This window comes from Pinus tabuliformis, chromosome 6 (genome assembly GCF_031772625.1).
Source record: "Pinus tabuliformis cultivar Carrire ecotype Pingquan chromosome 6, CPIR1, whole genome shotgun sequence".
Classification (NCBI taxonomy): domain Eukaryota; kingdom Viridiplantae; phylum Streptophyta; class Pinopsida; order Pinales; family Pinaceae; genus Pinus; species Pinus tabuliformis.
The window spans coordinates 1,480,917,668-1,480,989,756 of NC_142292.1; the positions used below are offsets into that span (position 1 = coordinate 1,480,917,668).

At 38.1% G+C, this 72,089-nt stretch overlaps 1 protein-coding gene across 1 annotated transcript; it reads left to right on the forward strand.

The window, feature by feature from the left end:
* Positions 1 to 2,179: 2,179 nt before the first annotated feature.
* On the forward strand, positions 2,180 to 43,528 carry LOC149264225 (putative protein phosphatase 2C 44). Its single transcript, XM_089397528.1, has 5 exons — positions 2,180 to 2,226; positions 2,819 to 2,859; positions 30,544 to 30,788; positions 42,935 to 43,208; positions 43,377 to 43,528. The coding sequence occupies exons 1-5, from the start codon at positions 2,180 to 2,182 to the stop codon at positions 43,526 to 43,528; spliced, it is 759 nt and encodes a 252-aa protein (XP_089253654.1).
* The last annotated feature ends 28,561 nt before the right edge of the window (positions 43,529 to 72,089 follow it).

Consider the following 72,089-nt stretch of genomic DNA (forward strand, 5'->3'; position numbering starts at 1 on the left):
CCTTATCTCAATTGAGGCCATGATAGCTCATTGGAAAGGTCTTCAAGTCTAGTTTCTAGAACACCTAGAATTTTTGGATTTGGAGCTCATTTACCCCCTCAAAACTTGAATCTCCCAAGACTGCTTCTATGTGTCCAAAAAGAGGCAGAAAGGTCATTTTTTTGGTAGTTTTTGGACCTTTTGGTGGACCAGGTTTGCTCTAAAACTTCTGAAACTTTCTAGGGTGCATGTCCTCATCATTCTAAATCAAAAAATTCCAACATTTTCTCCATCTGATGCCCCAAGAAAAAGCGCAGCGCCACTGTAAATTTTCTGTGTTGTGAATTTCAAAATTTCAAAAATACAAAAACTTCTCAAAATTTTCCCAAATTTGGCATGCAACACCACCATCAACTACTTTGATGGGCTAGGGAGGCTTCAGCCAACATCTCCAATCTATCTTGGTTCTTTTTGCCTTCCAAAGCTCTCCTTAGCTTAGCCTTTAACTTTTTAATCCTTATGTTACAAATTTTGTTGTGGGTAATATAATGGTATGCCATGTGTCTGAGCATTTTCTTATCCCTATTGGCCTTCTCAATGAGCCCTTCTAGATGTATTTTGACTCTCTCAAGCCAATTTTCCCTATCATTTTCAATCTCCTACTCAACAGGAGTCAATGTGACATGAGCCTCTTTGGCCATTTTCTTGTTTGCTTTGATTATTTCCAGCTCCATGAGGACTTGTTTGTCACTCAAATATTTGTTTTCATGTTACAAGTATTTGATGATGAAGTTGGCTCTCTCTAAGTTGTCCGCCAAACCTTGTATTTGAGCTTCCCTTTCCTGCATGATAATGTCTTTGATGGTTTCTTCATCGTGAGCCTCCAAGTCAATGACATTAACTCTATGATGAGTATAGCATTGTTGCGGCTCCTCATGCTCAATCAAGTCAAAATCTCTTTCCTCCTCATTACCAAGGTTCTCCTCCTACACTTTTTCCTTGCCTTTGCTCAGCTACTTAACCTGTACTTGTTTTGTCGATGTAGAAGGCAAAGACCCTTCCACACCTGGTGGATATAACATTTTCCTGTGGACTGATGATGAAGAAAAGGTCCCTTCCACATCCCGTGGAGAAAACACTTGCGTAACAGCTGCAAAAAGTCTCCTTGTGCCTCTATGATATGTCAAGTACACTAGCACCTTAGCAGTTTTGGTTTCCTTGATCTCAACAGTTTTGTTTTCCTTGACCTCTTCCTTTGTTTCCCCATGGCTAGAAGGCCCACCTTTTTCTTGATGCACTGGTGAAGGGATCTGTGAACCTCTGAACATCTCATCAGCAATGAAAGTCTCCCAAGGAATGTTAAGAAGACTGAGATGGTGAAGAACAATGATTTTGATCAAAGAGTAATAATAGATGTTGTTCAACTGCTGAGGGTATGGCTTCTTCTGCACAAGGTAAGCTATTTTGTCAATGTTTCTAAACAAGAAATATGGGAGATTCATCATCTTTACCCTAGTGAAGTGCATGAGGAGTCTGATATGGTAAGCATACAACCGGGAGAATCTACCTTCACAAGTGAAATATTTGATGATAATCCTCATCAAAGGAACATACCTGTTCTCCAAAAATTTAAAGGGGAAAAGCCTCTTCACCTGGTTTCTGTACTGAGGCTTGATGTAAGGCTCATAGTAATGCTCATCAAGGTCCTGACCCTTGTACCATTTCTCACCAACATTAGGAATTCTAGTGGCCTCTGAAATGACAGCTGGTGATATTGTGAAGGTTACTCCGGCAAGTGTCACCTCATAGTTATGCAAATGAGCCGCAAAATTTTTGGCCAACTCATGATGAAACTAAGCTCCTTCCACTAGTTCACAAATTCAAAACATCCATGCTGTCTGAAACAAGAGATGACAAGTGGGCAAGCTTGCAATTCTCTTAAACTGGTGGGCTCTTCTCTTATGATTTTTCCTCCCTTGTGAGGCTTTCTCTGCCTATGTCTCTCCATAGAAATATCACTGGCTGTCTCTTCATCATACTCAAAATCACTTCCTCTGTCGATGTTTTAGTTAACTCTCTTAGTTTGCAAAGTTTTGACAATGTATGGGATGAAAGGTATGTGCAATGGCTTGGAGGAATGGTTGTGAGTGAAGCTATGGGAAAAACATAAGAAGGAGGGGGTTTAGGGAGTGATAAATGAATGGTAGAATGTGATGACAGTGGTGGGGATAAGGGTTTAGTTATGAGGTGAGTGGTGGGGAAAACCAAAGAACTAGGGCTTTATAGTGAAAGTTAGGGTTTTATATAGAGAATGGAAACTTATGAAAATCTTTACATATGCAAAATGAATTGCAAGGAGAGGAATAATACTTACTTGCCAAGTGTGGAATTGGAGGAGATTCGACATAAATTTGAAGTTTGGGAGCATTTTTTGGTTGGTTGGCCTAAGCGCAGCACCACTACCTAGGAGCGCAACACCACCCTCTAAGCGCAGCGCCCGTTATATTTTGAACTGAGAAAACTGCCCCTAAGCGCAACACTTGGCTCTAAGCGCAACGCCCTCCTCCTTAAGCGCAGCACCAGGCTAAAAACTCTAGAAGCGTAGCATTTTTCCCTCTAAACGCAGCACCCGACTTCCTTGCTCACAAACACTTGCTCAGTTGATGTTTTTCTCTCCTTTGGCTTTTGCAAACATGGCATAATGATTTTGAAATTAGGATGGGAGGGTTTTATATGAACTCCATTTGATTTTTGCCTTTTGAAAAACCCACCTTTCTAATGTCTATTTGTCCTTTTTAATACTCTGTTTTTTCATGCTTGTTTTCTTTTGCTCTTGCAGGTGGATTGGTGCTCAAGATGACTTGATTTTTGCAGTGGCAGGTGCTTGGCAACATCACAAGATGCTTTGAAGCAGCTGAGAACCAATATTACATATGAAAATATAAAATTACATCATAAATGAAGATAAAAAAACAAATACTCTGTTTTCACCTCAAAACAAGTTTTGAGGTGAGAACCACATTAGGCTTTCAAAATGATAAATTATGGCTTTACCAATCATTATTGGCCTCCTCATATCCTTGCTGATCATTATTAGCATTCAACCATCAAATTTGACTATGATGAAAACCCTAAAACCTAATGAGACCAAACCCTAAGACCTAATGAAATGAATTTCAAAGTGAACACCAGTCATGACTGAGATATATGAAAGAGGATTAGCAAGTACAGATCATGAGGAAAAAATTTGAAAAAAACCTTACCATCATTGAATCCATGACCTAATGGAATGCAAACTCATCAGTATGGGACTCCTACTATGAAATGCAAAAGAGCAGATTTTGATCACTTATGGCAGTGTGAAGACACTGACACTAAGATTGGCTTCAATGGGGATGGTAGCTCCTTAGAGGTGCCAAGAACACCGTAGACCTAGTAGCCTTATCCATTGGGCAACGGAGTCAAAACTTTTCAAAAAATGAATACTAACACAATGCAAACTGAAACTGACTCATGACTCAAACTGTGACTAAAAACTAAATCAAAACCAGCAAACCTTACACAAATCATTCAAACTTTATAGCCTTGACTTCAGGCTCCAAGCTGGAGTGACCGTGTACCTTGAAATCTTGCAATGAAAGGGAAAATGGTATGTATAATGATCATGTTATAATTTCATAAATCACCTCAGAAGCAGTAGTTCTTCAGGAGCCTACCATTAATTGGCCCTCCTGGACAATCCTGACCATCCATCTCCTTGAGTAGAAAGGCATTCTGTCCTCTGTATGCTACAATCTTATAGGGTCATTTCCATAAGTTTTCGAACTTACTGTTCTTTCCTTTGTCCTCATTCCGAGCATCCAACCGTAACACTACATGCTGAAATTTGTCTGCTTTAGCTCTCTGATCATAGATCTTCTTGATCTTTTCCTGTAATATGAAAGTGTTTTGGAAAACTACATCCCTTTTCTACTGCAGATGAATCATCTGATTGATTCTTTGCTGAAAGTCATCCTCTTCACTTCCAGCCTCCTGTAACAGTCTCATAACCGGAACTGCAAGAGATGTTGGAAAAACTATGTCAATGCCATAAACTAATTCAAATGGAGACATACCTATGGATTTATTGTAGCTCACTCTGTCAGCCCATAAGGCATTAACCAATTTCCTGTGCCAACTTTTCTTATTTGTTTCCAGCATATTCTTAATGATGTTCACCAAAGACTTATTTGGTGATTCAGCCAAACCATTTCCTTGCGGGTAATATGTTGTAGAATGACCCAAAGAAATGTTATACTTGCTATAAAATTTGATCATCCTCTTTGATTTGAATGCGGCTGCATTATCTGTGATGATTTTATTAGGAAAACCAAAATGAGATAAAATATTTGACTCTAGAAATTGGATGATTACCGTATCTGTGGCTTGTCTAGTCAGAATTTCTTCAATCCACTTGGTAAAATAGTCAGTTGCTGTTAGGATCCATTTGTGTTGTGCCGATGATGTTGGATGGATTTCCCTGATGAAATCGAGTCCCCACTGCTGAAATGGTGCATTGACTTCAACAGGTTTCAGAGGAAGAGGCAACAATTTTCTTTTCCCTTGAAAGACCTGACATTCATGACAGCTCATGACTATTTTGTAAACATCTGAAAATAGAGTCAGCCAGTAATAACCTGCTCTCAACACTTTGTTTGTCGTTGTCTTCCAGAACAAGTGACCACCACAATCACCTTTATGAAAGTCATACATCACCTGCTGAGCTTCATCTTCAACTAGACAGTTAAGTAACACACCTCCTAGATCTTTCCAATAAAGGGCATTATTTAGAATGCAGAATTTTGTAGCTTTGAGTTTGAGTGATCTACCTTTGTTCTTTGTCATTCCTGGAGGTGGCGAAAGGTGTTGAAGTACATACACTATGTCTGAATACCATGGTGACTGAAGAAACATTTCAGACACTTGAATGAAATAGCCTTATTCTTCATCTTCTGACATGGCTACAATGAGATTGATATCTAAAGCATGCAGATTTGATTCATCCATTAGTCTCGCCAAGCCTTGTCCTTTGATCAGCTTTGTGGGTTTAATCTCCAGATCGTATTCCAACATTGTTGCAATCCATTTTCCTCGCCTTCCTTCTGGATCAGTTTGTATCAGCACATCCTTTACTACTGCATTTGGGACGTATGCTATGATGTGTGAGTGCAAAATGTACACTCTGAAATCCTTCAATGCTTTGACGAGAGCAAGAGCCTGTTTTTCAATTATATTGTACTGCAAGGCAGCATCTTAGATAGTCCTACTGAAAAAGGCAATGGGCTTCTCCAGCTGATCTCTCTTTTGCATCAATATTGCAGCCATGGTATGCTTGGATGCAAATGAAAATATAATAAAATCTTGAGTGTAATCAGGACTAATCAGAATCGGGGCTGTAGATAAAGCATACTTGACCAGATTAAATGACTTCATGGCATCCTCCATCCATTTTACCATGCTGTCCTTTTTCAACATGTTAGTTATTTCTCTTAAATGTTTAGCTATATTGGGTATGAATCTGCGTAAGAAATTCATCTTACCATTAAAAGCTTGTATCTCCTTCTTGTTATGGGGAAAATCTATTTGCTGAATTGAACCCACCCTTGAAGGATCAATGTGAATTCCTTCTTTTGAGATAATATGGCCAAGCAGCTTTCCTTCATCCATGGCAAAGAGACCTTTCTTTGGATTAAGAGATATCTCGAATTTCCTACATCTCTGAAACACAATATTTAAATGGTGTAGATGCTTATCATCATAACCTCAAAACACTGTCAAATCATCTAAATATGCAACCAGAAATACATCCTTTTCATTAGCGAAAGCGATGTCCATGGCTCACTGCAATGTGGCTCCAACATAAAAACTACTGGAAAATGAATGAAAGAGTGTTGTTGAACTACTATAAGATTCATTTTTACCATTCCATGGATTGTAGCAATACTTCCCCAAACTAAACAGTTTCCCTGCCATCAAAATTTATATAAAAATCTCATGAGTAGCCTAAGTCAGTAATTCATCACCACAATAACCTCATTATAAATAAAAGTGACATAATCATGTTTAATTCCACGACATTAAATATGGATGGAAAGAGAATATAAATAGGGAAAAAATGATGACAAAAATATGCATTCCTAGGATGAACTAGTTATTTATGTCTTTTCCTTTTAAAGTCCTACCATTATCCAAGTGTATAAAATGAGCCCCCTTATACGGGAAAAGTAAATCACCTATGCTAAGGGTCCCACTTCCATAAAAACCTATTTATTTTTTAAAAGATAAAAATTCAAAGCATAATGCTTGAAGGAACTTAAAGGCATTCTCTGAGAGCCGAGAGATGAGGTTTATTCTTCCTAGCTTTAAATTTAATGACAATTGTTTCAGAATGTGACCCAGGGCCTTCTCTTAGAATGAGTTATATATGTACAAATGGGCATTCTACATCTCTCTTACCCAACATAACCCTACTTCCTACAAACTTGTTCAACACCCCGGTGGACTTGCCTTGGTACCATACAAGTATAGCCCTACTGCGAGTAGGTATGTGTTGAAATGTGGCAACAAGAATATTCCAATTTAATTTGTCCTTGAATTAAATTGTGAATTAAAATCGAATTTAGTCTTAATAGCTACTTGGAATTAATTAATTAATTTATTTTGAATTAATTAGTTGGAGAAATTCAAGTTAGAAGTCTTTCTGAAGTCATGCAAGAGTTATCCCTTAAATTAAGGACATAAGATTGAGTGATCCAAATGGATCCTAGAACACTCTCTAAGTTTTCATGAACTCTTTAAGAATTATGCCAAAGATTAAAATTCTTATAAAGATCAAGCTATCGGAGGGAATCCTCAGACAGTTGCAATGGCGATCAACGTGGATCAACGAGGGCCGTCGATCTAGCACGCAGAGCAGTGGACCATGGTAACGCGTGCTAACACCAACTAGCAAATGCAAGGAAAAATTCAAGCAACAGAGGTAGTTTCCGATATGCGATTAGCGACAAGGTAGGGAAAACTTCTCGGTGAATAGAAGCCCCAAGCTCTTGGACCTGAAATAACTATAAAACACGAAAAATAATGTTTGGCTTCCACCGGAGTGAGATTCCACAAAACTGACAGAATATCGGAGGGGCTTTGAGCGGTAAGTAGTTTCAACCGAGTTCCACTCAATGCCATATGGCGAGTGCCACGCATCCTGGGGAAGAGAGAGAGAGAGAGAACCACTCACATCGGACGAGTAAACATCATGTTACTTAGTTGTCCGATATGAATGATGACCGTCGGATTTGGGGCCCCCAGATCAACGGCAGAGATGTGTTCCAATGGATGACTAGATTTGACAAGATTATGAAGTGAGGTCACACAGGATTTGAAGTTCAATATGGACGATGCGTTGGTAGAAGGTCATTTTTTGCGGGAATTCTTGGATTTAATGGAAAAAATGGTTGTTTCAAATATGTCCAAGAGAACTGACACTCATCCGTTATGAACTAGGTGGCCACCTCCCTATGAGGCGTTATGCAGTGACTGATTACGCAGGACAGAGGGATTCAAATGGATAGAGGTAGGGGAACCAGAAAGCTGGGAAGTGGAAATGAACAGACGAGAAGCAAATTGGCTTAAAAGCCACAAACTAACAGAGAGAGAAAGAAGCAATAATAGAGCGGTAGGGAGTAAGCCGAAAGCAGAGAGAAGAAGCCGAGCTGACCTATAGAAGCAAAGGTAGCATCGAGCCAGAGTTAGGACAGAGACAAAGAGAGTTAGATAGTCTATGTACTCCAGAGAAGGCTTGAGAGGTTCAAGTGCACTCCTCTGTAATTCCTGTCATGTATGAGTCTTAGATTGGGCTCATACTATTGTGACCAATAGAGGTCGAGAGTCAGTAAGGAGAGCCTGTGTACTCTAGAGACTTAGGGGATCCAATTACAGTCTTGTTGATTTATATCTGTTGTGTGAGACTCAAGTTGAGCTCACTATTGTAAAAACTCTGCTTGAAAACATAATAGAGAGGCCACCCTTGAAAGCTGGACCAGGAGACGTAGCCCAAGAGTATTGGGTGAACTCGTTATTAAACTTGTTGTGTTTATATGTGTTGTTTGCTATGTTTTCTTTAACTGCTTCATTGCCTTTGTATTTCACAATCTTATCGATCTATTGCATAAAATAACATAGGCACATCCATGCACATGAGTCTGTAATACCTTATTGTTTGTCTTAGACCAATTTCAGATCATTGAGTTATATTTGAGTTGTAATTAGTTAACTCAGTTTACTGAGTTAAGTCTAGTTAAATTAGTTCCAAACTGTTTGAGGAACTAATAGAGAGTTAACAGTTAGTTGATGCATGCATGCACACAACTAATGCTACTCCAGTTAACTAAAGATTCCCTCATTAGAAACTCATGCATGTCTATTCTGAGAAAGACCCAGTTGAGTTAAATGTCAAGGACAATGTACTATCAGTTGCATGTGCTTTCTCAAAGAGAAAACTCATGCATGAAGTCAAGGATTTAACCTTGAGGATTGCGCAATTTTGGAATGAGATCATCCAATTGGTAAATTGGTTTTCCACTTGGTTGAAGGAGAATCATCCACAAGAAACAGTGCAAGGAAATAGGATCTTGGAGGGCAGAGAGGAAGGCTGGAGAGAAGCCAAGATTGCCTGTGAGCATATGTGAGGATTGTACTGAGAGCTGGCTTGCTGTGAGAGCTGAGAGCTAAGGCTTTGTATAATTCCTATGTATTTCCACCATGTATGATAATAAAATAGTGTAGGGTTTCTAGCTGACGCTTTCGCCAAAGTATTTTCATTTGTATTGTGCAATTGATTCTTCTTCTTCTGGTTATATTGTTCAGCTCTATATTTAAGCTTCCGCAAATTGATAGTAGAAGTAGGTTATAGTATTCTATTTTGATTTATATTGCATTATTGGGTTAACTTGCACTAGATTTTCTACACGGTATCAAAGTTGGATCTGTAGAAATTTTCTACATGGTATCGGAGCCGTGAACAGTATACTGAGAAGAGAATTCAAAGTTTGAAGTTTGGGGTTGCAAGTGCAAATCAAATTCATATCATACTTCAAGGTTGGCCAATGGTGTTCTATGGCTTGAGACTCGAGTATGCCTTGGAAGGTAGCTCAAATTACATAGCATGGAAAGATAGAATGGAGGTTGTATTAGAAGACAATGGCGTGAAGGAATTCATTGATCAAGAAATCCCAAAGTCAACTTCAACTAATGCACAAGAGTTGGTTGAGTGGAAGAAGTGTGTGGTGAAGGTGAGACAGATCATCCTTGAGGGAGTTTGATACCCTATTGTCTCGAGACTCCATGGGAAGGATACTCCATTTTCAATGTTGAAGACATTGAAGGACCTCGACCAAACAGTAACGACCAGAGGAAATTGGCACTAAAGAATAAGCTTTGAAGAATCAATAGCGAGAAGGGAGATATTATTTCCACATATCTGAACAAGCTCACCACCTGTAGAGATGAGCTTGGCAGTGTGGTAATAACTACTGTCGATGATGATATGGTGAGTCTCGCTCTCCTTGGCCTTCCAAAGAGTTGGAATAGCTACCAGGACTCTGTGAATGGAAGGGAGAAACTGCTAGATTGGGAACGACTATGGTTGGATCTTATGCAGAAGGAGACTAGGAGGAGCACACGAGATGGTTCTTCATCCAAGAATGATGATGAAGAAAATCTAGCCTTAGCAAGTAAGACAAGGAAAGGAAAGGAGAAGGCTTCCCATTCCAAATAGAATTCTTCTCATGGAGGGAAGAAGGGTGACATGTCTAAAGTGATATGCTTTAATTATCATGAGATGGGACATTATGCGACTAATTTCCCATCGAAGAAGTCCAAGAAGGGATCCTCGGATGGATTGGAAAGTGAGGCATTAGCCTCTCAGTTCGAAATGGACTTTACCCTCATCGCATGCATGGTGTCATTGATGATGGGTTGTGTCTGGTATCTTGACAGTGGAGCCTCATTCCACATGAACGGTGATAAAAATTTATTCAGTGCCCTTGAGGAGAAAGACCTCAAGATGCGCACAGAGATTGGTGACGATGAAAGGTATAGTTTTTCAGGAGTGGGCACAGTTGCTTTTCAGAGGGAGCATGGAGCTCCTCTCACCTTGACAGATGTGATGTATGTGCCTGGACTGAAGAAGAACTTGGTATTGGTCACGATGTTGGAGGACAAAGGCTACGCTGTTGTCTTCAGTAAAGGAAAGGCGTTCCTAAGACACATAGCTATGGGTCAGACCAAGACGATAAGGATTCGGGTGAAGAAGCTTTATAAACTAGAGGTAGATGATTGTGCAACATTGAGTACGAAAGCATAATTGGTGCAAAGCCAAGACATTGGCAAGTTGTGGCATAGGTGGTTGGGCCATTTGCATCATGGGGCTTTGAAGATAATGTAGAAGATATCTACAGGAATTCCCAAAGGTAAAATTGAGCAAGATGACACATGAAAAGGTTGTACCTTGGGAAAGTACACCAAGTCTTCCTTTCATGATCGATACAGTCGAGCAAAGGCTATCTTAGAGCGATTTCATACCGATTTGTGTGGACCATTCTCAATGGCATCAACAACGAAGCAAAGGTCTTATGTGATTTTCATTGATGACTATTCTCGTAAATGCTAGATTTATTTCATGCAAAAGAAGGACCAAACTTTCACAAAGTTTTGTGAGTTCAAAGCTTTGGTTGAGAAAGAGTCAGGGAAGAAGATCAAGGCCTTGAGAAGTGACAATGGTGGAGAATATCTCTCTCAAGAGTTTAAGGACTTTTGTGCAACGGAAGGAATTAAATGAGAGTTGACGGCACCTCATAACCCACAGCAGAATGGGGTGGCCGAGACGAAGAATAGAACTATTGTAGGGGTGGCACGGGTAATGTTACTTGACCAAGGCCTACCACTTCACTTGTGGGCTGAGGCATGCAACACAACGGTCTATTTGCATAATAGAATCCTGCATCACATACTTGGGATGAAGACACCAGAGGAAGCTTTTTCCGGTAAGAGACCAGATGTGGGTCACTTCAGGATCTTTGGCTCATCGACATATTGCCATGTGACAAAGGATGCATGGAAGAATCTTGAGCCGATAGCAAAGTTGGGGATATTTGTGGGGTACAATGATACACCTCACAACTATCGGGTGTACTTGCCTACCAGTCAGAGGACAGTGGTTCGCAGAGATCTCAACTTTGATGAACAGAAGGCCATGCAGGTTTCCCTTGAGAGGGAGCTCCAACAAAAGGTTGTGGAGGAACTGTTGGTTCCTAAGGCGGAGGATCCTCAGATTGATGCAGAGCAGCGGCATGCAGAGGTTCCAAGTGTGGATACATCCACTCAAGCAGAGTCTTCCAGAGATGGATGGAAGGGCACAAGAGAAGATGACATATTGTTGGAGGATGTGAGAGAGAATGTGGGAGCACCATCTTCTCAGCGCAGACAAAGGAGGTCAGCTGAGATGTACACTGGATACATGGGCCTTACTGGGGAATGTGTTGAACCAAGCCATATTCCTTTGAGGAAGCAGTGTAGCAGCCGATTTGGGTTGATGTTATGGTGGAGGAGTATGACTCCATAGTTCGTAACAATGTTTGGGACGTGGTTCTGAGACCGGAGAACAAGTCAGTTGCGAGTTCCCGCTAGCTTTAAAAGGTAAAGCAAGCTACTGATGGTAGTGTTGAGAAGCATAAGGCAAGATTTGTTTCCCGTGGATTTTCATAGGTCAAGAGGATCATGTTGTTGTAGTATATTTCGACAGAGGAGCAAGATGTTGACATTTTGACAAAGGCATTGTCAAAGTGTAAATTTGAGTTCCATAGAGATAGGATTGGGGTGGCAAATAATCCCTTTCTTGTTGAGAGGGAGCGTTGAAATGTTGCAACAAGAATATTCCAATTTAATTTGTCCTTGAATTAAATTGTGAATTAAAATCGAATTTAGTCTTAACGACTACTTGGAATTAATTAATTAATTTATTTTGAATTAATTGGCTGGAGAAATTCAAGTTAGAAGTCTTTTTGAAGTCATGCAAGAGTTATCCCTTAAATTAAAGAGATAAGATTGAGTTATATTTGAGTTGTAATTAGTTAACTCAGTTTACTGAGTTAAGTGCAGTTAAATTAGTTCCAAACTGTTTGTGGAACTAATAGAGAGTTAACAGTCGATTGTTGCATGCATGAACTCAACTAATGCTACTTCAGTTAACTGAAGTTTCCCTCATCAGAAACTCATGCATGTCTATCCTAAGAAAGACCCACTTGAGTTAAATGTCAAGGATAATGTACTATGAGTTGCATGTGTTTTCTCAAAGGGAAAACTCATGCATGCAGTCAAGGATTTAACCTTGAGGATTGTGCAGTTTTGGAAGGAGATCATCCACTTGGTAAATTGGTTTTCCACTTGGTTGAAGGAGAAATATCCACAAGAAACAGTGCAAGGAAATAGGAGCTTGGAGGGCACATAGGAAGGTTGGAGAGAAGCCAAGATTTCTTGTGAGCACCTATGAGGATTGTACTGAGAGCTGGCTAGCTGTGAGAGCTAAGGCTTTGTATAATTCCTATGTATTTCCACCATGTATAATAATACAATAGTGTGGGGTTTTTAGCCGAGGCTTTCCCCAAAGTATTTTCATGTGTAATGTGCGATTGATTCTTCTTCTTCTGGTTATATTGTTCAGCTCGATATTTAAGCTTCCACAAATTGATAGTAGAAGTAGGTTATAGTATTCTTCTTTGATTTATATTGCATTATCGGGTTAACCTGCACCAGAGTTTCTACAGTATGTTCGGTACCTCGATGGCTTTTCTTGTAATTCCTTGTAATATATATATAGATATATATCTATATATATATATATATATATATATATATATATATATATATATATATATATATATATATATATATATATATATATATATATATATATATATATATATATATATATATATATATATATATATATATATATATATATATATATATAGATTACACTCAAAACAATTGAAATAATGTATATTACTCGTTGGTAGTTTTTAGAGTGTAACAAGTCAAGTGGTATGAGAGTATTTTAGATTTGTTAGGCACATAGCTCATTATTCAAGTTTAGCCCATGGGTGACACACCATTCACAATAGTTTTAAATCTTATCTATTTAATGTGCATTGTAATGAAGAATCTTTGATAATAATTGAAAGGCCCATCTAGTTGATCATGCTATAGTTCTCATGAAATCTTATTGATGTTCTACGGGAGTGGTCCACCATAGGAGGTTTTTGAATATTACCCCTTAGAGAAATTTGGAAAATTTCTTGGATAACAACTTTTAGAGCATAGTAGGCTATATGGTTTATTCACTTAATAGTAACATTCTTTCTTGTTACAAACCCTGATTCCCCACATCATTTTAAGCTTGTGGATAAGAATTACCAAGCATAACAATGACCAATCCTCCCAACTAACTCAGTGAACGACTCAATCATGTGACATGAAAAGGGACCAACCTAAAAAATCATAATCACTTTACAAACTAATGAAGCATTAAGAGCGAATCATGCCTAACAAGATTTACCACAAGAACATTTGATGTCACCAAAAACAATATAAAATGGTTATCAATGAGTTGCAACAATTATGCCTTCAGATGTAGTAATGAAACTTAGGGATTTGTAGCTAAGAATGATTAATACTAAGTGTTGAAATCTTAAAATTCTACAACAATTTTATTTTAAGATACTCTCTCTCTCTCTCTCTCTCTCTCTCTCTCTCTCTCTCTCTCTCTCTCTCTATATATATATATAATTTTATTTTTATATACGATCCTACCCTAATTACTTAAAGAAAGGAAGATCTCCTTCAAGTGTACAAGTACTTCTAGTGAAAGCATGTGCGTAACATATGTAGAAGTGCATTCATACTGAGGTTTGAAATATGAAATTTAATGCATACTGGAGCATGAAGAACTAGCTTCTTTAACTGACAAATGATTCCAAGGGTTGTCAAATGATGGAGGAATGTTATATGCCGATGATTGTTTGGAACTAGGCTTCAACATGATCCACATATTCTTGGTCCTTTGATTCACTAAAAGCTATTGGTGTATCTCCCTTTGTTAGGTTGTGTAGATCTTCCATGGCTTGTTGATTACTCTCTTGAGGACATGAATGATTTGGTGAGAGGCAAGAGAGAAATCCTTTGATCTTGAGCTCTAATATTTTCTATTCGCTAATGATTTCTTCTCCTTCAAATTGGCAAGGATGATCAAAGAAAATTCTTGGGTTTTCTCCTCAATATTGTTCATGAACTTTCCGATCTTCCCCTTGATGTTGCTCATAAATCCCTTGTTTTTCTCTTCCTCCCTAAGATGAAAATGTGTTTATGATTATGACTAGGTTTTCCAAAGTGTTTAAAATAGTCATTTTTCCCATTTGGATGGTCACAGTTTCAACAATTTCAACAATAGAAACTGTTTCAACACTAACAATTTTAACTATATCAGTAACATCAATTGTTACAATAGTTTCAAAAATAACAATAACATTAATTGTTACAACAATTTGAGTAGTAACAACAACATCGACTGCAACGATAATTTCAACAGTAACATTAGTATCATCTATAACAATAGTTTTAGTAGTAACAATAGCATCAACTGTAATGAAATTTTAAATAGTAATAGCAACATTAGTTATAATAATAGTATCAATTTTAACAACATATTCAACATGAGTTCCAATTATGTATTGTTCCTCTAATGATCTATGGATTGAGGCTTCTTCCTAGGGTAAATTGTCTTCTTCATGCTTTGTGGTAACAAGGGAATTTTTTGAATTCACTCCTCTCCTTGATTTGAAATATATATAATTACATTCAATGAGGGAGTAACTGGGAAAGACAGGTGCTTCGACTTGTCGTGCAACCTTCTTGTTTGGATTTGGGTTAGGTTACATAGATAGTTGGGGTCATAGAGGAGGATTACTTGGTGGTGCATTGGACAAGAGTTGCAACTGTTGTTGTTGCATAGGTAGCTACACTTGCATGGGAAATTTTCCTTTAAAGGAGGATTCAAACCATCCTTGACGCGATGGAAATATTTGACTCATGGGAGAGGGCCATTGGCCATAGATTAGGGTATTGAATTGGAGAAGGCCTTGCAATTTTTCTTGGAATAGTAGGATTATGAATTTGTTGAGGAACCTGTTGAGGATTACAAATGTTAGTCCAGGTATTAAAAAATGATGAAGGGTCTTGAGCTATACTTGATGGTCAATGTTGCCATGGATTCTCTATCTCCTCACCTAATTCCTTGAACATTGCTTTTAATCCCAACAACCATGGGAAAATTTGCTTCGTTGAGTGATCCTACTCACAAATTCCAAAAAATACCTCACTATTAAGTGGAAACCTATTGAGTGAGTTCTTTTTTATACAATTGGAGTAGAATATTGGTAATATTTTTCAATTTTAGCCTGCTTTTGTTTTTTATATAAAACACCCAATTGTGAAGATAAAGAACTAATGATATAAATTTTAAAACTTTCAAACAAAATACCCATTTTTTCCCTTGTGGCTTTGCCATTGGTTGATATATGCATCTTACAGAAGCATCTTATGATCCTATCGAACTCCTCATTAAGATATTCCTTTAAGCACCATTTCTTCATTTCTCAACAAGATTCTTCAACTAGTTGATATATTATGTCAACACATGGATCTACAGAGAGGGAAAAAAACTTCTACTTTTTGTTGGAGAAAAATCTAATTATAAGGAATGCAACCTATGTGTCTCAACTCCTTATGAGGTTGATCCTGCTTCAGTATGCCAAATAAATGTGCTGGTTCTTACCTCTCATTTTACTACCCTACCACCTTAGAGCCAAGAACACATATAACACACTAATGAATAATGCATCTATAAAAAGAGACAATGTGAGTTATGCTCTTGGGGCCTTAATAACTTGCTTGACAATGACACCAAACTATTAGGAAAATCAACTATCTTAATAAAACAAATCAATTCACTCAAACATAAATGATCAACTAGGGTAAGTCTTCTTCTTTCAAGGTTATTGTGTAAAGTATTTGCAGAAATTTCTAACTAGCATTGGCCGATTCCCAAAGTTACTATTTCTCCTACAAGAATTAGCACACAATCACATCAAAGTTGTCACTTTTCACACTTGCAGGAATGAAAATCAATCTTATTGTTAAACTGTCACTTGCATAAAAATAACACTCCATAAATAATGCTGGAAATGAAATCACACTTAATCAATTGAAGAAGACCATTTAATCACAACCACAAAACCATCAAGTCAATCAAACTCAATCTACATAACACATTATATCATATGTAACATCTATTAACTAATATTATGTATCAATAGTGAACTATAAATTTGCAACATCAATTGAATGGTAGCAACACACAAATAGTAGGGATTGATTCAAGATATGTTGAAAAATGTGCAATCTACATTATTTTTTGCAAGTTAAATTAATCAACAATAAAAACATAATGTATCAATAAGAATATGTAACAGTGATGATTGAGATTATAACAAGAACTGGATTAAAATAACTTTCAAATAAATTAATGTGAAACAATTATCTACCTATACTAATGCAACAACCCCTATTAAAGAGGAGGGATGTTCCTCCCTAATAGGGGGCTGGTGATTCACAACTCACAAACTAGCAATTCAAAGATAAGCCACAAATTTGTAGGGATTACATTATCTTTGGAAATGGAATTACAAGATGCACTATCTAAAATGATGCTGCCTCCTACTCCCTAACCTAACTTCCTAACACTAGCTTAGCTTCCAACCTTATCTCTATATTCCATACATTTATACAAGAGAAGTGTAGGGGGTGAATTAGAACTAATTACCCTAAATCTAGATTGTAACAGCTATGAACAGATTACAAAATATTAACTCTATTTTTTTTGGGGATATCTTGGTTGTATAACAACTCAATCTTAGATTACATTTGATTTATTTATCATAAAATAATCTTAGAATAGGTTGGACTTGTTTTAGTTGTTGGTTGATTACATTGTTTGGCACACAGTGTGTCAACAATCGTAATAAGAAATAACCCTTTGAAAGAACCACATGTATCCCCTAATACATGAAATTTTTGGTGAAGCCACTCTTCTAACACCTAATTGGGGATGTTATGAGAAAAAACAATGTCTTTGATTTTCAATATTTATCTTCATTGATCCACAAATCACGTCCAAACTTAGTCACCTGATTTTTCCTGGAGCAAGCTATTTGTACTATAGATCATGAGCTGGAGCCTAATATAGTTGACTTGGGTATGAATTGGGTAACATAAATCCATGTTAACATCCCTAGGAATAAAACCCATGTTCTAGAATTTCTTGTGGAGTGTTGTAAATATGCCAACCATGGAGGCTGGTTACTGCTACTACATAGGAACCAATGGAACAACACTAGGAAAAGCATCATCAACAAAACCAACAATAATCCTTTCTAATTCATCAAAAGTAAAGGAAGATAATGATATTTAACTACTTTAATATTCATAAGCTTAATGTGGCACATTGACAAAGAAACACAACAAGATGGGTAATAAACAAACAAAGAAGAACAATAAAATGATTGAAAATGTGTGTTTAGAATGGTGAAAAAGGTGACAATTTGGTGGCCCAACAGAGCATATACAAACATCAATTTTCCATTGACTACCCATTGACCATATAGTTTATTTTATTGGTAATCAACATCAAGTTGATTGATACACAACTTTACTATGTAGTAATGATGCCCTACATGTGATGCAGATATGCAAGTATAATAATATGCTATATAAAGCATAATTACCTAGAATTATAGGGATTAATTACATCTCACCCATTAATCTAATTTTAATAATTAACACAATTAATTACAACAAATAAAAAACACATGAAACATAAAAACACTTATCTTTTATGATTGTCCACCAAGTGGCTACAGATCTCAGACATTCCACCTAACCATATGCCTCACTACTCTAAATAACTCTGAGTAGGTCACTCTTGAGCTAAGGATATGAATCAATCAAGGAACATGCTCACCTAGAGCCAACCATGGTCACATAGTTAGTACCAACAAAACACTAGGCCAAAGCACCAATTCCACTAACCTCTCAACCTACAACTGTTAGTATGAAAATTCCTGGAAGATGTACCAAAAACCCTCACTTAAGTCACTAGGTGACAAGTGACCCTAACAACAAGTTGATGGCTATTGTCATTCTATATCTTCAAAACAAACGGACAATCTGTAGTAAAAGAAAACAAGTTCCAAAACAAATAACAACAAAATAATGTATCCGGAATAATAACCCAGTGGAAAGATGATTCTAAATCTTTATGGATAACACCTGGTGAAGGAGATCTATAGATTGGTTTGTAAGTCCCCCTCCATGGGATGTGTCCTTTGATATCCTTGATGCTTCAGAAATAGAATTCCCTCTCTCAATCATGTGAAAAACCCAAACAAAGTTAAGAACTCAAACGGGAGCTCAAGAAAATGATGATAATGATCATGGTGAGGAATGAATGAAAAACCTTCCTTTATATAGCAAAGTACGGAGTTAATCTCGAAAATCGAGAATAATAAAATATTATTAACCAAATTCAGATCTAACTACTTGGAATACTTTATTATATTTATTGGAGAGGGAAAAGGAATTTAAAATGGTTAAATTCCTTTACTCAGAAATAATTAACAAATAAAATGATTTATTAACTATTTCACGAAAAACAAGAAAGGTGTGAAATCAAAATAATTATTAAATAGTGATTTAATAATTATTCTAATAATAGAAATAAGGAAATTCAAATAAATAATGATTTAATAATAATTCCTAGAGAAAATTAAATAAATAATTATTTCTCTAATTATTCTCATGGGTTTTTTATTTAAATTAGAAAATAATTTAATAAAAGTGGTTTACTAAAGTATTTTCCACAACGAAAGTGATTTTACTATGGTAAAATTATATCCACATGGTGTATTTTGATCCATCTAGTTAGAAATGGCTAGGTGATCATTTTTTAGTGATAACAGATTGCCCCCACATGTATGAGTTTAGGATCAAATCGTATGACTGAAATACGTTGTATATTACACTTCCACAGGACACCAAAATGGGAGTCATAGAGAGAGAGAGATAGATATGAAGCAAGTCAAGGATGGACAAATAATGAAGGAGGTGAGACCTACAACACTGATAGAAGTCTCCTTTTATGTGGTAGTACATGATCTCAAATGAGGCGGGGGAGGCATACCCATACCCACCGAGATAACTAAGTGAGCCCAACAATGTGGGACTGAGCTATAAATTACATGATACATGAGATATTGGCATCAATGGGCTAGAAAATAATACAATGGATCCCATATACATAATGCGCTTAGAAAAAACATAGGCCAGGACTAAATACAATAATATCTGAGTACATGAGATACAATGCCCCTCAAACTGACATGGGGAGGAGGGATCACAACCAAGGAAGCCCTGCAGAATAGGAAAGGGATCTTAAAATATTATTGGATCATATGGAGGAGACATGCATGTTGTGGATGTTGCAAGCGACGGAAACCAAACCCGTCAAATCTACAAAACTACATCGGAGGGTGGAACAACATCTGTTGTCATCCAGGCATGTCGGGGGCTACCTGAAGGGCCACCCCCTCATGAGGTCTAGAACATATCACACATACTTGGGAATCACTGGGACAATTGTCTGAATCATTGAACCATCAAGCGTACGAATCTCAATCGTGCGATAAGGAGTTGATGTCGAGCACGTGAGAAACAACCAAGTCAAAGGGCAATAATGAGTCCCTTTGCCTGATTTGAGGCTCTAAAAAAGATGGAAGCTAGAACTAAGGCACACCTCCCTCTAGACTACTCTCCTGGAATAAATGTTTTGAGGTCGATAGAAGAGAGCCAACTAGAGTTAAGGCAATGAGGAATCCTCAACAAAGGCACGAGGGAACATCACAGAGTGACTGACGGACTGACACCAGGGATGATGGAAGGCGGACTGATGACTTCCCTTGTCATATCATAACAAAAATGGTTTACCTGGCAACGCCTTACTCGAATCTGGAGGGGATGGTCAATGACTCAAATTGGGTTTTGACAAAGACAGAGTAGAAGGAGTGGAGGCCAATTGGAAGAAATGTGGCATGAAGACAAATGAAACATTGTAACGGGACATAATGTGGACTCAAAACAGACTCCATAAGTACAAGGGTGACACATCTCAGATGCTCTAAACAAGGGTGACTCGATGATGCTGCCACATGGGGGAGGCCCATTGGGGACCATAAAAACATGAGTAAATGATGGTTACTCATGACGAAAATTGACATAAGAGTCAACCAATGCAAAGGTAAAGTGGTACCAAAGAACGGGTGGCTCAAATGAAGAGATTCGATTTTAAAGGGTGGCAAAGTGAAACTTCATGGAAAAAATGGCTTCCGGGTGAAGTGTCAAATTATCAAAAGCCAAGAGAGACCCATTATAGAACTTGGTGAGAGATTTCCAACAGTGTTGTTAGTTCATCAAACAAAGCTACAGTTTTGCCGCAGTGGGCAATGGAAAAAACTAGGGTTTTTCCTATAAAAGGGCTTCTTGCCTCCAAATCCAATTCATTTTCATAGTGAGCTATGGAGAATTTGGAGAGGAGGAGAAGGCCCTAAATATTATGGAGATCATAGCGGACAAACCAACCATCGAAATTTGGATCTGCGACTTTCAGGTAAGTGGCCTTACTTGTCTAAAAATGGCCTTAATGCTTCTTGGAAGAATGGTTCCTGGTGAAGAATCAAGGTAATAAAAGAACACAAGAATGAACTACTAGAGAAGGTCTAGAATCATCCTTGCCCACCAAATCAAACATGGGGACTGGGTGGTAAGTGTGGCATCACATAGAGTATAATGGTTGAAGATATGGTATCAAGTATCTACAATTTGCAATGTGTATATGGCTCGTCGGAGAGGCCGGTAGAAAGAACTATCCAAATAATGGGAGGATAATCGACCATACCTAGATCATTGTGGTCTAGGCCGAGAATTATCTTAATCAAGTGAGAATGTGGCTAGGAAGGGGTCATCATGCCCCCAAGCATGGGACACTACCCGCAAGTGTATGTGATGGAGGGGATTGATCTGGTATGCAAAGGTGGGAATGATGCCCCTTAGCAGGAGGAATTTGTGGGGCACTATTGTGTTCCAAGTGTTCGAATAAGGGATTCAAGCATCCTGGATCAAGTAGCACGAGATCCTCCAAAGGATTATGAGGAGATGGAGGGGCATGTGTGCCCCCCATTGGTATGGATATATGGAGTATGTTATGGGAATACCAGATGTAGTTAGAGTAGTGGACTCCAAACAAATTTTGATAATATGGTTTGCCATTTGTTTATGGTTGTCTTATTATGGGAAGGGTGGATAAATACAGTTAGAGAAATGAAATGGTGGATTACCAATCTCATTTGGCACTGCATATATAAATCAAATAGACTAGATTTCTAGGTTCGCATACATGGTGTTAATATACCAAAGGGTGGCTTCGGATATAATGAACTGATGCTCACCTAGAAAACATGGTGGTGAGACAACAACAATGTCTAAGGGACCGAGTTTCTGATATAATATATAGTAATGATGAAGTGGATCATCCCCATCATGATCTAGAGTGATATGAGACTCTAGAGGTTCTTCTAAATAGGTAAGAATGATGGTACTAGAGTCGACAATACCAGAGGCACTACGAGGGTTGTGGAGAATTGCTTCTCCTCAACTCTCAAAAGTGAATACCCCTTACCCAAACATTGAGTATTAATGTAATGGCCACAAGGTGGATGTGGTTCAAATTCATGGGTTCGAAGTAAGGGTTTATTGAACAAAATGACCTCACTATGGATGAATTCTTTAGACTCCACAACATATTGGTCATGGGTTTTCTATGGAAGGAAGTACGCACGATGGTGCATATAATCCCAAGGGTAATCGTGAGTGGCCATGGCTTCCATGATGTCTTCATTAGAGTGGAAGATGGGTGGATTGGAGGAAGAAATACCACATGAGAAGGAAGAGCTACCCGAAGCATCATCATGAGAAATGAGGTTCACATACACATCGTCACAACGGAGACATATGACTAGTAGAGGGAACATCTATCGATGTTGAGATTGATGTGTCTACCAAAGGAGGTTCAACAGAATCACAAGAGGAGATATCTAGGGAGTTCTTAGGGAACGATCTCATGAATGATGATAGGTAGAGGATGGGATCAGAATTGTCCGTCATCTTGACATCAAGGGGAGGGATCACGATGGGTGGTTGGGAGACCTCTTGTTTTGGACTAGGGGTTGGGACCAGACTCCGTAGGTAAAGGATAAGGGGAATAAATACAAGAAACCTATATTTCACGAAGTACTTGAAGTGTATTGTGAAAATATTCAAGATGGGAACAGTGATTGGAATACTAGTTGTAGTTATCACACAAAGCACAAGGGTGGTTTGTGTGTAATGAGCAGATTCTCTTAGCCGATTCAGGAAAGGTTACTTTGAATTAGGGGATGTTAGGATCCGGAAAGGTATCAGTCATGACCTATTTAATGAGAGGGAGTTCAGGAAAGTTATTGGTGGCATGGCCGACCAAAGCACAAGGAGGAAGAGGATTTGGGGGCTTAGAGGCAACTGGAGTTGCTGGGAGATCCTTGTCTTGAGATCCCTTCTTTCGAGCTTTGCCCCTCTCGCTGGATGCTTTCATAGTAACCGTGGGCTCCTATTGAGGTTGTTGTGGAAATGAAGCAAAGGGAGGGGTAGAACGATCGGTTGGACCAGGGTCAAAGCGGTGTAGGGTTTCAACGGATGAGGTGGAGTGTTTGCAGGGGACTGGGATCGCTAGGGTGATATTAGGCAGACTCAATGTATCCATGAAAGGTGTAGAATAAACTCTGGGAGATGGGAACACGAATAATATCTGACCAAAAGGGTAATGACCTAGAGGAATAACTCCTCCATGGTTAAGGTATGGGGAACAGATCCAGGCAGAAAAAGATTAGGAGAGACACCAGGGAAAGGAGTGTTTCCTTAGGAGTTGTAGCGTTAGGCGTGGTTGAGTTAGGCATAGCAGGTTGTGAAGGTGTGGACTGTTGTGCAGACATAGTGGATCATTTGAGGGCGGACCGTGATGCTTGGAGAATGCAAACACTCGATGAGCTAGGCTTAGAAGGAGTAGGTAGTGGGCCATAGTAAGCACCAAGAAAAGAGGAATCTTTATAGACTCTAGGAGAAACGGGAAAGACATTATTATTGTCAGCTACAGACGAGATATTGGTCTATGGTGAACTTTGGGCTTTTTGATCATAATATGTCAACTGATTGATGGTGACGATCTTTCCATTGTGGGGAAAACACATCTTATGATGAATCGCAGATGCGACAGCTGACATGGTGTAAGTATAACTACGACCCAAAAGGATGTTATAGTCAAGAGGAGCATCGATGAATTCGATGTCAATACAGATAGTCTTTCTAGCCACTTTGACTGGGCAGTTGCAATATAAACCAAGGGGTTGTGAAGGATGACCATCCCATGCACGCAAAGTGATGATGGATAGGGATAGATAAGGGGATCCTAGTTGTTTCCAAACATTGGTGTCCATCACACAGGTAGATGTGCCTTCCTCAATGATACACCACTGGACAGTGGCATTTCAAATGGAGACTGGAATTTGGAAAGCAACGAATGAAGGTAAAGGAGGGTTATCCGACTTGTCAACATGGAAGACAATCATTTGATTGTCTTGAGGATCTATGACACCTAGAGAAGATAGTAGAGATTTTCGTTGTGATGGGCATGTCTGGAGGAATTCCAGCATTGACATGGCAGCAAGAGACTGCACCAAGTCATCTACTATGCTATATTTATGGGTGGCTTTGGCGAAAGAAACATTTAGGTGTAACAGACCTTTAGAGATATTGGGTATGACCTCAACCTTAGGTTGAGGTATCTGTAAGGTATCGTTGGGTGTCGATAGAAGCTCAGTAGACACTTTGGGTTTGGACTTAGTCGTAAACTTAGAAGGTGGCTTGTCATACTGATGTGATCGGGTCTGGAGGTTGACTTGTTCAGTGTTTACCTCATCATAATTTATCATGAGAATATTATAATCACAGTGACAAGATGGAGGAGCTAGTTGAGTAGTCCAACCTTGTGAAAGTTGGACAACTATATACCCTTGCTGAGGAAAAGGGTTGGTAAGCACAACGGGTTGAGATGAAGCAAGATGGGGAGGAGGAGCGGAAGGTTGCGATCCTCGAGAAGTTGCTTTAGCTTCCCATGCTGGTGCATCTAAGGTAACAGGGGACACTCATGAGTATAATGAACATAGACTCCACAACAATCACAAGGTTTTTTCGTACGAAGACCCTTATTTGGCTTGGGCTGACCACCCTCTTGCTGGGTTATGGGGTTATGTGGAGGACCCTGAGGGGAATTGGGTTGAGCACCCTGGTTTCCTTGATTACCTTATCACTATTGGTTCCTATTTCCCTTCCCCTTATTCTTTTGTTTGGGATTCATGGGATTGGGACCACTCTGGTGATCGTACATGTGTCCTTGTGGAGGCGGTGCTTGTTACAGCGGAGGGGGAGTAGGCATGGGAGGCTGAGGCACTGGTGCTGAAGGAGATGGAGCGCTAGGTTGTGTGTGTGGATAATATGTAGATGGGGCAACATTGGTATAAGCAGGCAGCGTAACAGCTAGCCATAGCATCGATTGATGTAGATGGGGATATGCATATGGTGTGCTGGGACTTGGATAAGGAGTGCCCTGATAAGAATTAGGGGAGGGATAATTGTACATGAGACTGGTCCCTCCCTGAGGTTGACCATAACTCATCTAAGGAGGAGCATATGACTAGGGGTGTGAAAGAGTTACAACAATTCCATCCACAACATGAGATGCCCCCAACACATTAACAACACCAAGCCAAGATAGATCAGGGATGACAGTGTAAACATAACTTGACTAGGTGTAAATTAGGTCAAATTTGAGAGATATATGGAGAGCTTCTTCCTCGGATTGAGGAAAGTGATAAGCAACATATTTCACAATGGAGGCTAACAATGATTTAAGAAACCAATCCATATAGAGTCTGTCCTCGAAGTCAAGAGCTCAATAAACGTTCCTTCTTCTACGCCATTCTTGAACATGGCTGAAAAGGCGAGTGGCAGAAGTTTGACGAAATGAAGTCAAAATTTCAGTACTGATATCATAACGGAGAGGTAACTAGAAATATGAAAGAAAGGTTGTGGCAAGAGTCACTAAAGTGGAATGGGTTTCCCTAGGCTAGTATGAATACCACTTCACAACAACTCTGGTAAGCGTACGTTGGCACAACCGAAGACGAATGGAGTCGTCAGTAATAGAATTGGATGAACACCACATATGAAAGGAGCGAACATGATTGGTTGGGTCTTCTCCAGGATTATCCTCAAACTTTGGGATGTTTAAAGGGAGTTTTGTAGGAATTGTTGGCCATGTGTAATCATGGAGAAGAGGAACAATTATAAGCTAGTTAAAATATGGGAGACTTTGACCAGCGAAAAAAGGAAGTAAGGGAGTCAGAGTGATCACACCGGTTGAGGTTCCACTAATGGGGATACCCTGGTTGGCACTTGGGTTACCACTTTGGGTTCTTGCACCTACATTGGTGCCTCACATGATGGCGATATGAGGATGAGGGGATGTAGAATCAGAGGATGAATTAGTAGAATCTGAATTACAATTAGAATGATGTCTCAATGGAGGACTGGGAGGATTAAGTCGCTCTTGACGGGGAGGAGTGATATGGCCTAACAGGAACTGAGGGTGAAGCCCTCGAATTTGATGCAACAAACACCTTAGAGGCACTATGATGTCTATACTAAGTGATAATGATAGGAAGAAAAGAGCAAAAAATAGCAAGAAAACACCTAGTGCAATGGTACCAAGTGTAAACTAATTATTTTAATGATGTTACTCTAATGCAAGCAAACACGTCTTATCAAATAAAAAAGACCTCTAGCCTATAGTTGATCTGAATCCTCAAACAATCCTAAATCTAATGTTTCAGATGGCCTTCCAAAGAACTTCTTACTTTACAGAATTTCATCCCCGCAAGAGGAGTTGTCCAAAGAAAGGTATGGTAGAGGAACAACTACTTCCCACAACCAATCCTATAAGGTGTTTTCCCAAGATTGGTCACTACGGTTACCTTCATCCCACAGGGGTGGTCGAGTCTTGAGCTTCTTGGTAGTCAACCACCGCATGTAAATCCCTGCCATGAGTTGGGTAGCCACAAGGAGAACTATTTGCACGATGACCTAGCCTAACACCCTCTGAATTGGGTTTCTGACGCACTCTGGCTTTGACCGTGGGATGGTGAAGAATTTTAAGCTCCCTAATGTTACAACTTCTATGTCTCAATGAAAAGTGATCGATGTATGTTATTAGAAGCCTATCCCACCAATCCTACACCTATACTACAAATATTGTTTGGCCTTGATGCCCAAGTGGGCTTAATCTATGTGTGTTGATTTATTAAGGTGTAGTTTTTAATGTCTTGGCTTGACGGTGTTAACCAAGCTCTCGTTTGCTTAAGGTGTGAGTGTGTGTAAAAGATGTGTCAAGTGGATGAGTTAATTAAGCATGTTTCATGATGCCATATGTTGTTGAAAGTAAAATGTTGAAATATTGTAAATGAATCTGAAATGACAGAAAATTAAATAGTCAATCAAGCATACACAACCCCACCCACAAAGGATACTAAGAAACTAAGCAAGAGAAGGAAAACAGGCTACTCAAAGACACATAAAGAGGCCAAAAATATCTGATGTCAAGGGACTGGGATCTAAAGGCCGTAATCTGTTGAAAATGGTGCAGAAAAACAACAAAAATCAGAAGTGAAAATTGTTGTAAAGGACAGGTATGAAGCTCTAAGACCTAGGATGCTCAAGGGGATCCTAAGGAGAAAAAGGCAAACCCAAACTCTAAAGTGAGAAAAAGGTAAAATAAACCTATCCAATGGATCTAAAAAGTAATGGATCAGATCTAAAAAATAGAGGCTAAAAATGTTGAAAACCCTAGACTCCTCACTCAACAAATGTCTTCCTAACAATGTGGAGGACTCAAATGGGAGCTCAAGAAAATGACGATAATATTGACGATGATAATGGTCATGGTGAGGAATGAATGAAAAACCCTCCTTTATATAGAAAAGTATGGAGTTAATCTCGAAAATGGAAAATAATAAAATATTATTAACCAAATTCAGATCTAACTACTTGGAATACTTTATTATATTTATTGGAAAGGGAAAAATAATTAAAATGGTTAAATTCATTTATTTAGAAATAATTAACAAATAAAATGATTTATTAACTATTTCGCGAGGAACAAGAAAGGTGTGAAATCAAAATAATTATTAAATAGCTATTTAATAAATATTCTAATAACATAAATAAGGAAATTCAAATAAATAATGATTTATAATTTAAATATTCCTAAGGGATTTAGTCAAATGGGACAAGGAATAACTAGAATTTGCACCTGATGTTGCAAAGGAAACGCCATAAGGCATAGAGTGTGGAAGAATAGCGACATGCGAATGGGCATTGTTGAAAGCAAGGGTGGATGATAATGAGTTGCAATTGAAATTGTTGGTTATGTGTATGCTGAATATGGATATTTTGTAAATAATAGTGTGTAGAAGAATAGTGACATGTGAATGGGCATTGTTGAAAGCAAGCGTGGATGATATTGAGTTACACTTGAAACTATTAGTTATGTGTGTTTTGAATAGGGATATTTTGTAAGTAATAGTAGTTTGTGGAAGAATAGCAACATGTGAATGGACATTCTTGAAAGCATGGGTGGATGATAATGAGTTATAGTTAATGTCAGGTAGAGGTTATCCGTTATCCATGTAGTAGTTTTTGTTTAAGTGAACGTGTTTTTGTACATTATGTTAAGGTTTTTCAAATGGGCATATTTGACATTTTCGAAAAGAAATTGAAGTGTTTGGCAAGTTTTGGCCTACTACTCATAAACATCAATCCGGAAAAGGGGTATTTTTTGTAGTATTTGTAAATGAGTAAACATTTAAAATTTGGTTTTATATGAAAAAAAGATTTAGTATGCATAATGAAACATTAAATCAAAACAATAATAATAAAACAATTTTTCATACCGTCATCTACAGATATTGTAAAGCAACTCTAGCCACATTTTGAATATTGCTACAGGGGCTTAGGGTGTAAAGACTCCACATTCAAAACAAAATGGAAAGGTAGGATGAGAAACATATTGGATCATAAAGCAATAGAGAGTATAGTGGAAGCATGGGATCCTTATAATTATCGTTGGTCCTCCTTAAGCCTTACTAGGATTGGTGCCTTTTGGTGGCTTAGGCAAGAAGAGTGATTTTCTAGGTATCATTTTCATTTTGTTGCTCCTATGGGGCTTCTTAGATTCAAAATTTGAAGGGACCAACATCGTAATAGTGTTGTTTGGTGGCTTGGGCCTGTAACACATGAACTGGTACTTAGCCCCAAACAACTCGAGAGTGTACAAATTTCCGAGGACAAAGGATAAAAAGGAGTTACTATTAAAATTTAAAATTCCCGCTTAACAAACTCTCCCTGGGATTTCTTGAAAATTTTAATTTACCAGCCTCTGCATTTCATCAAAAGATAAGAGCCTTACTGTAAAATAAGGATTGAAACTGAAAAGTAATGAGCTGTTATCATTTTTTTCTATTCCACCAGTCACAAAACATTAAACATGTATGTACTAGTTCACTCTACATGATTCATGATTTATTGCAGAAATGGTAAAAAAATCAATGCTTATTTCTTCTGATCTCAACAGAACTTTGCATTTTGAAATCTTATAAATCTATTAAAATAGTAACAATAGTACAAAATTATATCTTATTTTTGAGTGATCAGGAACTTTACAGCCCTAAAAGTTTTATTATGAGTAAAAGCTTATAATTTCATTGTCTTCTAACAGTTTTGTGTGAACGAACTCTAAATTTCTTGCACCATTCTGACTTGAAGTAAATGCACAGGTGGTATATTGTAGGGAGACAGATTCAACCTACAATTGTTTTGGAGAAACCTATAGAGCTTGTCAATCAGTAATCATTCAAAAGGCCTAGCGCTCTTATTAGTCTTCAATGTGATTTTTCCTAGAAGATACGCAAACCCTGTATTCTTTGCCAATTCAATCTACTACAATTCCTCATCTAAGAGTAGCTACTTTCTTCCACTGTATTTCTGCTTGCATAACTTCTGTCATGTGAGGAGGAATGAGTTCCTCTAAGCTTGAGATAGTCTTTTATGCTTTCAAAAGCCTGGCTGATAAATTCAGAGCCTTCAATGTTTGGGGCATCTTTGTAACCATATTGGGCTACACATTTATATACACCTTTTGGCTCTAGTTTTCCAACCATAAATCTCTCCTACAAAAGTATTGTCTTGACTGGAACCATTCTTATGGTGACAATGATAAGAACTTCATTCAGAGACCCCACATTCTTTACATAATGCTCAAAAATCGGTGGTAAGTCAGAAATAAGGTCACTGCAAAAGAAATGAATTCCTGATACAAGTGAATTAATCCCAACAATCAATCCATTCAAACCTTCTATGCTAAGTTTTCTCTGTGCTAAATATTTATACTTTTTCTACCTTCCTTATTTCCAAGAGAACATTATGGTCAAAAAAATTGTTGCAATGACGAAGGGACACCAACCACCTTGTGGCACATTATTCAATACAGATGATAGATAAACTCCTTCAAAGACAGCAAAAAACAGAGTAAAGGGTAGTATAAGAAAAACATGCATGTTCCAAACCACAAGCATGACCAAAATTGTTGCAATTAGGAAGGGACACCAACCTCCCTGTGGCACCTTTTTCAATATAGATGATAGATAAACGCCTTCAAAGATAGCAAAAAACAGAGTGAAGGGTAGTATAAGAAAAACATGCATGTTCCAACCACAAGCATGACCAAGGTTACTACGCACGTTGTAATGAACATGACCCCAACCACTGCAACCCCTGCACCACCAAACACCTAAAATTATCCTTGGAAACTCAAAAGAATCGATAAAAACTACCAAATTCGGTTGTCAGATATAAATTAGTATATTCTTACCATATGCATTGCCAAATTGTGTTCCATCCCGGAATCCTACGACAATTGCAAGGCAGATAACCCTGAGAACATAGTTAACTTTAGGTGAATAGATCTAACCCTCGTAATTTTGTGAGGTATGAACAATATTCACTCAAGGGAAGCAACTATGAGCCATGGATTGTCTTATGATTGAGAACGTTGTCGTAATCAATGCTTGACTGGCTACAATCGCTGCTAAAGTGGCAACAATACGGCAGTTGGCTTCACTCCATCCTCATCTGATACAAGAAAAGGACGTTGCAAGTTACCAAACAATAAAGTAATTCATGGATTTCATTTAGTGAAGGGTAAAACAAGGCATGATATGGAGGACTACCATGTCGTAGAGTATAGGCATGTAGAAGATCATGATTTGGGGCTTTTTGCTATCTTTGACGGACATTTGGGACATGGCGTCCCATGTTACTTGCAATCAAATCTTTTTGACAACATTTTAAATGAGGTAGGTATGAAGTGCTCGTGCCTTGGATGGTCATCTCAAACTTTCTTGGCCTTTTTGCAAGATTTTGTATTGCATTTCAACTTTTTTCGTAAATTTTTGAACTGATCAACTTTATTCAATTTTGTTAATGATGATGTTTTAATACATTTTTTAAACATTTTTTTAAAGGGTTTTATTAAAACTAGTGTAGATTCATCAAATTTGGGTTCATCAAGTACTGAGAGGGATCAAATTTCTTGAGGTGTAAATTTTTATTATTATTTGATCTCTCTTGGTATTTGAGAGATCCGGGTTTAAGATGGATCTATGCTATTTTATTTATTTTTTAGATATTGCCATATATATATATAACAACATCTATGTAATACTGGGTTGTAGAGCACCTTGTTACTCTCGTGAAATTCCCAAGAAAATACTATATTTTTCTTTTGGTAAACTGACCTTCCAATTCATGAAGTAAAACTTATGATGAGTGTGCCTTTCGTCCCTAAATGTGTAAATTTTTTATAGCTAAGAATAACTGCAAGTAACATTAAGAATTTATAAAATTTAAATTTCTCAAAAAAAAATGATATTAGTTTATTTAATAATATCATTGATTTAAAAATTTTAAATATTGTGTGGGGTTCAAAGATTTTAGGGTCTATTTATTTATGGTGGTTGTGAAGGGTTGTTTTGCAAAAGACATTAATAATACATATATTTAGGTCAATAATTCTAAGCATTCACAATCCATGAAGCCAATTAAAGGGTTTGAAATGTGTTTAAAAGCTAGGGGAAAATTAAAATACAAAAGTCAATAGTTAAAACCATTTCTAACCCATCACAATAGAAATTGGAATTTTACTTTGAATCAACTTTTTGTGAGTAATTTATAAACCATGGATATAATATTTTCCAAATACAAATTCCCTAGAACCTCTTGAAAGAGACTTTTAAATATCAATTTTCTTCATAAAATTTGAAAAAATTCAGTCATAAATGGTGCGAAAAAAGGTCTTGCCTACTACCACTACATATGGTTAATTCTAATTTTTTAACAGTGAATTACAAAAACACTATTAACAAAACTGCATGCAATGTTCATTATTGAAATGTATGGCATGGGCTAATTATACACCAACAATTTCAAACATTTACTCTCTATACCAAATAAAATAAAAATCAAATTTGTTAAAAAAAACTAATAAAAAATTAAAATAACAAAATTTATTTTATTACACAATTTTGATGGTACTCAATCCACTATTATTATTATGTATATAGATCTGGGTAAAATTGGATCCTGCTTCCGATATTAAATATGGGTCAAATTGGATCCTGCTTCCGATATTAAAGATGTAATGTAGAATAAGCCTAGAACCCAATGGCTATTGAGGCCATTGTACCTCAAAAAATTACACCGTACAAAACAATTATTCAAGTGACACCTTCCATTAATTCCATTTCAGCAAACAGCAATCTCAGTTGTATACCATGAACCATGTCGTCAAAATTTTGAGGTTCAGGGTAAATAACCGAGATTGCTTTTGCTGAAACGGAACTGATGGGAGGTGTCGCTCGAATAGTTGTTTTGTACAATTTAATTTCTTGATGTACATTTGGATTACGTGGTTCATGGTATGTAACTGAGATTGTCGTTGCTCAGATGGAATTGATAGCAGATGTCTCTTGAATACTTGTATTGTACAGTGTAATTTCTCGATGTACATTGGCCTCAAATATAGAAAAGAAAGTATAGACACTAAGTTCTCACCTAGATGAGGATCTAAATTGGTGAGAGTTAGTCCTGGCTATTTAGTATTGTTTTTATATTACAGTACCATTTCCTATTAACGGACGACAGAAGATAAGATAAGACTAGTTTTATTAATGGCAGTGGGTGACCAAAAGAGAGCTCGACGGGGCTCAAAAGTACACCAGTTACAACATACTGTGGAGGTGCCCGTTACTTGTCATTAGGTACAGATGTAAAAAGTAGAGGAGGGAGAAGAAGCATCCACATCTGTATCAATCACTCTGTAGCTACCGATGCGCTGCTTGATAATGTCACCTAGGGAGTGCCTGGGTAGTACCAATCTATAATCTACATATTTAAATTAGTGCTGGAAAGGGGTTTAGCAAATTTCAGTCCTTTCATTAGTTGAGTAGGGTTTGATTCCCAACTTAAATCGTAATCTAGAATGAGATTCTTGATTTTGCCCACAATGAAACTCTCTAAATTAGCTAATTTGTAAGTCTATTTCAATTGTTACCAACCTATATCCTTTCTGAGCTGGATGATAGGTATCAAGCCTCATTACCAAATGCATATATTTTTTATTATCTTATTTTTGAGCCTTGGAGTTAGACAATGAACTTCTCAGAAATGGGATGTCACAAGTTCAACTCTTACGATTCCTTTGGGGTTATGCACTGAAATCAATGCTGATGGTCTACCTGGTTTACCATCTATGAATCATGGGGAATACTTGTAATCAATGATGATGGTCTACCTGGTTTACCATCTATGAATCATGGGGAATACTTGTAATCAATGTTGATGGTCTACCTGGTTTAGCATCTACGAATCATAGGGAATACTTGGAAGGTCTCTATGAATTTAACAACATCTATATAAATTCAACATCTATTTAAATTTTATAGTTGATTGTATTGTGACATGTATTGTTTTGCAATCGCTAGTCAATCAAAAATTAAAATTGTACATTAAATTGGAGTAGGTTCAAAGTTTCTTTCCATTTTCCAAATTGCATATGTTTATCTCAATCTCCTAACTTGATTGTAACTTGTGAAACAATTTCATTTTCTCCTCTATTGGTTCTATTATGGTGTTTCTACTTGCATTGACTTCATGGGTTAATTTCCTGTGTTTTATCTTTTGGCATATGATATATATTGTTAATTGTAACAATGATCTGCATCAATGAACAAGATTTTTCTAGTTGTGATATATCGCCATGTCCATTTCTGAAACCTCAAAGGCGAAGATTCTCCAACATTTTACTTCTCACATATAATGAATTTCTTGTTTTTCCCCATCATATTTCTAGTTGAATATGTTTCATGCGTAAATCCACTATTTTTCAAATAGCTTTAAACTGTTCATATATTTCCTATACTTATATGTGTTGGAAATAATACTGAGAGGGGGGGTGAATCAGTATTATCAGATCAATAATAATTTTCAAATACTCTGAAACATATACGCGACTTCAGTTAAGTGAACCAGCGTGTACACGCTACTGTGTCTAAAGAAACCAGCGTATAACCAGAAAACTTATGATTCAGTTAGTTTATCTTCAGTAAATGCATCAGGACATTATTAACCATATTAAAAGTAAACAGATGCAGTATAACAGATCATCACACAAAAGCCACACACATGAACACCATGATATAAGGTGGAAACCCAATGTGGGTGAAAACCACCTGCTACAAGTTGTCTCTATCTTTCTTTAATAAGAGCTTCAGTTTACAATCTTTTGTACTAGTGCAGCCTTATACCAGTACGTAGGCTACAACCTGCAGAGGGCTACAACCCTCTCTCGTTCTCCAAACTTCCTTGGAAGGGAGCTCCAACCCCCTTTGCTCTTGTACTAGCTAAGATACTAGTACGTAGGTGCAGGCCTACAATCTTCTTTCCTTCAGGTACCACTTTTCATACATTTTCAGACTGGATATTCCTGAAGCACAACATTACAATCTGAAGACCACAATTCATTCAACTTTCATAGCAGATTACAAAACAACCAATACTTGCGTCAACAATCTCTGAATCACTGAACCACTGATACCCTGTCAAACCCAGTCACCAGAACACAGAGCAGACTACAGAACACTGCAATAACAGTCAGACCCAACTGCAAACCCAAAAATCAAGCTTCAAAAGATATACGCTACTTCAATGAGAGAAACCCGCGTATACACGCTCTTTTAACGAAGACAACCTGTGTACAGATCTAAAAATAAATTCTCTCAACTTGCAGCTGTACCAGACATTAGTTAGATCCAGAACATAACATTGCGTCAGTGTGCAGATCTAGAGATACGAATAATCACCCATATCATAATAGAGCATTTCAAACCATTAGATCCCGATCTGTCCTTAGATCTAGTCTTCCATCAACCGATGTGATCTCTCCTTAGCTTAGATCAAGTAACCCAGAACCTGCATACGAGATCTCTTTCTTTATCAGATATTCAAGACTTTTTCAGTGTCTTTGCCTAATGATCTTCTTCTCCTTATATAGCCTTAGGCCTTGCTCAATACCAAGGGCCAAACCATAGAAATCCAATACCATCAGCTTCAAAACTAGAGATCAACACGTCTGTCGAGATACTTTGGTCCAAAGACATAGGCTCAAGTACCGAGGACTAACTACCACGGACCAAAGGGAAGCTTCTCGACATGCACGCCCTTTTCTGTTCATGAATCTGCGTGTATACGTGACTTTATATTATCGAACCTGCGTATCCGCGACTTAGACTATATAGTACCTGCGTGTATACGCAACTTTTGCTTAATGAACCTGCGTATATGAAAATTCTCTTCATACTTGTAGTCTGGACTGAGATCTGTCATCAAAGAGAGTTGCCATCAAGGACAACACTTGGATCGTAGCGCCACACCTGTGCCAAAATGCCAACAATCTCCCCCTTTGGCCTTGATGGCAACCCCAAGATCCGTAGAATCATTGTAGAATCATTCTCCCCCTTTGTCATCAAGGGCAAAGGGCTGTGCTCCCCCTGAGTACATGCTAATATTTCTGCTTGGCTGTGCTGAAACATGCTCCCCCTAACTGTAGGCAATATCTGCAAAAGGTGATCTTCAAAAGAACCAAGACTTATACACCATAAGGGACCTTCCTATCACCAAAAGACTCAATTAAAGTCACAAGCAGCATCTAATATACATCTTTTAGATCAGCAACCAAGATTTCCTTCTGAGCTCCTTCTCCTGAAACCAACAACAGTTGTGTACTAGAACCAAAAGCATCTAAATGCCAACAATGCTTTATGAGACTTTAAGCTGCTCCCCCTGAACCTGTGCCTGCTGCACCCTCTGAAACTGTGCCTGAAGAATTCTTTCATACCCATCTCAAACCTTCTTCAACCGGAGTCTGCCCTTGCTGTTCAGACCTCCATATACGCGATTTCTCCTGCATAAAACGACGTATGCACGCGGATATGCTTTCGGCAGAACGTGTACACCATACACGCAACTTTGCCAGCATAAATCGGCGTATATACGCGGATATTCTTTACGTAACTTGCGTATTCCAACTTTTCTGTAGAACAGACAAGCTTCAACAGTAGGATGAAGCATCAACTACTCCTAGCTTTTGTCTGAGATATTCAAAAGTTTCCCTGGGCAGTGGTTTTGTGAGAATATCAGCAACTTGTTCCTTAGAAGGAACATACTCCAGCTTGACCTTCTGCTCAAGCACTTGTTCCCTAAGAAAATGGTACTTGATTGGTATGTGCTTGGCCTTTGAGTGCATGACTGGATTCTTTGAAATGTTGATTGCACTTGTATTATCACATAAGATAGAGACTGGTGGAGTGCACATGATTTGAAAATCCTGCAAGGTCTGCATCATCCAAAGAAGTTGTGTGCAACAAGATGCCGCAGCCACATATTCTGCTTCAGCTGTAGATAAGGCAATCGAACTCTGTTTCTTGCTGAACCAAGATACTAATCTGGAACCCATGAAGAAAGCACCACCACTTGTGCTTTTCCTATCATCCACACTTCCGGCCCAATCTGCATCTGTGTAAGCATGAAGAGTGAGATCTGTATCTCTAGGATACCATAAGCCATAGTTTTGGGTCCCTTGAAGATACTTGAAGATTCTTTTGACTGCCTGAAGATGAGTTTCCTTTGGGTTGGCTTGAAATCTTCCAACAATTCCTACTGCATGCATAATATCTCGTCGGGTACCTGTCAAATAAAGCAAACTCCCAATCATGGATCTATAAGTTGGTTGGTGAACTGCTGCTGATTCATCATTTTCACTGAGGCTGCATCCTGTAACCATGGGGGTACAAACTGGCTTTGAATCTTCCATGCCATACTTCTTCAAGATCTGCTTGAGGTACTTGGTTTGAGACAAGAAAATACCTCCTTCATTTTGTTGGATTTGCAATCCAAGAAAGTATGTCAATTCTCCAAGTAATGACATTTCAAATTCTTTCTGCATAACAGAGGCAAAGTTTTGACTCATAGCCTCTTCATTGCTGCCAAAGATAATATCATCTACATACACAACAAGTATTAGCAGTTTGTTATTTTCAACTTTCATATAGAGATTGCTATCTGCTGATCCTTTTGAAAAACCTTGTTGGTGAAGATATTTGTCCAACCGATAGTACCAAGCCCTTGGAGCTTGTTTGAGACCATAGAGAGCCTTTTTCAATCTGCATACAAGGTTTGGATCATTCCCAAGAATGAAACCATCTGGCTGCTCAATATATACTTCTTCTTCTAAGTCTCCATTCAGAAAGGCTGATTTCACGTCCATTTGAAAAACCTTGAAGTTTTGAAAGCTTGAGAGAGCAAGGAACATTCGGATTGCCTCAAGTCTTGCAACGGGAGCAAAGGTCTCTTCAAAATCTATTCCTTCTTGCTGCGCATATCCTTTACAAACAAGTCTGGCCTTGTTTCTAATTACTTCTCCATTTTCATTCAATTTATTTTTGAAGACCCATTTAGTCCCTATGACATTTTTATCTTTTGGTCTAGGAACCAATTCCCAAGTATTGTTCTTTTCGATCTGCTCAAGTTCTTCATCCATTGCTTTGACCCAACATTCATCTTTGCATGCCTCTTTCACATTTTGTGGTTCAGTGGAAGAGAGTAATGCCAAATAGCTTGAAGCTTCTGCAATTCTTCTTCTTGTTTGTATTCCTGCTTCTTTCTGCCCCACAATCTGAGATTCTGGATGATTCTTTTGAACATATCTGGATGGAGTCTTCTCTTCTATTCTTGTCTGCTCCTTTGGTTCTTCTTGATGCTCTTCTTCTTCTTGAGGTTCTTCTTGAGGTTCTTCTTCTTCATCATTCTGCCTTTGAGGGTAGCCTTCATCTTCTTCAATGTCTTCATGATGAACTTGCCTAGGAATATATCCCTTCTCATCGACCACTACATCAATGCTGTCAACAATTCTGCCAAGTCTTTTGTTGTAGCACTTGTATGCTTTGCTATGTGGAGAATAACCAAGAAGAATGCCTTCATCTGCTCTTGGTTCAAGTTTTCCAAGTTGCTCATCAGTATTCTTAATATAACATTTGCTCCCAAAGATTTTGAAATGCTTCACCGAAGGGGTCTCACCACTCCAGAGCTCATGAGGTGTTTGAGTGCTGTTTACTCGGACATTTGTTTTGTTAAGAATAATAACCGCAGCATGTGCAGCCTCACCCCAGAAAGTTGCGGGAGTACCTGATTCATCAAGCATAGCACGAGCCATTTGTTGAATTGTTCTGTTCATTCTTTCCACAACCCCATTTTGCTGAGGAGTTCTAGCTGTAGAGAATTCTCTTCTTATCCCATGTTCTTCACAGAAATCGAAGAATTCGTTTGAGGTAAACTCCCCACCTCTGTCAGATCTGAGGCACTTAATTTTGTGTCCTGATTCATTTTCAACCAAAGCTTTGAAGGATTTGAATTTTTCGAATGCTTCATCTTTGTGCTTCATAAGCCCTAACCAGACAAACCTGGAGAAATCGTCAATGAATAATATCAAGTATTCTTCTCCTCGAGGTGTTCTTTTTCTGAATGGACCACATGTATCTGTATGTACTAACTCAAGAGGCATGCTAGCTGATCCTTCCTTCTCTGGAAAATTAGTTCTGGTTTGTTTTCCAAACTGACAAGATTTGCATATAGTGTTGTCTGGAATTTTGATATCTGGAAGACCACGAACTGCCTGATATTTGCATGCTTTCCTTATTTGTGAAAAGCTTAGATGCCCCAACCTCCGATGCCATAGCCAGTGTTCATCATCCTTGCTCAAATAGCATTGTTGTGGTCCTTCTTCAAATATGTATAGATTATTTGGAGTCCTTCTTCCTTTGATCACTGTTTTACCTGTATCAAGGTCACGAACACAACATCCATTTGATCTAAATATTACCTCAGTTCTTTGATCACACATATGACTGACACTCAGAAGATTATGCTTCAATCCATCAACATACAAAACATTTCCAGCTTTGACCTTCTCTTTTAATGGAGCAACACCTTTTCCTTTTATGGCTGCAGAGATGTCGTTTCCAAAAGAAAATTTCTTCCCCTTTTCTAATGCGGTATATGACTCAAGTTTTTCTTTGTCCCCTGTCATATGCTTCGAACATCCGCTGTCAATGTACCATAGACTTTCTTCACCTTCTGCATAAAAGGCTATCCCACATCTTTCTGGTTGCGGTTCCTTTATTCTCCATGTTCTGACATTTGAGGTTTGTTCCTTCTGAGTTGTCTTCCGGAACCTGCTCCTGCATTCAGAGTCTTCATGACCAAAGTTATTACAAATAGAGCATTCAACTTCATTTTCAAGAACTGAAAAGTTGTTATAAGTCCTTTTCATGATTCCAGTCATTCTCCCTTGCTTTTGAGCTTCTCTAGTCATGATTGTCTTGTAGGCAACACATTGAGCTGCTTTGTGACCGAAGTTATGGCAAGAAAAGCATTGGCCATTGAAGAAACTTCTGCGATAATCAGATCTATCATCCAACCGATTGTAGCTTCTATTCACATTCATTCTTGGAGCAAATTGGGAAGATTTTACCTGAGGCTGATTGTAGCTTTTGTTTGTCCTTAAGGCAGTTTGTCCCCGAGTTTCTTGATGGTCTTTATTTGAGGTAAACTGTCCCTGATTCACCTGATGACTTTTATTTGGCCTTTGCTCACTTCTCCTTGCTGCATCAAGATAGCTTTTAGAGGTAGATGCTTGAGATGTTTCTCCATTATATCCAAGACCTGTCTTGATCAGAGGAGATCGCTGCACATTGATAATCTCATCCAAGGTTTCAGATCCTTTAACAAATTTAAGATTAATCGCTTTTGTTTTCTCAATCTCCTTTCTAAGACAAACAATCTCACATTCCAATTTTTCAAGATGTTTTTCCTTTTCATCAATTTGAAATTGTAGAGTATCAATAATCATATTCTTTTCTTCTATACATCTCTTGAGTCCAGTAATTTCATCATAAAGGTCATCCACATTTACAGCATCCATATAATCATCATCTTCAAATGCCATTAACAACTTATATTCATTACCTCGTTCATCTTCATCACTGTTTGATAGACCATCGCTATCTTCATGAGTGTAGTAGCTTTTCTTATTCGCACTCTGTTTCTTGTTCCATCTAGCAGGTTCCTTTCCCTTGTCATTATTATCTTTGTGAGGACATTTGGCAGCATAATGACCTACTCTTCCACAAGCAAAACATTTAAAAGGTAACTTACCTCTGAACCTTCCAGAACCCCTTTGAAGATTTCTGACGAAATTTGATTCTTCTTCTTCATCTTCTGGCATGTGACTTGTCTCATAATAATCTTCTTTGCCTGAAGCCTTGAAAGCAGCCTCTCTTCTGTCTGATGGACCTCCTTTTCTCATTTCATAAGCAGTTAGAATTCCGTGAAGCTGAGACATAGTAAGAATTCGTAGATTTTCCTTTTCTTCTATTGCAGACACTTTAGATTCAAATTTGGGGGACAATGATCTTAGAACCTTTTCAACCACAATCGCCTCTCTTATTTCTTCACCCAAATTTTTCATGCAATTAACAATCTCATCTACCCTAAGGAAATAGTTAGCCACACTTTCATCATTATACATTCTGAGAGTCTCATACTTAATCCTGAGAGTTTGAAGTTTAGCACGCTTTACCTGTTCGTCTCCTTCATAGCTCGTGATAATTTTGTCCCATATTTCTTTTGCGGATTTATAGTGCATTACCTTCATGAATTCCGATTGGGATATACATCCTAATAGAGTACTGACTGCTTTCGCATTTGTTTCATACTTCTTTTTCTCGGCTGAATCTGTAGGAGTAGCTGAAGGAAAAGTGTAGCCTGTCTCTACGATGTCCCAAACTTCTGTACCAAGAGATTGAAGATAGGCAGTAACTCTTACCTTCCAATAATTGAAGTTTGTCCCATCAAAAACCGGTGGCCTGATTGATGCTTCTTTCTCGTAGTTGCTCATGATGAATGATCTTCCTTCAAGCGATCAAGCTTCTCTGAAGGACCTGCTCTGATACCAATTGTTGGAAATAATACTGAGAGGGGGGGTAAATTAGTATTATCAGATCAATAATAATTTTCAAATACTCTGAAACATATACGCGACTTCAGTTAAGTGAACTAGCGTGTACACGCTACTGTGTCTAAAGAAACCAGCGTATAACCAGAAAACTTATGATTCAGTTAGTTTATCTTCAGTAAATGCATCAGGACATTATTAACCATATTAAAAGTAAACAGATGCAGTATAACAGATCATCACACAAAAGCCACACACATGAACACCATGATATAAGGTGGAAACCCAATGTGGGTGAAAACCACCTGATGCAAGTTGTCTCTATCTTTCTCTAATAAGAGCTTCAGTTTACAATCTTTTGTACTGGTGCAGCCTTATACCAGTACGCAGGCTACAACCTGCAGAGGGCTACAACCCTCTCTCGTTCTCCAAACTTCCTTGGAAGGGAGCTCCAACCCCCTTTGCTCTTGTACTAGCTAAGATACTAGTACGTAGGTGCAGGCCTACAATCTTCTTTCCTTCAGGTACCACTTTTCATACATTTTCAGACTGGATATTCCTGAAGCACAACATTACAATCTGAAGACCACAATTCATTCAACTTTCATAGCAGATTACAAAACAACCAATACTTGCATCAACAATCTCTGAATCACTGAACCACTGATACCCTGTCAAACCCAGTCACCAGAACACAGAGCAGACTACAGAACACTGCAATAACAGTGAGACCCAACTGCAAACCCAAAAATCAAGCTTCAAAAGATATACGCTACTTCAATGAGAGAAACCCGCGTATACACGCTCTTTTAACGAAGACAACCTGTGTACAGATCTAAAAATAAATTCTCTCAACTTGCAGCTGTACCAGACATTAGTTAGATCCAGAACATAACATTGCGTCAGTGTGCAGATCTAGAGATACGAATAATCACCCATATCATAATAGAGCATTTCAAACCATTAGATCCCGATCTGTCCTTAGATCTAGTCTTCCATCAACCGATGTGATCTCTCCTTAGCTTAGATCAAGCAACCCAGAACCTGCATACGAGATCTCTTTCTTTATCAGATATGCAAGACTTTTTCAGTGTCTTTGCCTAATGATCTTCTTCTCCTTATATAGCCTTAGGCCTTGCTCAATACCAAGGGCCAAACCATAGAAATCCAATACCATCAGCTTCAAAACTAGAGATCAACACGTCTGTCGAGATACTTTGGTCCAAAGACATAGGCTCAAGTACCGAGGACTAACTACCACGGACCAAAGGGAAGCTTCTCGACATGCACGCCCTTTTCTGTTCATGAATCTGCGTGTATACGCGACTTTATATTATCGAACCTGCGTATCCGCGACTTAGACTATATAGTACCTGCGTGTATACGCAACTTTTGCTTAATGAACCTACGTATATGAAAATTCTCTTCATACTTGTAGTCTGGACTGAGATTTGTCATCAAAGAGAGTTGCCATCAAGGACAACACTTGGATCGTAGCGCCACACCTGTGCCAAAATGCCAACAATATGTTCATGTGTCTCTTTCACCTATCCAAAGAAAAAACGTCCAGTAGTAGCATTACGTCATGGCATAAAGCAATATTGCTTCCTTATTGCAAAAATTGTGTTTGTGACAAATCGTTATCATTTTTGATAATTTCCTTCATTTATATAAATATGATGGTTCTCAAATGAATCTTTAGAAAAAAATTGTATATTAGATGAGATTTCTGACTCTGATGCACATCCAGTAAAATGCTTTTACAGCTGATCTGCCATTTGTTGTATTGGTTGTCACTTGCTATTTTCAAAGTTTTGTATGGTGTAAAATGCTAATTAATTATTTTAATGCTAACAAGTATCTTTGATAATAATGGAGCCGAAGTTCTGGACAAACCTAGAAAGTGCCATTAAGAATGCATACAACTGGACTGATGGGAAAATTTTAGCAAAGGCAGCTGATTTAGGGCCCAGTGGCTCCACAACAGTCGCTGCTATTTTAGTTGATGGGAAAAAACTCTTTGTAGCAAATACAGGGGATTCCAGGGCTGTTATATGTAAAAACGGCATTGCTATTGAGCTGACTTTTGATCATGAGCCAAGTATTGAACGCCAAAACATCGATAAGGGTGGATTTGTGACACTCCTGCCAGGTACCACTACAAATGCTGTGCAGAGATTAATTTTAATGAGAACATACTTAAATAATTTTTTGATTTGTAACTTTCTAATTCTATCTTAATGGTCTAGCTCAAGAGTAACATTTGAATGGTCACAGGGAGAAACTGTATACTTAATGGCGTTTTTTTTTTATATATTAGGAGATGTACCTCGAGTTCATTTAAGTTCAGAACCAGATGTGAGAGACATGACCATAGATGCAACCACAAAATTTCTCATTTTGGCTAGTGATGGATTTTGGAAGGCAAGGCATTTTTTCCAATCATTTACTTATTTGCATAGTTACTGTTAGATGCATATTTTTTTTTTCGCAAACTCATCTCATGGGAGAAAGCATCTAGGAAAATTTTTTATTACTGTATTGTCATTAATTTTACTCGAATACTTCATTTGAATACTAGAGAGGTTCTTTTTTGAAGTGCTTAAAGAAATATGCCCCAAGTAACTGCATTGCAAAGAGAGGATTCCCGTCCCTAGGTGCCAGATCCGAGGGGCATTTATCTGCCCAGTCCCTGGAATTGCACGTAGTGTCACCTCTTAACTTATGCTATAGGAATGCAGAAAAATGTAGCAAGAATGGAGGTAAGGTGGTTGGCTTAACATTTCGTCGACCTCACCATGTGAATCAATTCCTATTGGGAAAATAAAATCTTCTATGGAAATGATACGTAATTATTAACATAAATACTTTTAAAACATCAAAGAATATAGATCAAATATTCTGAAGTTTCAATCGAGATCACAGTTTCTCCAGAAGGAAAAACACATTGACAGGAAGTTCAGTTATGTCAAACTAAATTAAACCTACAGATTGGGAAGAGGTAGAACAACTATTGAGAACAACAATAAGGAGGTGCATAGAGCATCTCTAAAAAGTCTAAAATCTGTAATGAGCTCAAATGACCAAAACAGGTCAACAAGACTGGGAAGAAAAACGATTGACTGCCTAGAGCATCTCTGAAACAGTCTAAAATCTATGTTAAGGAAAGAAAGGAAAAGTAGAGAATAAGATGGAAAAGGGGTCCGGGTGGACTCAAAAAGGGGGGCAAATCCAGAGGTGTTAACCCTAGACAATGAAGTAAGTTAGAGGAAAGCATTCCAGTAGTAGTGTTGCACCAGAAAATGTTTTGTGGAAGTAGCTAGGACTTGGGAAGTTTGAGGAAGAGCAATAACGAGGTCAGAGTGAGAGTCAGAAGAGGAGCCATCATCACTGTAAACCGCCACAAACATGCCAATGCTAAGCTGATAATGGGCCAACGAGAGGAAAAAATATTTTCAAGGATTGGGTCCCAAGTCATATTTATTATTATTTGGACATCTAATTTCATTCTGTCATATTTCACTATTCAATATTCAGGATTGTATGGAATCCTATGACAATTGCAAGGCAGATAACCATGAGAACATAGTTAACTTCAGGTGAATAGATCTAACCCTCGTAATTTTGTGAGGTATGCACAATATTCACTCGAGGGAAGCAACTAAGAGCCATGGACTATCTTATGATTGAGAATGTTGCTGTAATCAATGCTTGACTGGCTACAATGGCTGCTAAAGTGGCAACAATACAAATTTCCGAGGACAAAGGATAAAAAGGAGTTACTATTAAAATTTAAAATTCCCTCTTAACAAACTCTACCTGGGATTTCTTGAAAATTTTAATTTACCAGCCTCTGCATTTCATCAAAAGATAAGAGCCTTACTGTAAAAGAAAGATTGAAACTGAAAAGTAATGAGCTGTTATCATTTTTTTCTATTCCGCCAGTCACAAAACATTAAACATGTATATACTATTTCACATGATTCATGATTTATTGCAGAAATGGTAAAAAACTCAATGCTTACTTCTTCTGATCTCAACAGAAATTTGCATTTTGAAATCTTATAAATCTATTAAAATAGTAACAATAGTACAAAATTATATCTTATTTTTGAGTGATCAGGAACTTTAAGGCCCTAAAATCTTTATTATGAGTAAAAGCTTATAATTTCATTGTCTTCTAACAGTTTTGTGTGAACGAACTCTAAATTTCTTGAAGTAAATGCACAAGTGGTATATTGTAGGGAGACAAAGTCAACCTGCAATTGTTTTGGAGAAACCTGTAGAGCTTGTCAATCATTAATCCTTCAAAAGGCCCAGTGCTCTTATTAGTCTTCAATGTGGTTTTTCCTAGAACATACACAAACCTTGTATTCTTTGCCAATTCAATCTACTACAATTCCTCATCTAAGAGTATTTACTTTCTTCCACTGTAATTCTGCTTGCATAACATATGTCATGTGAGGAGGAATGAGTTCCTCTAAGCTTGAGATAGTCTTTTACGCTTTCAAAAACCTGGTTGATAAATTCAGATCCTTCAATGTTTGGGCATCTTTGTAACCATATTGGGCTACACATTTATATACACCTTTTGGCTCTAGTTTTCCAACCATAAATCTCTCCAACAAAAGTATTGACACCTTTTGGCTCTAGTTTTCCAACCATAAATCTCTCCAACAAAAGTATTGTCTTGACTGGAACCATTCTTATGGTGACAATGACAAGAACTTCATGCCGAGTCCCCACATTCTTTACATAATGCTCAAAAATCGGTGGTAAGTCAGAAATAAGGTCACTGCAAAAGAAATGAATTCCTGGTACAAGTGAATTCACCCTGACAACCAATCCATTCAAACCTTCTATGTTGAGTTTTTTCTGTGCTAAATATTTATACTTTTTCTACCTTCCTTATTTCCAAGAGAACATTATGGTCAGAAAAATTGTTGCAATGATGAAGGGACACCAACCACCCTGTGGCACCTTATTCAATACAGATGATAGATAAACTCCTTCAAAGATAGCAAAAAATAGAGTGAAGGGTGATATAAGAAAAACATGCATGTTCCAACCCACAAGCATGACCAAAATTGTTGCAATTAGGAAGGGACACCAACCTCCCGGGGCCCAAATTGAAGCACTGATTCTTAGTGACACAGAATATGCAAAGATGCATTATAGTATTACAAATTAGCAATGTATACATGGGCAAGAATTCTCTTCTAATCGAATAGAATGCTAAAACAGACAGTATGTGGAAGCAGAATGATAAGTCAAGCAAATTGATAAAATGTGTGTATTGAACCTCATAGCTATCCCCTTTCTCCAAGACCTTCACATAACAAATTTGCAATTTTTATATTTCAGACATAATCAGCCTTTGAATGCCTAATGATTCCTGCTGTGTTGGCAATGCCTCCAAATTAGAATCAAATACTTGCAGACAGAACTTTTGGCTTGAGTCACATGATGATGATAGTGATTTCAACCTGCCCTAAAGAGTCTTATACTTTGTGGAAGGTTCTCCCATTCCAGCACAGTTCTGACATCTAATCCTTTTATCAGCAGCCATCATGGCAGACAAAGATCTCAAATCTAGCCTACCCTTCAAAAAAATCTCCTCTATTTGAACATCTGTAAAGTTTGGCAAGTTAAGAAGTGGTGCTAATTTGTCATAAACTGGTAGAATTTCAAAAGTAACTCCCTCTGCTATCTCCAATAAACCAGATGTTGTTGTATGAGGACCATGTTCTGGAGCAATGTCAAGATGGTTGTAATTCCCCAGATTCTGGACTGCATCATCTATGTGAGGACCTGCCAAAGCAGGAACGTCTAATCCATGTGGAGTCCTCTCATCTTTTAGAACCATCTGAGAGCCATGACTTAATTTCCGACTTTTCCCGTTTGATGTACGCTTTGCAGTGGAGGGACCTATGTGGGCAGCAGCAGCTGCTGCTGCTTTCAACTTATTGGCTTTGTTGAACTTTTGTGTATGTTCCCCAAGTATGGTCTGATAATATTCCTCTGATATGTGCTTCTCAAAGTCATCATCATCTTCATCATTGCTGTCTGCATCTTTCCGTGCAGATGAGTTATAACCAGCCTCTGGTTCAACATGGTACCGTTTTCTTTTTAAAACCATCTCTGATGGTAAATCCGATGGCCTCTCAGCCCGACCACCATTTATTTGTGCAAGCACTGTGTCATAACCTGCTTCATTAAAGTCAAAAGAAACAGAGCATAATGATCAGAGATGTTAATCAAATTATCCCAACCCAACCACTGTTACATTGTTGTTAAACAAGAAAGTAAAGAAATTTCATACAATGATCTCTACCTAGTTATGATGGACAAAAATAAGGGAAGCCCAAAAACACCCCAATAGATTTCTATAATTCAAAGTAACAAATCAACATCATCTTTATGGCACCTTTAATTCCATTACTCTCATCTTGAATACAGCCATTGGAAATTCAATACTAGAAACAGGGACCTTTCATGAGGGAGAAGGTGGCGTTATTCTTCCGGATAGCTAGAAAACTAAACAATCAAGGCTAACTAATCAACACTCACAAAATAAATAAAATGGTGAATATTGTTGTAAATAATTTTCCCCGACTAGCGGGGCCAATCACTTCAAACAATTTATAAATGGATGATGAATATCTTGGGGCAAAAACAAAGGTAATTGACACAAAGGTGTATGAAAGGTTCGTGTAATAGACAAGAGTATATGGCCTTCCCATAGGTTACAAGAAGTTCTACCTTGTTAAAAGTAGTAGCAATTTTAATGTGCGGGTTAAAAGGTAGAGCTTCCCATTCCAAAGAGTTTGGAGATTCAATACAAGGAACGCGACAACTTTCAACGGGTACAAGCCTCGAGGTAGCATTACTCTATGGGCTAGTCAGAAACACTAAAAATTTAGTATTGGCTAATCAACAGCCACAAAATTCATAAAATGACAAAAATTGATGTGAACGAGTCTAGGCCGGGCCGTGAAGCAAATCATTTTAAACAGCGATAAAATAGGATTACAAATCTCAGGGGGCAATAATGGAGGTAATTAACACCAAATACCACCAAAGGGTCATGCAACAAATAGTACTAAACATACGATGGCCATTAACCCACGCGGCTACAGTTTGGATCTTATGCTCGGAGGGCGACCGTGATTGTCCAGGCTAAGATACAGCTAGATTCTTGTTCCTGCTACTAAAAACTAATGCAATCACACCTACCGGTGCCTAGTGGATCTTGTTATTCTCATACCTCCCAGTGCATATGCAATAAATAAATATAATTTAAACAAACAAACAAAAAAGAACACGACCGTCATAAAATTAAGTGCGGGAATTCATGTCCAATAACTAAATAACCTCTACTCAACGCAATTGTGCATAGAATACGCAGACAAGGTACTAACAACAAGAATTAATGTACCTGAAATGGAGACAGAAGAAACTGTTATCACCTCCAGGAGTAGTGATTAGACTTGTACCCTACTCTCTTGCAATTTTACATAAACACTAGATCAATTACAGCCAAAATTGAACCCCAATTACAAAAAAACCCTGAATTTAAATAATAATGAAATTTGCATAAACCTTGAAAATTCACAGACAATGTGCCGGACGCCGTGAACCACCAGGAAAAAGAAAAATTATAATTTCTACAAAAATTAGATAGGATTTGCATCACTCAATTAACAAAACCGAGAATATGCCCACACAATTGAATAACCTAACACTGACAAAAACCCAATTTCATCCCAACAACAAAAGAACAGAACCCCAAAACTGGATCTCAAACGAGCTGTAAAAAAGTTGTACCTTTGACAAGGCGCTTGCATGATAATTTGTCGCTGAAACCCTCAGAAATTCAGCGGTGGAGGGTTTGTATTTCGTTTGGGAATCGAACTAGCGAACAACGGGTAGTTAATATCTCGAGTGCCTTGAGGCTCCTTACGCTAAAATAAAACTACTAAACTTGTAAGAACGGTGGAGAAATCTAGCTTTTGAGGATATGCGGGGGTTTGGACCTGGCCATATCTTCTTCTACCATATTTCCAATGCTATGCCGCTTGCTTGCTTCCTGTTTATTCTGAGATACCACTTACCCCGTGTGAAAACCGACTTTATCAAACGGGATCACCCAGACACAACAAGAAGATCATGCCCAAAGGTATGGTGATGGGCCGGCTCGATACTTCCGGCCTTGAATTTGACAACAAGAAGATCATGCCCAAAGGTATGGTGATGGGCCGGCTCGATACTTCCGGCCTTGAATTTGACAATGGCAGCAGTAGGGCTTTCTCTCACGATGCTCATGGATCCCCCGGGCATGATATCCACATCCTGGAAGTTTCTCGTTTTGCTTAATGAACAGAGAGCGCAGGAGGGTTTTGCTTAATGAACAGAGAGCGCAGGAGGATTCAGAGTGCAGTGCATACTTTCCAGATGCCAGATGCGATGCACGGCCAGATGCCAGATGCGATGCGTGGCCAGGGATAATGAATTGAACACTTCGAATCAAACGGTGAATATTAATTCCATCATCTAACAACGAAATCGATGGCGAAGAAAGTATAGACACTAAGTGCTCACCTAGATGAGGATCTAAATTGGTGAGATTTAGTCCTGGCTATTTAGTATTGTTTTTATATTACAGTACCATTTCCTATTAACAGACGACAGAAGATAAGATAAGACTAGTTTTATTAATGGTAGTGGGTGACCAAAAGAGAGGTCGACGGGGCTCAAAAGTACACCAGTTACAACATACTGTGGAAGTGCCCATTACTTGTCATTAGGTATAGATGTAAAAAGTATAGGAGGGAGAAGAAGCATCCACATCTGTATCAATCACTCTGTAGCTACTGATGCGCTGCTTGATAATGTCACCTAGGGAGTGCCTGGGTGGTACCAATCTATAGTCTACATATTTAAATTAGTGCTAGAAAGGGGTTTAGCAAATTTCAGTCCTTTCATTAGTTGAGTAGGGTTTGATTCCCAACTTAAATCGTAATCTAGAATGAGATTCTTGATTTTGCCCACAATGAAACTCTCTAAATTAGCTAATTTGTAAGTCTATTTCAATTGTTACCAACCTATATCCTTTCTGAGCTGGATGATAGGTATCACGCCTCGTTACCAAATGCATATATTTTTTATTATCTTATTTTTGAGCCCTGGGGTTGGCTTGATTGGCCTTGGAGTTAGACATTGAACTTCTCAGAAATGGGATGTCACAAGTTCAACTCTTACAATTCCTTTGGGGTTATGCACTATAATCAATGCTGATGGTCTACCTGGTTTACCATCTATGAATCATGGGGAATACTTGTAATCAATGCTGTTGGTTTACCATCTATGAATCATGGGGAATACTTGTAATCAATGCTGATGGTCTACCTGGTTTAGCATCTATGAATCATAGGGAATACTTGGAAGGTCTCTGTGAATTTAACAACATCTATTTAAATTCAACATCTATTTAAATTTTATAGTTGATTGTATAGTGACATGTATTGTTTTGCAATCGCTAGTCAATCAAGAAATCCGAAATTGGCATAGGCAATACGGGGTCTGCAATGCGATCGTTCTCTGCAAGCACTGTCACAACCCTAAACCCTGAACTTTCCTGATCTTCCCAGCCCACTGTCGGTCTTCCCCTGATTGTCCTTTCATGGATGCGTCTGCAGGAGGGGTGGGCTCCTCCCCCCCTCCTTCCACAGTCTCTGCCCTTGACATAGAAAATCCTGCAATACCTCTGACTTCCCCTGACGGTGAACCAGATACTGATCAAGTCACAAGACAGAAGAACAGTGAAGGAGATACCACGGTAGTACGTGATGCAGAAGACAAAGGAACAGGTGAAAATCAAGCGCCATCCTCGCCGCAGCAGAAAGCAACCTCAGCCACTTGTATCCCCAAAGCCACAGAGCGAATAAAAGTTGATCTTCCCAGCCACCGCATCAACAGCGAGATCCAGTACATGCAGGATCATGCGCTCATAGGCAAGTTTCTGGGTTTCTGGCCTACTGAAAAAGCACTGCAGGGATGGATAGCTTCCAAATGGAGGCCTAAAGGACAGGTGACTTTACAGCTAGGACCCAAAGGCTTCTTTACAGCCATATTCTACTGCATAGAGGACAAATCTCGCATTTTCGAAGGCGGACCGTATTTCTTCAACTCCTCGGGCCTCTTCCTAAGGGATTGGAAGCCTAGGTTCAATCCAGACAAGGAGGATTTCAGCTGGGCACCAGTATGGGTGCGAATGTACTCTCTTCCTGTGGAGTATTGGAGAGAAGAAACGCTAGCAGATATCGGCAACAAACTAGGGAACTTCATCAAAGTTGCGGAGGAAACCAAAACCCGCAGATACACCTCTTATGCCAGGATATGTGTCCACATGCACCTGACCAAAGCTCTTGCAGATTTGGTAAGTCTCTACCATGATGACTTTGAATGGATTCAACCTTTAGATTATGAGCATATTCCTTTTCGTTGTCGAAAATGCCATGAACATGGCCATCTCTTTCGAGATTGTTCCATGAACTCTCAGAACAAACCCCAAGATAAGGAGGCTAATAAAGACTTAGAAGGATTCACCAAGATCCCGAATCGACGACGCCATGCAAAGAAAAATCAAGCCGCCCCAGAGAATCCCCCTAAACCAGATTCTCAGAATAGATTCATACTGCTCTCCTCCCCAGATCAGCCTGCCACTCTTAGCTCTGCATCCAAGGAATCCCCCTCCCTCCCCTCTTCTTCGACTACTCCCTCCACCCCCAAATCTCCCTCCATGCCCTTTCCTACCAAAATCATTTCCAGCTCTCTCTCAGATAAAAGTCCTGCTCTTTTTGTTAGCTCTTTCCCTTCCTCCTCAGAACATTCTGATCCAGAGCATATCCTGCAACCCTCAGCAATGGAGCTAGACGCAGCATTAGCCCTCAGTCTACAGGATTCAGTAGCGGAGGAAGATCAAAGTTTACCCACTGTCATGGAAGAAGATCCAGAGAAGGTCAGCCTAGATGGTCTTGACATCCTCAAATTAGAAACAGCATGCAAACAAAAAGAATTCAACTCAATACCACCATGGCAAATAGACAGGCTTGAAGGAGTTTTATCCAAAGCACAATGTAACATACATCTGGGCATACAAGCAGGAAGCCCATGGGATGGAAAAAAAATCCTTAAACAAACCAAGAAAAGAGGGCGCAAAACTGATCTACAAAGGACAATCATAGTAGGAAAATTACTTATGGAATTGGGCAGATTCCCTAAGTTGACAAAGTTCTACAAACCTAAACCCCATGGTTCCTCATGAAGCTCATATCCTAGAATGTGAGAGGACTCAATAGCCCCTCCAAACATAGAATGATAAAAAACTTGATACAGCAAGAAAAATCGTCCTTAGTTTTTCTTCAAGAAACAAAAAGCAACAATAATGCCATGGAAAAAAATCGTAATAAAGTCTGGGCAGGTAGCTGCTCAGTATCAGTAGACGCCTCTGGAGCCTCTGGCAGATTGTCTATCCTTTGGAACCCACAGGTTCTTACTCTAAGTGACTTTCATGCTACCCATTACCTCATTCAAGCTTCATTCCATCTTATAGGTACCAACATACATGGGCACCTCTCAAATGTCTATTTTCCGCAGAATCTTCAGCAAAAAATTGACCTTCTGGACAGTCTAACCATCCTCAATGCCAACAGATAGTGCCCCCTTTGGATCAGTGGAGGGGATTTCAACATTATAAAGACAATGGAGGAGAAATAGGGAGGCAGAATAAGGCTTGAAAATGACAGCAGCGGATTCAGAGAATTCATTCAAAATAACCAACTCATGGACATTCAAACCTCCAATGGAGTTTTTACATGGACTAACAAGCGCAAAGGAACCCACCACATCGCCTCTAGACTGGATCAGTTTCTTATCTCAGACAACGCCATACACCTGGGAGGGGACTTTCACGCTTCCATATTACCACAAGGAGGATCAGATCACTGGCCAATTATGTTGCAATGGGCGAGGCCAGGTAATAGAAGCAATCGACCTTTCAGATATGAAGCCTTCTGGCTTTCACATCCCAACTTCAAAACTGTAGTAAATGAAGCATGGCTCTCATTCATTCCGCCTCCAGGAGCTAAAATGTTCCAATTCCAATGGAAATTAAAAAACTTAAAACAAGTTCTCAAAGTCTGGAATCGCACTCAGTTTGGTAACATATTTGAGAACCGCAAAAGGCTGGAACAGCAAATGATGGCACTTCAACAAACTCTCATCCGGGAAGGGAGAACGGAGGAACAAGCGCAACAAGAGCAGACTCTTTGGAATCAGATCGAAGCCCGCCGGAAGCAAGAGGAAATCCTTTGGAGACAGAAGTCCAGAATTCACTGGCTCAAAGAGGGGGAGAAAAATACAAAATTCTTCCACAGAACCACAATCCAAAGAAGAATGAATAATAACATAGCATTCATAAATAACCAACAAGGGGATAGGCTGGAAAAGCATGAAGACATGGAGAAAGAATTCAAAGATTACTTCCAGGAAATTCTCAGGGAACCTCCTGGCAACAGAGATCAAGCCATTAGGAATATCACACAACATATACCCAAAATCATAACGGAGGATCACAACAACAAACTGCTCCAGTCCATATCTCTACAGGAGGTAGAAGAAGCGTTAGGCCAACTCAAGGACGGCAAAGCTCCCGGCCCTGATGGATTCACTGCCAATTTCTTCCACGAGTTTTGGGAACTCATCAAAACAGAGGTATGGGAATTAGTAGAAGAATCAAGAACCATGCACTGGCTTCTTCCCTCCCTCAATACAACTTTCATAGCACTAGTCCCCAAAGGCGATGAACCAAATAAGCCTGACCAATACAGACCGATAGCACTATGCAATGTCATTTACAAGCTCATATCTAAAGTTCTGGCAAACAGGCTTAAACCTCTACTTCCTCTTCTCATCTCTCCAGAGCAGACGAGCTATGTAGAAGGGCGGCAGATCATGGACGGCATCATACTCTCAAATGAAGTTATCCACTCTCTTAAGATTCTGAAAAAACCAGGTATGATTCTTAAGCTAGATCTCTCCAAAGCGTTTGATAAACTTAGCTGGGATTATATTTCCCAGATGTTATTAGCTTTTGGCTTCAATCCCACATGGACCAGATGGATCTCAAATCTCATATCCTCTCCTAGCTTCTCTGTTTTGCTCAATGGCTCCCCCTCCACGCCTTTTCGACCCTCCCGTGGTATTCGACAAGGGGATCCCCTCTCTCCCTTTCTTTTTGTCCTCATGGCAGAAGGCTTAAGTCGTCTCCTCTCTTCAGCTATTTCGTCCCATGCTCTTAAAGGTATCTCTCTTCACGGTCACAATCCCCTGTTCCATCAGCAGTTTGTAGACGACACCATGTTATTTGGCCATCCCTCCTCACAAGAAGCCAAAGTCTTTAAATCTCTGCTCTCTCTTTTTTCGGAAGCCTCTGGCACCTCCATCAATGCTTCAAAGTCCCAACTCTTCTTTTTCAATACCCCGGTCTCCACTCAAAGGAATATCGCTCGCATTCTGGGGTTCACCATTGCTACGCTTCCTTCTAAATACCTGGGAGCTCCCTTGATAGACTCAGCCATCAATCACACCTCTTGGAGAACTCTTCTTGATAAGTTGGAATCAAGACTCTCATCCTAGACTTTCCGCTCTCTAAATATGGCCGGTCGACTCATCCTGATCAAATCGATCCTCCAGGCTATGCCTCTGTATCTTTTCTCCATTCTTGCAGCACCAAAATGGGCACTCAAAGCAATACGCAACCTCCAGCGAAATTTTCTGTGGGGCTCCTCTGGGCTCAACCGGAAATGGGCTCTTGTCAACTGGAAAGAAGTATGCAGCACAAAAACAGACGGCGGGCTTGGACTAAGGGATCCACTGCAAAGTAACATCACTATGGGGGCTCGTATCTGGTGGAACTGGATTTCCAAACCTCACACTCCCTGGGCGAAACTTTGGCAAGCAAAATACGCTCCAGGCAGTCAATGGAAGGATCTCATTAGAATCAACACAATTACACAAGGTTCGCTGATATGGAATGCCGCAAAACTACATAGCACCTTCATTCAAGAACACAGTTTTTGGGAAATCCATGCAGGCACTACAGCAAGGTTCTGGGAGGACTCATGGCAACAGCTTCCAAAACTAGCCACCCTTTTCCACAAGCCACATTGGCAGGCATACTCGCAACAAGCCAATCGAATCCTAGTACATCAATTCTGGCAGCCACACATGATCCAAGACTTCAGAATCTGGAAACCAGGCAGTACTTGGCAACCTGAATGGCAAGGGGAAACGTACACAGATATAGAACAGGAACTAAATCATAGGAAAATCAAATGCTCACACCTAGAGGATAAACTGAGATGGGGTCACACGCCTAAAGGAATGTTCACAACCAAGGAAGCTCACCAGATTCGCTACTCCACCTCCCAAATAGATAAAGATCCAATTTGGGAAAGAGTTTGGCAGCCAAGCATATGGCCCAAGATCTCCATTTTTCTCTAGCTGCTAAGCAAAAGACGCATACTCACCTGGGACAACTTGCAAAAAAGAGGATTCATTGGTCCATCACAATGCCCCAACTGTAATATACACCCTGAATCCATTAGGCATCTAATGAAGACATGTCCGTTAGCAACCCAACTATGGGAGAGAATTGACCAATGTAACAGGAGATCAGAAAATCGAAGGGGAGACATCACAGAAACCATCCGCACATGGACAAAGCATCCTTTTAAAAGCTCATTACTGAATTCACTGTGGAACCTTATACCGGGCTTCCTCTACTGGATCCTCTGGAAAGAAAGAAATAACCGAATCTTCAATAACAGCAGCCAGCCAATTGATGCATTATGGCTCCTCTTGAAACAAAATCTTCAAGAAACTTTAGCCATTCGTAGCTGGCATGATACGGACATACCAGACACTCCTCAGGAAAGTCTTATCCTGCAAGCTTGGAATCTGGACCTATCCTTTCTAGCCCAGATCAAAGCCCATCCCGTTTCTAGTACTACCTCGCCCCTCAACTGGTCCCCTCCTGCTATCAACTCATTCAAATTAAACTTTGATGGGGCTGCCAAGGGCAATCCCGGACCTACAGGATATGGAGGTATCTTTAGGAACCATCTAGGCGCAGCAATACTCATCTATCACGGATCGATCGGCAAAGATACCAATAACGCGGCTGAGTTGGAAGGACTCTGGCAAGGGATCTGTCTTGCAGAACAAAAAAACTACTACCCCTTAGAGGTAGAAGGAGACTCGCTTATACTAATAAATGCAGCGACCAGAATCCAAACGGGCACCTCTGCAGCCAATATAGCCACCAGCTAGAGATTGCTTAGCAGATTGGAACAATTGGAGGAAAGGCTGAGACATCCTCAAAGTATAACCTTCAAGCATGTTAGACGGACAGCCAATCAAGTTGCGGACAGGCTAGCCAATCAAGGCGTAAACCAGCAACTTCTTCAATTCTCAGGCACCCTCGAAGAAACAGATGATCATCAGCTCAAGCAGGATTGCATTTCCCTGGTGCATCAAGATCACTCACCCCCGGATGCAGGTGATTAATAGTCCAAAGGACATACAGGCGGCGTATCACATGGGCAAGTGTCAGCCCACATACGCCACGAGTAAGGTCGCAAGGAAAGGGAGATGGGATGCACAAATTCTTTAATGCGGCCATTACTGCGCTCATCCGTCGTCTCGCACGCCGCGTCCTGCCGCTCCTTAAACGCTCTTTGCATAACAGCTTCAATGCATTCCACTGTCGAGTTTTTGCTTCCAGTTCTGGGCGTTTCTCTGAATCACTCTGCAGGGGTTCATAGACCTGTTAATGTGCAGAGTTTGTATGGTTATTGGGAAGTTCTGTTATTACCCAGCTCAGAGCAAGCAAAAATGCCGCGCGAAAGAGTCAGGTTACTGAGCAGAAGAGGGGGCTCTGGTGGTCGAGCAGTCTCGCAGCGATCTTTCGACACTCTGGAACCTGAGCGGCGCAATCCACCGGCTATGAGGAGCAGAAGAGGAAGGGGTCGTGGCAGATCTGGAGATGCAAAATGTGAACATGCTGCTCACCATACTACGCGATATCGTTTCGCTTGCTCGCTCGATAATGCTACTTTCATTATTTCAGTCACTATCGAAAAGCGTGAAGACAACAGAAATTTGGGAGCGGCCCAAGCTGAAGCAACTGCAGAACAACGGACTGTAAATCTGGAGGATCACTTGAGCCCAGTCATGGAGAATGCTTCGACGCTGAATCCGGCCAACCCCGCTGGCCCAGGTGCGTCCGTGCGTGGCGATCCCACCGGCTCAGTGGCTCCTCATTTGGACTCGGAGGACTCTCTATGGTATGGGTGTTTGGTTGTCGAGGGGGCCTATACTACAGATGATGACTAACCTAGCATAATTTTGTGTGTCTTCATTGCTATGATTTTGGCTCAGGTTCCTGCTTGTCAATGTGTCGTTACTACATACACCAGTTGTTTATGTCTGTCTCAGGGCACGGTCTGTCCATGTTTCTGTCCGTCTCAGGGCGCTGTCTGGCAAATGTAATGGTTTTGTTACTGTTCAAAACTGTAATGTGTCGTAGAAGAAGTTTACACACAGCTAAAGATTCCAACTGCACTGATCTTATGAGTTTTTTTGTAAAATGCCATCAACAGGCTGAACTTTCAAGGCCAAGGCCTTGCTGTAACTTTTTATATCAATAATAGCAGTAGTCATATTGAGAAAAAAAAATCGCTAGTCAATCAAAAATTAAAATTATGCATTAAATTGGAGCAGGTTCAAAGTTTCTTTCCATTTTCCAAATTGCATATGTTTATCTCAATTTCCTAACTTGATTGTAACTTGTGAAACAATTTCGTTTTCTCCTCTATTGGTTCTATTATGGTGTTTCTACTTGCATTGACTTCATGGGTTAATTTCCTATGTTTTATCTTTGGCATATGATATATATTGTTAATTGTAACAATGATCTGCATCAATGAACAAGATTTTTCTAGTTGTGATATATTGCCATATCCATTTCTCAAACCTCAAAGGCGAAGATTCTCCAACATTTTACTTCTCACATATAATGAATTTATTGTTTTTCCCCATCATATTTCTAGTTGAATATGTTTCATGCGTAAATCCACTATTTTTCAAATAGCTTAAATTGTTCATATATTTCCTATATTTATATGTTCATTTGTCTGTTGCACCTATCCAAAGAAAAAACGTCCAATAGTAGCATTACGTCATGGCATAAAGCAATAGTGCTTCCTTATTGCAAAAATTGCATTTGTGACAAATTGTTATCATTTTTGATGGTTCTCAAATGATGGGTCGGCTCGATACTTCTGGCCTTGAATTTGACAATGGCAGCAGTAGGGCTTTCTCTCACGATGCTCATGGATCCCCCGGCATGATATCCACATCCTGGAAGTTTCTCGTTTTGCTTAATGAACAGAGAGCGCAGGAGGGTTTTACTTAATGAACAGAGAGCGCAGGAGGATTCGAAGTGCAGTGCATACTTTCCAGATGCCAGATGCGATGCACGGCCAGATGCCAGATGCGATGCGTGGCCAGGGATAATGAATTGAACACTTCGAATCAAACGGTGAATATTAATTCCACCATCTAACAACGAAATCGATGGCGAAGAAAGTATAGACACTAAGTGCTCACCTAGATGAGGATCTAAATTGGTGAGAGTTAGTCCTGGATATTTAGTATTGTTTTTATATTACAGTACCATTTCCTATTAACAGACGACAGAAGATAAGATAAGACTAGTTTTATTAATGGCAGTGGGTGACCAAAAGAGAGGTCGACGGGGCTCAAAAGTACACCAGTTACAACATACTGTGGAAGTGCCCATTACTTGTCATTAGGTATAGATGTAAAAAGTATAGGAGGGAGAAGAAGCATCCACATCTGTATCAATCACTCTGTAGCTACTGATGCGCTGCTTGATAATGTCACCTAGGGAGTGCCTGGGTAGTACCAATCTATAGTCTACATATTTAAATTAGTGCTGGAAAGGGGTTTAGCAAATTTCAGTCCTTTCATTAGTTGAGTAGGGTTTGATTCCCAACTTAAATCGTAATCTAGAATGAGATTCTTGATTTTGCCCACAATGAAACTCTCTAAATTAGCTAATTTGTAAGTCTATTTCAATTGTTACCAACCTATATCCTTTCTGAGCTGGATGATAGGTATCACGCCTCGTTACCAAATTCATATATTTTTTATTATCTTATTTTTGAGCCCTGGGGTTGGCTTGATTGGCCTTGGAGTTAGACATTGAACTTCTCAGAAATGGGATGTCACAAGTTCAACTCTTACAATTCCTTTGGGGTTATGCACTGTAATCAATGCTAATGGTCTACCTGGTTTACCATCTATGAATCATGGGGAATACTTGTAATCAATGCTGATGGTCTACCTAGTTTACCATCTATGAATCATGGGGAATACTTGTAATCAATGTTGATGGTCTACCTGGTTTAGCATCTATGAATCATAGGGAATACTTGGAAGGTATCTGTGAATTTAACAACATCTATTTAAATTCAACATCTATTTAAATTTTATAGTTGATTGTATTGTGACATGTATTGTTTTGCAATCGCTAGTCAATCAAAAATTAAAATTATACATTAAATTGGAGCAGGTTCAAAGTTTCTTTCCATTTTCCAAATTGCATATGTTTATCTCAATTTCCTAACTTGATTGTAACTTGTGAAACAATTTCGTTTTCTCCTCTATTGGTTCTATTATGGTTTTTCTACTTGCATTGACTTCATGGGTTAATTTCCTGTGTTTTATCTTTGGCATATGATATATATTGTTAATTGTAACAATGATCTGCATCAATGAACAAGATTTTTCTAGTTGTGATATATTGCCATATCCATTTCTCAAACCTCAAAGGCGAAGATTCTCCAACATTTTACTTCTCACATATAATGAATTTCTTGTTTTTCCCCATCATATTTCTAGTTGAATATGATTCATGCGTAAATCCACTATTTTTCAAATAGCTTAAACTGTTCATATATTTCCTATACTTATATGTTCATTTGTCTGTTGCACCTATCCAAAGAAAAAACGTCCAATAGTAGCATTACGTCATGGCATAAAGCAATAGTGCTTCCTTATTGCAAAAATTGCGTTTGTGACAAATTGTTATCATTTTTGATAATTTCCTTCATTTATATAAATATGATGGTTATCAAATGACTCTTTAGAAAAAAATTGTATATTAGATGAGATTTCTGACTCTGATGCACATCCAGTAAAATGATTTTACAACTGATCTGCCATTCGTTGTATTGGTTGTCACTTGCTATTTTCAAAGTTTCGTATGGTGTAAAATGCTAATTAAGTATTTTAATGCTGACAAGTATCTCTGATAATAATGGAGCCAAAGTTCTAAACAGACCTAGAAAGTGCCATCAAGAATGCATACAACCGGACTGATGGGAAAATTTTAGCAAAGGCAACTGATTTAGGGCCCAGTGGCTCCACAACAGTCACTGCTATTTTAGTTGATGGGAAAAAACTCTTTGTAGCAAATACAGGGGATTCCAGGGCTGTTATATGTAAAAACGGCATTGCTATTGAGCTGACTGTTGATCATGAGCCAAGTATTGAATGCCAAAACATCGAGAAGGGTGGATTTGTGACACTCCTGCCAGGTACCACTACAAATGCTGTGTAGAGATTAATTTTAATGAGAACATACTTAAATCATTTTTTGATTTGTAACTTTATAATTCTATCTTAATGGTCTAGCTCAAGAGTAACATTTGAATGGTCACAGGAGAAACTGTATACTTAATGGCATTTTTTTTTATATATATTAGGAGATGTACCTTGAGTTCATTTAAGTTCAGAACCAGATGTGAGAGACACGACCATAGATGCAACCACAAAATTTCTCATTTTGGCTAGTGATGGATTGTGGAAGGCAAGGAATTTTTTCCAATCATTTACTTATTTGCATAGTTACTGTTAGATGCACATTTTTTTTTCGCAAACTCATCTCATGGGAGAAAGTATCTAGGAAATTTTTTGATTACTGCATTGTCATTAATTTTACTTGAATACTTCATCTGAATACCAGAGAGGTTCTTTTTTGAAGTTCTTAAAGAAAGATGCCCCAAGTAACTACATTGCAAAGAGAGGATTTCCTTTCCCTAGGTGCCAGATCAGAGGGGCATTTATCTGCCCAGTCCCTAGAATTGCACGTAGTGTCACCCCTTAACTTATGCTATAGGAATGCGGAAAACTGTAGCGAGAATGGAGGTAAGGTGGTTGGCTTAACATTTCATCGACCTCACCAGTTGAATCAAAGATGCATTATATTATTACAAATTAGCAATGTATACATGGGCAAGAATTCTCTTCTAATCGAATAGAATGCTAAAACAGACAGTATGAGGAAGCAGAATGATAAGTCAAGCAAATTGATCAAATGTGTGTATTGAACCTCATAGCTATCCCCTTTCTCCAAGACCTTCACAAAACAAATTTGCAATTTGCCTATTTCAGACATAATCAGCCTTTGAATGCCTAATGATTCCTGTTGTGTTGGCAATGCTTCCAAATCAGAATCAAATACTTGCAGACAGAACTTTTATTTTCAACTTTGCCATACTGCTAAATATGTTTGGTAATCCTCCGTATCTCTTCCAACGTTGGTGAATGAATGCCGCTTTTGTGAATAGATTTAAGTACAGTTTTTTGTTCCAGCATTGGCTTCCATTGATGAGTGGAGCCTCTCGTTGTATTTTTCACTACAGAGATGGATAGATGAATTAATATAAGAAAAAGAGATGGATCAACAAAATTCAAAAACACAGGCAGATCCATAAATCTAGCACTCTAAAAAAACAATAAATACCTGATAGTTTTATGGTCATTGTTGGGTTATTGTAGCCTTCATATTATTCACTAGTGTAGCAACAACTCCACCCCACCGATGGATTCGATGATTAGAGGAGGAGCTCAATGAAAGTAAGATGAGATATATGAAACCCGCCTATGGATGAAAGTAAATCGAAAGACTCTTTATATAAAACCCAGAAATGGGCAGAGAAATTAGAGGAATTAATGGAAATATGGATCGGTTGATTACTCTGAAATGGGATGGGATCAATTGTGATGTGAAGGTCGTTGAGTGGACCATGTCTCCCCGTAAAGCATTCCAAGGGAGCCACGTACCTCAGCCAATTACGTGTAAACGCTCCTTTCTTGCGCTGCGGCCAGATGCCAGATGCGATGCGTGGCCAGGGATAATGAATCGAACACTTCGAATCAAACGGTGAATATTAATTCCATCGTCTAACAACGAAATCAATGGCGCAGGAAGGTACAGAGTGGCACTGGAGGGGAGTCCTTCCCAGAGGAATGCCTTACGGCGTAATTATTAAATAATGATTTAATAATAGTTCCTAAAGAAAATTAAATAAATAATGATTTATCTAATTATTATCATGGGGTTTTTTATTTAAATCATAAAATAATTTAATAAAAGTGGTTTACTAAAGTATTTTCCATAGTGAAAGTGATTTTACTATGGTAAAATTAAATCCACATGGTGTATTTCAATCCACCTAGTTAGAAATGTCTAGGTGATAATTTTTTGGTGATAACAACAACCTCTCATCCAATATAGTGCACCCCCTTCTCTACTTTTGTAGTCCTTTGGAATTTTCTAATATCCTTCTAGAGTCTCCAACATAGGCCATCTAGGATGGAAAATTATTATAGCTCCAAGAGTTCTAACTTCCATCAAGAGTCTCTAAGCACTTATCAGGCCTCACACTATGAAATCCTACTCAACCAATTTCCTCTTCGGGGCTCCATCCTTACCCAAGGTGACCCAAATAGAATTCGTGACACAATCCCACCAATGATTCACAATGGTTTACTAGTACATAGGGCTCAATGACTATCCAATCTCACACCCTTCCAGTTTCCATCATGAACCATAGAAAGAAATGGGGAAGAATGATGGTTGAGTGATGGAAATAATGATCAAAAGAATGATGAATTACCATGGGAAAATAAGAGTTATGTATGCATGATATATTTTTTCCAAATGTCACCCCCTCCACTTGGGAACTCAATTAGACTATCTATCCATTCACTTTTGGGCTTAGGATATAGCATTGCATTAAAAATTAATCTTATACCACATCCTTTATGACCATGGGTTATATTTTATAAACCAAATTTAGGTACATTATATTATATTCATGGGTTAGGAACCATGCCATGGTTTACCCCCTAGACTTTCTCTCTTGTGTAGTCCTAGCCCCCAATCTCTCACATTTGACTTAGTTTTCAACATTGGTGTATTTTATTAACAAGACTGTGTGATTCCATTAAGAGCTAGAACTCTCACATTAAACAAATTCAAGCACAACTCCATAAATTACTCACAAAAAAACTTAAATTTAATATTCAAGCTTGTCAATTACCTGTTTTCCCAACAAAGGAATTACATCCTTATTTACTCTTGGGGAAGGAAGATCTAGACTAGTTAAGAGATAATCCCTCTCCTACATATTTGGAGGAATTTTAGGGGAATCCTCTCAAAATTAGGAACCTATCCTAACTACATTCTAAAGAAAAAAAAAATAGTTTCTATTTCATTTCTTTCTAGATTTTTATATAATCTACTATTTTCTATATCCTTCTTAGACTTATGAAAAATTAAATACATGTATTTTTCATAAGGTAAGATGCTCCTGCATCAGACTCCTAAGGAACAAAATTCTTCATGGACTCATTTCCATAAATTCTTCGTTGTTGTTTCCTTCATTCAGAAGTCTAAAACAATTTTGATGCACTAGAAAAATAAAATGTTCCCTTCAATTATATTCCCCCTTGATCCCAAGGATTGTTTGCTGGATGTAGACCTACTTTGATTCTCAATTGTATTCTAGTGTTTCAATCTAGAACTTTCATTTATTCTTGAAATTGGGTAATAAATAATAATATTTTCTGCATAACTAACTTTGTTTCCCGATCTACTTAATCAATTTTTTCTTCAATTTGTTCCTGCCTTCCTTGATTTCATCTGCACATGAAGCAAACATGTTAAAGAAAAAAAATTGTTCGTTAGGATTTTGAAGCCCATCCAAAGCCATCAAAGTCATTGCCATGTATATAACTTCCAAGACAACTTGAAAGAAAGTTTTATTCATATTTCTCTATCCTTCCATCATTTCTTCCATGCATATACGCTCCACAATCTCATTTTGCACCTCATGGAATTGTAGCAGTATCATTTGCTCATGCTCATCCTTTTTCAAACCCATAAATACATCTTCTTCCATAATATATTCACAACAATCTTTACTCATCATTTTCAACATCAATTTGAGGTTTCTTACATAAAAACCCCTCATTCTCTCTCAAGGCAACCTATTTCTCTTCATGTTCCTACTGTTCGCACATGATAATTTCCTCACTATTTCCTTCCATTATAATCTCTTTTTGAAAATTATTTTTTCAATAGATATAATTGGATGATCTATCCCTTCTCCCATCAATATTTCACTAGAAAAATCATTAGTCATCATATTATCCCGTTCATTTAATAAAATTTGGTTTTCTAAAGGAAAATCAATTACCATAAAAAGAATCTATATCTTATAAGGAAATGTATATCTTATTTCCTCCTGAGTTTCATGCTTAACAAGATCTCCTTCTCACTCATCATTGGAACTTAACTCCTAATCTCTGCTACTACACCTTCATCCTTCAATGGTAGTAAGGTATGTTTCTTGCCATGCTTTTTAAAAGTGTATGTGTTTCTTGTTCCATTGTGAATTGATTTTGTTTCATATTTCTAGGGTCTACCTAATAGAAAAATTAACATACATCCATGGGCATATGAAGAATTCAAAGAGAATGCCTCCCTAGATAAAAGGGAGTGTTGAATTTTGGGTAGTTGCAGTCAGTATTCCCATCTACTCCAAGTCGGCCCACAAAAGAAATATAAAATAATAATTTTGAATTCAAATTTTCAAATTTAAATTCCCTCCAAAAATTCAAGTCAGCTCCAATTGCTCAAGTTGGCCCATCCCAAGGGACGCTCCCAATGGGTCTCTCTAATATACTATATATATGTCATTCATCTTCCTCCATTGAGCACCAATTTGGATCACACAAATACAATATCTTTTGTTCATCTATGCATGGGAAGGAGAAGAGGAGCAAACTGAAGTTTGACCACACAATCCGAGTGTTGACCAAGAAATATTTGACTCTGTTTGAATTCACATATGTGGAAAGAAACTAAAGTATTTATGGGCATTTTGTTGGGTAGCTGACCTAAATTTCCAAGGAAAGTGCAAGAGGCCAAAATTTCTCAATTTGACCTGGGTTTTATTGTTGGTTAGCTTGACTTCATTTTAACTAGAATCATCAGATTGAGTCTCTTATTGAATTGAATAATTCATCTAAGAAATAATTTTTGGGTTTTTCCCTAGTTAGGGTTTTCTTAGGGTAAAAAATTGTGTCTCTTATGTTTGGTTGCATCTTCATGATCCTATTGTCATTATTGTTTATTGTTGATATTTTCTTTTATAATTACTTAATGATGAGCATGTTATAAGACAAATTGATAAAGAATCAATGGGAAGTAATAATTAATCTAGAATATCATGAAAAAATCAACATGATATCAAAGTTATGGTGAAAGAGAAACCTTGATTGAAATTCCAATTTTTGTAGCCCCAGTTTAGGGTAGGAAACCTCAAACCAACAAGAATGGATCAATTAAAGATGGATTTTACACTGTCATAGGAAAAAGACATCAATTTGATATACTGATTGGATCAAGTTATCTCAAGCCTAGGAAAGTACCAAAAATGTTTCTTAGGGTCTGGTATTTCATGGAAGAAGGGTTGGTCTAGCCCTAGGAGTTTCCTAGACCAAACTTGTTTTAGAAATCTATGCCCAAGTGCTAGCCAAAATTCTAATGATGACATCATCCCTAATTGTAGTGGGCCGAAAGTCCATAAGTAGTGATCATAAAGGACAAAATAAATTTTAGTATGGTGAACGTAAAGGGATGAGGAGATTAAGAAGAGATGCAAACATGTTCTGTGGCTAAGACATTGTCCTAGGTGGAGTTCAAGAGCCCTAACAAATGTGAGCAAGGGTTGAAAGTACCTCAAACCCCATAAATATCAAGTTTGAAAATGTCATTGTCAAAATGTGGAAAAAACAAATTTTGATCAGGTTTGCACACTTGTTTTTTAGCAAGTCGGTGATTAGAATTTGGAAGTAATAGTAGATGAAATTTATTTATTTGAAGTTTTTGGAAACACTAGTGTTGAAACCATAGTAAGTTTGAAGTCTTTGACATAATATTTTGATAAGTTAAGTTCCTCAATTTGGTTAAGGACCTTAAAAAGTCTTGTTTAAAAAGGGGCTTTATTGTATTCAAGTTTTGAGGTCAAATCTATATTAGGGAACTGAAATTAATATCAAGGTTAATTTGAGGAAGTTGTTTTGATAGACATAAGTTTTTGGGAAAAACTAACCTAAAGTTTGACCAAGTCCTTGACGATTGGTTGAGCTGAACAATGTATTATATTTACTACTAGACTTAGAGACCTAAGGAAGAATTTATTAGTATTGATCAAAAGTTGAAGTCCTTATGTAAGCATTCGGGGAAACCTGACAACATATATAATCTACTCATAATTCTCAATGATATTAAAGATGTTCGGGAAGTTACTCCAGAACAAAATTCAATATGTTAAGTTCTACTTGAATATTTGGCTTAGTCAAAGGAATTCATAAGTTTACAATGAAGAAGAGGTCGAGCTCCTCATCAGTTTTTGAAAACCGAAATTCTCTTGTGAAGGTCAAGCTAGTTAGTTTGAGAGGGTCAAGATCAATCATCTATGTGATCAAATCCTGTGGCTGGAATTTAAAGAAACTTGGACCTTGCTCATTGTTCATGTATTAAGAGGCACGGGAACTTTATGATTTTGGAAATTTTGATATGGAAAGAAAATTTCATATGACAAAGTTTTTTGGACTTACAAAAGGTGCAAATAAGAATTGGAAATATAGGGTTTGTAAACCCTAGAAGACTAGAAGTCTTGGATAAGAATGCCCTAGGGTTTGTGGATAAAACCCTAGATCTAGACCTAGATCAATGTTTCTGCTGAAGGAGGAAATCCTAGCTCATGCAAGGAAGGAAAGGAAAGTAACATGCTAATGATGAGAACGAGGATGATGAGTTTGCAAATGGATGAAAGGATCGAGAGGGAGATCCCCTACAATACTTAGATCAAAAGATAAGTACTTTATATCTCTCTTCCTTGATTATTATTGTTTTACTATTAGTTAGTCTCTTGTCTTTGTTTCTTTTGTTGGGTTATAATCATTTCTTCCATGACCTCCTAATGAGGGTTGTAAGTACATCATGAAGGCTACCAAGGCTCTGGAAGCTGATGGAAGCATTGTAAGAACAAAGCAAATTTTGTGGCAAGAGGATTCTCCTAGGATCAATGATTTTCATTTCAAAGGGAGAAATTGTATTGACATTGTGCCTGATGATCGTAAGAGCTCCTAATTCAGAGGAAGTAGGCAGGCCAATAAGTTTGAAGGATGCCATGGTGGAGTAAATTATGTTAGAGAGAAGTCAGTGGTGACTTCCATCTACAATATGTAATATGCGGTAATGGAAACATAAATAAGTACAAAGCAAGGATTCTCCTAGTAAGAGGGAGAGACCTATGTGAAGACATTTTCTCCAATTGTCATGTACACTTTTTTTAGAACTATTGTTTATGTTGCTTCTATTATGTGTTGGAAATTACATCAGGTAGTATGGAGACTACTTTCCTCAATGGAGTAATTGAGGAAGAATAAGTGTACATGGAGTTACCTCGGGATTTTGAGGTATATGAGATGGAATCTCATGTTTTCAGACTAAGGAAGGATTTGTACAGACCTCAAGCATGGTATTCGTGGATGGATGGATATCTAATGATTCTTGGTCGATATTGTCATTGTATGACTTATTTTTTATGGGAGCAGAAGGACTCATGTCACAGAGGGATCAGTAGTGGAAGGAGGATTTGATTCCATGATAGAGGGACTAGTCAAGCCCCGCTTCAATGTTAGAGGGAGTTGATCTCTATGTTTGAGATGAAGGATCTTGGTTGGATACATTTCTTCTTGGGACTAGAAGTGTGGCAGAAGTAAAGTGAGATCTTCCTTGGTTAAAGGAAGCATATTATTACGATTATTCAAAAATTTCGAAGGGTGGATAACCATTCCATGGCCACTTCGATGGTAACTAATCTAAAGAAGTTGAATGGCAATGGGAGTAGCCAATATTTCCACAACATGATCTATTTCAGTGTCAGAGGGAGCACCTAGTCAAGGTGATCAGAAAGTAGACGAGGCACAACATGTGTTCAGGTATCAACATGGTACAATTGAGTATGGATTGAGATACGTCTCAAATTATGAAGTACAACTACAGACATACACAAATTAAAACTTGGAAGGGAGTGCTGAAGATAGGAAGAGCACATGAGGAGGATGATTTAGTTTGGACTTTTCTTGGGCAAGAAGTAGACATATGTCACACTCAAGAATGTAGAGGCTTTTGCAGCTAGTTTGGAAAGTTGTGAAGCAGTGTGGCTTCAAAAGCTATTCGTAGGATTTTTGATCAAATGTTGGAGATGGCAGTGATGACAGGTCGAGGAACATTGAGATCAAGTACTAGAATATCGTACAGATGATGTAGTAAGGCTCCAATGCATCTATATAGATGAGAAGGATGCTAACATTCTCACCAATCCTCTATCCCATCATGAATTTTGTATCCCTCAAGGACACACTTAAAGTGGTTGAGAATGCTTCCCTTGGTTAAAGGGAGTGTTGATGTAGTAGCATCAAGGTGCGAATATTTTCCCTAGGTCGGGATATTAACAGGTCATGGGTATTGATGGAGGGCCATGTAATGTGGCTAGGGGGATTGGACGAAACAGCATGAAGGTTCGAAATTCTCCCCCAATTAGGGGTCACCAGACCATATTGCCAATTTTTATTTGGCTAGTGGGTTGAGTGAGTGTATAGCATCAAGCAAATGATTTTCCATTCAATAGCATGTGATGATATGTGGGAATGGTAAAAATTAGAGGAAATTGCAACCTAAAATTGCCCACAAAATTTTCATGTAATTTCCATGTCATAATATGTATACCAATCAAAATCATTTAAATTTAAAAGGATGTACATGTCCTAAATAATTTTAAATTGTTTAATTTGGGTGTTGGTGAAATATTTTATTATTAATTTGGGTATTCATGAAATATTTTATTAATGTTATTTACCTACCTTATCCATATGAATTAGAATATCGAAAAAGTTTTTAATGCAATGTAAATCTTTATATTAGTTAAAAATATAAATTAAAAATGTGCATCTATTTGAAATTAGTAACCATGCCAAAAAAAAAACAGTTAAATATAAAATATATATAGACCATTAAATATAAAATATAAATATAGACATTTATAGTTAAATATAAAATTGTTAAATAGTTAAAATTAAAATATAACTAGCAATTGCACTAGATGCTGCAAAGGAAACGTTGTAAGGCATAAATTCAGAAGAATCATGACATACAAAAATTCATCGAAGATAAAAAATTAGTAAAAAAAATGCCACTCAAAGTTATAAGGTAAGGAGAAATCACTTACATTATGCCAATTTGATAGATTCTATAACCTTTCCAACATAGATTGCCTCTTAATATTCAAATATGGTCTTTCAAGTTCCAATAGCAAATATTTTATAGATTTTGGGAAAATACAGGTAGTAGATGACATCAAATAAGCTAAATAATATAATTTTAATTCATGAAAAATATGATGGTTATCTTTCCAAATCTAAATTTGTATCACAACCTCACAAATTTAAGACATCATCACGTATTAGATGAAAATGAGTAAGACATCAGCTCCCAAATATTCATAACTTTTGGTGTAAAATTTGCAACTTTGATGGGAAACTCTAGTGCAGTGCAGTTGATGATGTTCAATATCTCCAATGTTTCCTCTAAGAACATCATCTCTAAAAATTGTAAAGAAACATCTTGAATTGCAAAATAACTTAGAATTTTTATTTTAACATAGGGTTAGTTTTATTTATTTTGTTTTATTGTTGGATAACATCTGATTCGATGATCACCTTTCATTAATTTTGAATTTATGACAATACTGCCATTTTTTATAACAAATTTGTTTCTTTCTAACAAATAGTTCTCCCTTTTCCGGAAAATTTTCAAATTCTTTTATGTTGACAGGGAGTACTATCATCTATATAACATTTGTAACCCTTTGATTTCAAACATGATTTTGATCCAATTGCACGAAAACATTACTAATGTGAATGGTAGATGTTTGAGTAAGTCATTGGAAATGTGTGATTTGTGTGAACTCTAGAACATATGGGCTCCTGTCAACCTCGGGATCTTTGGTTTACCAATGCCTATAATAAGCATCCACTACTTTTGATGTTCTTCGTAAACATGCAATCCACTGATGTTCTTCATAAACATGCAATCCACTATTGGAAGTTCTTGTATTCTTTCCATGAATTTCTCAAGGTAGAGGAATGAAATGAGGAAGGACTTGAATCACCTCGGGTAGTGTACTATAGAAGAAGGATGTCCAATTGAATGCATGCCTTGTAGAGACTTTACTTGGGGAATTTTATCAGGACCAATACTTCCATTTGGTCTACTAGATGTAGACCAATAGAAACTGACTACAACTAATTGAAAAATGAAATCTTGTACAGAATTTTGATCCAAGTCATCACTCCCTTGAGTAGAAAATACTTCCATTTGGTCTACTGGATGTAGACCAATAGAAACTGACTACAACTAATTGAAATTTATTCAAAATGAAATCTTGTACGAAATTTTGATCCAGGTCATCACTCCCTTGAGTAGAAAAATACTAACTGACATTCCTATCCAATCCAATGATGTAACTTAGTGGTAAAGTAGCCTCTCCAATTATGTGAAATGGGCCTATAACACTAATAGAGTGCTTGTCCAATGTTGTTTTCTTTGCATCTTCTCTCTGCCAAAAGCTTAAAGCTCCATCATCTACTCATGTGGTGAGTGTAAGTGGCTACTTAAAGTAATGTAAGCCATGTTGTGAGTGCCTCCTAGGAATGCAAGAAGCCATTTATGAGATTCAGTAAAATCCAACTCTTGTGGATTCTTCTTCAAATGTGCAGAGAAAAAACTGTAGTCCTGGAAGTGGAGGAAATGAACAATAATTATACACAACCTATTCCTTTCATAGTTATGGTAGAGTATGCACTATGTGCCACATGGAAAGTGTGTAAAGTAGAATCGATTCGCAAAATTAAGTGTTGTAATTATTTGATTGTAATTAAGGAAGGGTTGTGCCATAAATTTTCATAACTTTTATAAGTATTAATAAAGTTTAATCATAAATGCAGTTGATTGTAGCAATTGCTTGGATAGAGGTGAAGATCTGTTTCCATAACTCCTTCACCGAGTTCAGAATAAATTATTGGATCAGTATTAAAATTCATTTATTCCATAAAATGTGGTAGTAGTGGTTGGTTTTTGGTAAAATTAATTTACATTTCATTATGATGCTTTTGGAGGTGGAAGTCGAAGATGTAATTATTGGTTTCGTTCATAAATACTCATCATTCTTAACTGGCCAATTAGATTCTACCTTACACTTCTTGCATGTTTTTTTTTTTAAACACTCTGTGTAGTTAAGCATTAATATTTTATTTCTACTTTATTATATATTTTTCTATCTTACACAATTTGTCTTAAAAAAATATTAAAATTATAAATATGAGTTTTTTTTTTTTCAAATGTAAAAGTGAGTCGTTGTTACGAGCATGTGTTTCCTCTTAAGAGCTCACAAGTTCAAAC

Coding starts and splice junctions, on each gene's coding strand:
- LOC149264225 (XM_089397528.1), top strand. CDS start 2,180: ATGGTAGAATGTGATGACAGTGGTGGGGATAAGGGTTTAGTTATGAG. Junction 30,789..42,934: donor TTGACAACATTTTAAATGAG/GTAGGTATGAAG, acceptor ATAATAATGGAG/CCGAAGTTCTGGACAAACCT. Junction 43,209..43,376: donor ATTTGTGACACTCCTGCCAG/GTACCACTACAA, acceptor TTTATATATTAG/GAGATGTACCTCGAGTTCAT.